This window comes from Papaver somniferum, unplaced genomic scaffold (genome assembly GCF_003573695.1).
Source record: "Papaver somniferum cultivar HN1 unplaced genomic scaffold, ASM357369v1 unplaced-scaffold_114, whole genome shotgun sequence".
NCBI lineage: Eukaryota > Viridiplantae > Streptophyta > Magnoliopsida > Ranunculales > Papaveraceae > Papaver > Papaver somniferum.
Window position 1 is genome coordinate 1,362,874 of NW_020620381.1, and position 72,089 is coordinate 1,434,962.

Below are 72,089 nucleotides of genomic sequence, written 5' to 3' on the forward strand. Positions count from 1 at the left end.
AAATGAATATGAAATAGCTTCGGCTAATGTCGAAGGTATACATTTGTTTGGTCGTGGGAAACTCCATAATTCCACTTGTCTAATCCATTTGTGCCTTCTTTTGCGGAGCTCGAGGGACAACTTATCCTTGCAAATGAAAGGCTTGAAAAAGCTTAATGTGACTTAGTGCACCAACAAGGTCAATCTAAGTACTTCGATAGGCTGGCCGGATCTCGGGACGATGAAGCGAAGGAGGCTGCCAAGGAAGTATCCCGATTGAAATCTTCGTTGTTGCACTCTGAGCTCAAGGCCACCGTTATCGCCCACAAGGCTCGTTTCCAGCTTTCTGAAGAAGTTAACAAGACATTGACCAAGATCGAGCAGAGCCTTCTGAAAGATCATGGTATTAATAAGAAGTATCCTCGTCGTATTATGCCTGAGACTATAACTTATACTTCCGATCCTTCTTCGGGAGGAAGTGTCCCCTCGTCTCAGAAGAAGAATCCATATGACCACGTCGAGTCTTACAGGGGGAAGTAGGTTCCTAGGTTCGTCGTAGTGGGTTGATCTTTGTTGATTACTTGGTTTCGGGCCATTTTTTGTTCATCTTCAGTATTTTTTATTTAGTTCCCCAAACTTGTAATCAACTTTTATGGAATGGATCAACGTTTGTTGGGATATGTACAACCATAATTTATCTGCAAGATTGGTTCATATAATTTTTTAGATAGCGCGTAAACATAATATGAACGTATTTAAATATTGAGAAATGAATAAGTAATGAAAAGTGTTTGACAGCAATAACGAAGGGAGGTACTTTCGTAATTGACTTTGGACCTGTCTCCCCGTTGGATAACCCTGGGCCAGAGGGTTACCGAACGGTGGGGGCTAATGCGGTTCTCTCAGATATGTGATGCGTTAGTGAACTATTTACATGCACCCATTCTGCCGAGTCGCTGCTTTATTAGTTGGTTGGGTATCTCTTTCTATTGGAATCCTTCCCCATGACCCTACACTTATGGATGCTGATAGAGGAGTCCTGAGATATCGTATATAATTACTTTCCCCAATAAAGTTTTTGAAAAATATTTGTTTGATTGATATTATGAGGTTTTCTACTCCTCGAACAGAGATAGAAACATGTCAAGCGGGTACGCCAGCTTCTTCTTCTTCTGGTACTCTTTATGTAGGCGCAGAACTGCATTGCTTTATGGGTAGTATGGCGTGAGGTACTTTGCATTCCAAGGGTGCCTGATGACTTCTCCTTTCATATTATGCAGGTAGTAGGATCCGTTCCCTGCGATGTCATGTATGATAAATGGCCCACCCCATGTTGGTGCTAATTTTCCCAACTTTTTCTCTCGTCGATATTGCGGTATTGTTCTTAGCACATACTTCCCTTCTATAAAATTCCTAAGCTTAACTTTCTTGTTGTACTCTCTAGACAATATATGTTGTAATGCTGTCTCCCTTCGTTCTTCCAGGTCATCGAGCCTTTCCAACATCATATCCGTTGTTAGGTTCTTCTCCCAAGCTTCGGTTTTCGTTGTTGGAATGATGATTTCCGTTGGAATAACAACTTCGGCTCCATAAGTAAGGAGGAACGAATATTCATCGGTGGAGGATCTGCGTGTGGTTCAGTATGCCCATAGCGCATTATGCAGCTGTTCAGACCACTGACCCTTGTGTTCATCTAGCGAATTCTTGAGGATAAGAGCCAGAGTCTTGTTCGTTGCTTCAGCCTGTCCGTTACTTTGGGGGTAGATGGGAGTTGATTTGTTCTTCCTGATCTTGAAGGTATCGAAGAGCATATATATATTCTTTCCTTGTAGCTTCTTACTATTTTCCGAGACAATTTCTGCAGGAATGCCGAACCTGCAAATGATATTTTGAAAGATGAATGTAAATACGTCTACATATCTTATCCTGGCCAGAGCATTGGCCTCTACCCACTTGCTAAAGTAATCCGTAGCTACAATCAAGAATCGTCTTTTCCGTGACCCTTCGATCAGGGCCAACAATATCTATCCCCCATTTTGAAAATGGCCAGGGGCTATCTACGAAATTTATCTTCGTTTTCGGGGCGTGGATTCAGTTAGCAAAACGCTGACATTCTTCGCATCTTCTAGACATTCTGGATGTGTCTCGTATCATCATTGGCCAGTAATACCCTTGCATTTTGGCTTTGTCGGCTAGTAACCTCATTCCACTGTGGTTTTCTGCGTCCCCATAATGGATGTACTTCAGGATACGGTGGCCCTCTTCCCTAGATAAACAACGTAATAAAGGTCTAAGGAAAGACTTTTTATAAAGAATTCCGGCACAAAGATCGTATCTTCCTACTTTTTACTGTATCTTTCGGGCTTGCTTCAGGTCCGCAGGCAGCGTTCCTTCTTCGTTGCTGATGTCTTCATCTTCGTTTTCTCTTGATAAGATGTCGTCTTCGACAAAATCATCGTCGGCTATATCCTCCCCTACATCGTCTTCTCGATTGGTAGAGAAGGATTGTTGAGGAGCGATCGAAGGCTCATAAACTCTTGTTATCTTGATGGCCTTGACACTTTCATCCCTTAGCATATATGATATTTATGCTAGGGAATCAACGTGTCTAAGGTATTTTCTGCAAAGATGTCGGAACTTGAAGTTAGGTATCTGTGATGCTAGGGTCTGGACCAGAACCATGTAAGCTGAGAGAGTCTCATCGTAAACATTGTATTCCAGCTCTACTTGTCGAATGACTAATTGAAAATAACTTGTTAGGCGTACGTCCGTTATTCCCATCTCTATTATCAGCTGTAGGGAATGTACCACAGCTTCCTATTCCACGATGTTGTTGGTATGCCCCTTGAATTCCAGTTTTAGTGCATGTACGATCCTATCCCCGGTTGGGGTGGTAATTACGATGCCTATGCCTGATCTTTCTTTGTTCCTTGATCCGTCAACGAAGACCTCCCATCGTCTTTGGCTTGATGGTTCGAGTACATCACCTGGATCTTTATCGTCCTCTGCTGCTTGTGGGATGTCCTTCACCTCTTCGTCATTGCCCAGGGGTAGGTCTTCTAAAAAATCCGCCAAGACTTGTGATTTTTGTGCGGTTTGGATCTCGTGGATGATATTAAATTGATCAAGATGATGAGTATTCTACTTTGCTATTCTTCCCACTTTTCCCGCGTTTTAGAGAACATCTTCCAGCGGTGCCTTACAAGGGACACGAACATAATGGGTTAGGAAATAGGTTTTCAGCTTTTGGGTTGCCCATACTAATGCTAATATGAGTTGATCAATCTTCGTATAGTTTCTTTCCGCTGGGTTTGAGAGTCTTGCTGACGTAATAGATTGGTTGTTCTATCTTCGTGTTCGTCTTGACCAGTACCGCACTGATTGCATCCTATGTTGCTGGTATGTAAAGAGACCATACCTCGCTGGGGTCGGGCTTTTGAAGAATCGGGATCGTGGCTAGATATTCTTTGATCTTCTGGAAGGCTTCCTCGCATTCAGCGGTTCATTCGAACTTGTTCCCTTTTTTGAGAATGTTGAAGAAGTGTTTGCATTTTTCCGATGACCTGGCGATGAATCTACCCAAAGACACTAAGGATCCGTTGAGCTTCTGGACTTCTTTCAGGTTCTTCGGGGATGGCATTTCCACGATGGGCTGGATCTTAGAGGGATCCACTTCGATGCCCCTCTTCGTTACCAGATACCCGAGTAATTTCCCTGAGGTGACGCCGAATGTGCATTTTTATGGGTTTACCTTCATGATGTGTTTCCTCATTGCTTCGAAGATATCCATCAAGTCTTGATGGTGGTCCTTGCGCAGCGTACTCTTAACGAGCATATCATCGACGTAGAATTCTAGAGTGTTCCCGATCCATGGCTTGAAGATAACATCAACCATCCTCTGGTATGTTGCCTGGGCATTTCTAAGTCCAAAGGGAATCCCTGTGTAACAATAGAGGTCGTGCGGTGTGTAAAATGATGTGTGTTGTTGATCATCTTCCGACAGGGCTACTTGGTTATAACCAGAATATCCATCCATGAATGACAGTTCTTCGTACCCTTCAACGGCTTCTACTAGTTGATCGATGCTTGGGAGGGGGTAACTATCCTTCGGACAAGCCTTATTGAGGTTGGTGAAGTCGATGCATATTCTTACTCCTTCATTCTTCGGTACGATGATCATATTCGAGATCCATGTTGGATACTTTACTTCCTTGATGAAACCTGCTTCTAACAGTTTACAGATCTCTTTCTCAATTGCCTGGTGATACTCCGGTGCTACTTTTCGTACTTTCTTCCTGAAGGGGGCCGTGCCCGGATTTATGCGAAGTTCGTGCTGAATTATCTTCGGATCAATTCCTGGCATATCTCCTAATTTCCACGCAAAGATGTCCGCATACTCCATGAGTAGCTTGATTAGAGCCATCTCTCTTTCTTTATCCATTAAAGTACCTATCTTGATCATCTTCGGGTTATCTTCGGTCCCTATATTGATATCTTTCACGGGTTCCACAGATGTGAATGTAGGCTTCGGTTCCCCTAGGAGAGCGACGTTCTTTAATTGTTATTTGGTAGGCTCTTCAGCCTCCTTAACTGTCGATGTACCTTCTTCGGTGTTTAGAACGATGCTTTCCTTCGTCATACTTTTTTCGGAGATTTCTTCGAGATAAAGTTCAACTGCTTTCTCCTTGGAAGCTTCTTTGTTTCGGTTCCTTCGGGATTTACGCTGCTCATCTTGTTCGTTATTAAGATGATTTTGTATAGTCTGATATTCTCGAGTGGTGACCTGATCTCCCTTTATTTCCATTACCCCTTCGGGTGTTGGAAACCTAACGTACTGATGATAGGTCGCTGCTACTCCTTTGAGCTTGTGCACCCATCTTCGGACGATGATGGCATTGTAAGGAGAAAGAGCATCCACTACGCTGAATCTTGTATCAACCTTCATTGGTTCTGCATTTACTTGTAACACAATGTCTCCCATAGGCTTTGTTGGAGCCCTATTGAATCCGTATATGGTGTAGTACGAAGACATCAAATGTTCGTCATTCAGCTCCATTCGTTTGAACGTGTCATAGAACAATATATTGAACGAGCTCCCTCCATCGGTGAGGAACTTCCTGATATTGCACCCTGCGATGAGTAATGTGAGAACCAAGGGGTCGTTGTGATCCTCCATGTCATCCTCTACATCCTCAACGTCGAAAGTAATTGTTCTCTTGCCAGCCCAAGCTGCCATCATAGACTGCCGACTGTAGCTACAATTATGGTCTCCAGTCTTGGTCAATATCTCACGTGCGAACTTATCTCGTAAGCCTATGGAAAGGTTGGATAACTAACATGAGCTATGTCGACTCAATGTGCGACTATACTACTATGGATAAATGTTCACAATGATCACATTACAAGATTTGTTTGTCTTTTACTTCTATTTCTACTCAGCTACTTCCAAGAGAACAATTAACAAACAGAAAAGCCACTGGGGAGTAACTACACCAAATGTCACCGGCTATCTCGAGTTCACTCCTATCACAACTTCGAGTCAAGTTATCAACTATGCACTACGTAGCGACCAGGGAAGAATAATATCTGTGATTTACCTGATTGAAGTTCTTCTCCATATATTTCGTGAGCTGAAGAAAGTACCGGAAAGGTTAGAGAAAGTACAACTGTTGCTCGTCCATGGCCTTAATTTGTAACCGCATCTTCTAACACACCAGTGCAGTATGAACAAGGTGGAGAAACAGATCCAATATCCCTTGTGGGACTTACTACCCTCAAGTCCATGGCCTTAATTTGTAACCGCATCTTCTAACAGACCAATGCAGTATGAAGAAGGTGGAGAAACAGATCCGGTGTCCTTTTCTTTTTTGGATGTATTGTCCGAGTGGTTCTGGGCAGTGAATTTGGGGGTAATCGAGCATCGTTGGAGGTGGATATTGGATCCACGCCATTCTGGTCTTTATTAACTTTGGAAGCTCAAGGGATCATATTATCAGGCAAGCAACAAATGACTGTCAAGGTAATAGTCATTCCATCAAGTTAAAAGTCAACTGCACAAACATTGAATTTTACAAGAATAAGGCAACAGTTTATCAAAAAGACATAGCCGAAAACGAGGCAGTTCTCACAAGGTCAGGAATGCGATATCTTGGATTCATTCATCCTTGGCGGAAGAAGCGCCGAGCACTACAGTAAGAGCCACACTTGGGGGTTCGTCCTCAAGAAATTCCCCTGAACGGTCACCATTTCAAAATCCTCCATGACTCTCACTCTCATTGTTCTTTGGGAGAGGAACGACAAAGCCAGTCGCAGTGCCAACCAAGACTGGATCTTCATATGTGTATTTTACGTTATTGATCGCTAGGCTGCTATGACGTAAAGGATACACACCTTCCCGGACATAGCATCTGGAGGTTAAATGTTTTGCTCAAAAGAGACCTTTGCAGATGACGACGGGATGCGAAGCCTCTTGAGCTTCACCTCACCTGTGCATGTGTTAGGACGACGGACACCCGAGGATTTATCCCTGATTTGCCAAATCTTGTAGTAGTTTGGAGGGAGTCGCATCATACTAGAAGAAGAAGAAGACTCTTGGCAGCAGTGGGTATCCAGTGGGTTCGTGTTTGTAACTTCGGGAAAACTGCAGTCATCGCTATCGGAGTCGTAATCAATGACTGACCTCTGGCCTTCGATTAAGAGGGATAACGTTGGTCGGGAGTGAGATCTCATTTGCATTCGAATCTCTGTTAATAACGCCATTCTCGTTGGAAAGAGACGGCGAATAAACTACTCAGTAAATGGAAGAATTGCTTTATACTGTCATTTCTCTCGGTGTTGGCTACGAGATCCTGATCAATTAGTTTATCTGCCAACTATCAAAGCATATAAAATTTGGGGAACCCGTAAGCCGGAATCTTGAATTTCTGTCTTTCCATTCACAAGACAAGATTTTCCAAGGGACACCTATAACTTGCCAGCTTACTACTAGAGATATAAACCTCCAGAGTCCAGACACATCTCGGGTGGTACCAAATGAAGATAGGTGTTAGAAATGGAAAGTCCCATTTCAGCGTAAGACAAATCCGAGGATGCATTTGTGGAATTGTTATCCCCCATGCTGTAGGGGCAGAATGTCGCACAAAGACATTTGTTAGTGGGGGAGATTCATTTATTTCCTTAGCGTGCCAGAAGTGTCAGTATGAGTGTGCGATGGTGTCGCATGTCAAATCCGAAAATAGGGGAATATTAATTGTACTCCATTACATCTTAGCTGTCATCCAATATGTAAATACCTATATAAAGAGAAGGATATGAGAGAGAAAGTATTAAGAAGAAAGGGAGGACACATTTGTAGAGAGAGAAAACAGAATTTGTATTATTATTATCTCATTCTTCTTCCTTCATCAACCTAGAGCTCCAAATACTCATTAATGGAGTCTCAATGTAATCCAAATGCAATTTCAACAATCATAGTGAACCCTAACCCCGTGGATGTGGATTACATTGATCGAAGCACGTAAATTTTGTGTCTTATTTTACATTTCCATCATTTTTATTTTCATTTTCATGTTAAATAAGTTTAGATCTGGAAATTGTTAATGAGGTGTTAGTTATAGGATTTCCTGCAACTACACATGCATTAAGAAACGCACAAGTAAAAGATCCATGGGCAGTGGAAGATCACAATGAGGCTGGTAAAGACTAGCTACCACCTCGTCTTCACCTACCGGATCAGTCATCTTCTTAATCTTAGTGATTTTGACGATCTTTGGAATGTTGAACCTCGTTGCAGTTCCTTCCATACAAAGCTTATCGGAATTTGTGTTTGAATCGTCTAAATTATTCAAGGTCAGTATTAATATCGGAAGTTGAAGGATCCATTTTTGCGAATAAGATACATATACACATCAAATCAGTATATACAAGAGGCTGCGAGTGCTTGCATGGACGAGGTTATTTGTGAGATGTATCAGTAAGGGACGTTATAAGTTTTCCTCCTCGTAGTTAATTTATACATAAAGATCCAGTAAGATTATGAGGAAAAATCAATGTCGAGCCAACACTCATCAGTCATCAGTGAAACGGCAACAACAAGTCAAGTTGAATATAGGATTATATACAGAACTAGGCCTGTTCTAGATCCTCACTTTCATTTCTAGGTCTGTTTTTTTATTTCGTACAAAACTAGGCAAGTTAAACGAATTCCATCCACTTTTGTTATCTCGGTCAATTTATCGTCAATTACTCATGCAGCGATATCTCATGGATGTGGTTAGATTACTAAAATATCCTTCACGTGCGTGTGTCAGTCACATAAGATAAGATGTCCACGTGTATTGATCTGGAAGCCTAATCTAACTAACACGACATCTCGAGGATTATTAAACGGCCATGATAGTACTTCATTGTTATTATCGACAACGCGGGAAGGTGCAAGGAATAAGAGAAGAGAGAGATCGATTCATTTAGTTTCTTCTTCAGAGAGGGTTCTTCAGAGAGGGTTTTTAGTAGAGAGAGAAATCAGTGAAACAGTGTTTAGACAAGGAGAGATTCGAAGAACAAATTGAAGATTTTCTTCTGGTGAAGATACCGAGACGGAAGAAACGTCTTACAGAGAGGTAAGAGAAAATCCTAATCTGTTTTTAACGTTTCAGTGTTGATTTTAACGTCTCAGTGTTTAACATATTATGGGTTTTGTTTCTAAGGTTGTTTGTGACTAGATTTATTAGGGTTTGTTCGTGATTAGATTTCTAGGGTTTTCTCTGTTGATTATTCTTGTGTCAATGTTCGAATTTGTTCTGCTAATAATGATTTTTCTTGGGTTTCGATAATATGCAATTAATTTCTAAAATTGTTTCTTAATTTCAAAAATGGGTTCTGCTGATAATGATTAGTTGAAACTGATTTCTAGGGTTTTTTATGGTTTGTGTGATAATGATTTAGATTGGATTTTCCAGAATTTGTCTGATATACCTTGTTGTTCTTGATTGTAGAAAGCAAGTGGTTCAAGAGGTTATAAATGAGGTTGAACAAGACATGTTTCCAACCAGAGATATTAAGGTTAAGGATTTAATCAACACTGCAATGTGTTTTGAGTTTAAGGGTTTGTCCATAGTAGATATGGGTTTGAACCAGTTAAAGTCTAGGATTAGTCATATGTTGAGATTAACCAATAGGGAGACATTAGACCTTCTATGGTTTGTTGATCCATGCTTACCATCAAACATCATTAATGATGAAGAGTTTTGATTTTTCTGGGAAAATTCAATTCAAGATGAATATGGTTGGATTACATTGCATTTGCAAGTGATGCCACTAGATGAGAATGGTGAGATAGATGTATCTCAGGTTACGGCAGAGTCACAGCGTCCTCCACCTCAGATGACACCCAAAAAGAATGTGACTCCAAAGAAGCTAGTCTCTAAGACTCCAACTAAACCAATTGGTTTTAGAAGTTCAACACCCAAGACTGAAAGACATTTGCTCCAGAGTTTGAACCACTGTCGGCTGAAATTGACTGGGTAAGAGCATTAGTTTTATTGTAGTAAAAATAAATTATATTGATTATTGTGCAATAAATACTTAATAATAAAAAGATACTTTTAGGGTTTCATACATGTTTTATATAGTACACAACCTTTAAGGGTTTCATATCTTAACCCATATATTCTCTTTCTTTCTTTTTGTAGAATATACTGGTAGAGTTCATTAATCCTCCTGTTATCATAAGGAAAACTGGAAGGCCAAGGAAGAAGAGAATTCCTTCTTATGATGAAGCTCACCATGTGAAGAAAATGAGTAAGTGTAAGAAGTGTGGAGTTTATGGTCACTATGCAGTAACTTGTGATGGTGGAGAGGTTGGAAAGAATCCAAAGGGCAACAAGCCTAGAACCTGTGTTTATGGCTCAACATCATATACTTATGTCCCTGAACCATCAAAAAGAAAGTACAACAGAAGGAATGTAGCTGTTAGTTCTTCTGCAGGTGCATCTGGTACTGCTAAAGCTGGAATGAAGATCAATAACAGTTCCAAAACATGTGCTGGTGAATCTTCTAAACAAGGTGCTGAAAAATCAGTCCAAGGGACCAAGAAAAAGGATTCTTCTCAACCTGCTTTCAATCAGACAAACAAGCATGTTGGTTCTGTTAACAACAAAGTGACCTTCAATGTTGCAGATCCAAAGGGAAAGAAGAAACCGAAAAAGTACATGAAAGTCTGATTCTCCGTTAGTTTTTGTTTTGTAACTGGATCTAAACAATAGGATTTATTTTATGTTTTGTGAATGGATGAATGGATGCTTTTGTAAGACAATGCAAGTTCTGAAATTCAAATAACTTTATTATAAAATTGTTGCAGGCTACATTTTCAGATTTTTCTTAAATTCCTTGCATATTTCATATACTTTAGCCTTCATTGTTTCTTTGGTTTCAATAACAATTGCATCTGACCCATCTGAATGCATCACAAGATTTCTTCTTACACACAAGGTATGCTATGTTGAAATTATGTTGATTTCTGAATATCTCCGGCTCTAATTGAGAGTTGCAGTTGTCTTTAAATCATTTTTGATTGTCTAGTGGATAGTTTGTAACTATGTGATTGTCTTCTCCACAGGCAATACAACCATGCACTGATGGAAGATTCATTGGAAGTGCTGAAGAATGGGAAGAAGCTTGAGAAAACCACTCAAAGTAGTTGCAGGTAGGATTCAAGCATTTCAAGAACAAGTTTCCATTACTTACATCTGTTTTAGACCTCAACAAAGCTCTTACTCATTAAAAGGTACATGTTTGCACCTTGAATAAACCCATGGACATGCCTTTGTTTCATGATCTTCTTCCATTTCACACATTAAACACACTATCATACTACTTGAAGTACTTGCTTTATCATTCATACCACCACCCATTTTTTCGTATCTGAAAATGAAGAGAAGCTGATTTCCGCGGTTGTGGAGATGTTCATTTATGGAGAAGAAGATAAGGATGCCACGTAAGCGGTGCCACATAAGAAGTGCCACGTATGTGATGTGTGGTGACGTATACAGAGTCAACACGTCTCTGATTGGGTCACAATAACCGATTCAAAGGACTGTTAGGTCTTTTTATGTACAGTTAACCGGGCTAACTTTCCATCAATCACTTTTGGTCAAAACTTGCCTAGTTTTGTAAGAAATAAAAAAACAGGCTTAGTTTTGTAAACCATAAAAAGACAGGCCTATTTTTGTAAATCGCCCTTGAATAGAACTTCACATCAGAGTAGTGGGAGGGAAAACAAGAAGATCATGGTTCTATATCATTTCTACTCTACAAAATTCAAATCCCGGAACACATATAGACGATGCAAGCGAAATCCCAGAGATTTTTGTACCTTAAAACAGCAGCAGAACATCAGTGTGATAGTTCCCGTTATTCTCGATGGCTAGAAAAATCCTAATCAAGAGACACGACACCTCTTTCTACACCACAGGTCAGAGAGACGTTAAGTTCCCCATGAGTGTTAAGAAACTATCTACCATACTCCGGATCCGGGCTACAATAAACTGTACCCAACGGGGGCGAATGGTTCATAACACTAAACAAACAATGGGGGCGGTTAGAGGTTTTAAATTAAATTCTTAACCCCACAACAGGTTGGAGATTAGGAGGGGGAGATTTTTGTACCATAATATTTGGGTACTAATATGGACTAACTACATCATTATTGATGGAAAATGTCTGTCGGCCCAAGCCTGGCAGCCTGTATATATTGGTCCACTTTTGCTGACCCATGCCCAGCAACCCGTTTCCACCGGCCTATCCTAAAATCCTAAAAGAAAGTTCTAGATATTCCAGTTTAGTTTAGAAATGTATAAAGACAGAGGTCTAAACCCTAAAAGGGGGATTCGAGGTTTGGATACCCAGAGAAAACTATTGTAATTCTTATTAATAAAATACCTCTCCTCAAGGGAATTCATTCTTGGATGTAGGCACAATTCGCTGAACCACGTTAAATCTGTGTTTCTTTTATTGCTCTTCAATTCGTTTCCTAATCCTAACAACACATCAAATCATCAATTCAATCCTGTTTCGTGCCTAAAATTAATTTTGGGTACAAACAGGTTTATTTCAATATTGACCAAGAAAAACTAGGTGAAGTGTTGAGCCCCTGGGAAAAGAATAGTTGTTACACGAGCAGCAGTTCCCTTGATGTGTATGGGAGACATTTGCTATTTCACATGGTTAATTATGATATATAAACATGTTTCGACGTGATGGAAAAGGACGCTAACTATGGTTGGATATTAAAATACAAAATTATTAGGAGATACGTAGTGTTTGGGCTCAAGACTGTGTCTTGAGACCTACGTAATCGGTCTGGATTCTGAGACCAAAGTGGCCAGTCCATGTAGATGGTCCGTCTAAGTGAGTAGCAAACTTGAGACTCACGTAATCGGTGTCTAGGGTTTGTGTCTTGTAAAACAAGTCTGGTCTTATATAAGTTACGGCGTGATGAATGAAAAAAGGGGAAGAGATTACCAAAAACTTGACATGGCATCAAGAGCCAGTTAAGAATCCTAAAAGAAAACAATGGGTGATGAAGTAGAATCATCAACTAAAGGAAAAAACATAGAATGTGATATGCAGAAGAAGAATCTAGTTTACCATCTAGGGTCGAGTGATGGTCCAGGCATCATCATCACGCCGATTGTCTTGAAGGGAACTAACTACGATGAATGGGCTAGAGCCATAAGAAGATCATTAATAGCTAAAAGGAAGTTTGGTTTTGTTGATGGAACAATCACAAAACCTGAAGATCGTGACCACTTGGAAGAGTGGATTGCTGTCCAGTCAATGCTTGTTTCATGGATTAGCAACACGTTAGAATCATCAATTAGATCGAGTTTGGGAGACTATGATAATGCAAACTTGCTGTGGACACAGTTGAACAGAAGATTCTGTGTTGTAAGCGGAACCAGAATCTGTCAGCTGAAGGCTTCGTTGAGTGAGTGCAAACAAAATAAAGCATAAGGTGTAGCTGAGTACTTTGGGAGATTGAACAAGATATGGGATGAGATGGTCACATACATGAAGGTACCTCAGTGCAAGTGTGGTAATTGCACTTGTAATATCGCAACACAGGTTAGTATGTTGAGAGAAGAATATTTTCTGCATTATTTTTTAATTGGGTTAGACTATGTTTGTAGTTCCTTGCGTGAACAATTGTTGGCTAGAGACCCGTTGCCATCAACAGATGTAGCATACCAGACAATGGTGAATTCGGAGCGTCTGTGTATAGGAGAAGTATCTATGTCAACAGATGTACATGACAATGTGATGGCATTCAGGGTACATTCTGATCAGCGTCAGCTCAACAATACATATGATCCTAACAAGTATTGCAAGCACTGTGGCAGAGACGGACACTCAGAGGACGGGTGTTTTCAGCGTATTGGATACCCAAAATGGTGGGGAGACAGACCTAGAGGCGGAAGAGGATATGGTCGATGAGGTAGATCCAGTGGTAGGGGGCGTGGTGGCACTAACTTTACCAGTGGCAGAGGTGGTAGAGGACAGGGAACTGGCAATCAGGTTCGTGCGCACAACCTTAATATATCATATGCAAGGCAGTCAGGTTTGACCGGAGTAACAATAACACAGCTTCAACAGGTGCTTGAGTTTTTAAACTCAAGAAATTCCACGCCTCAGCTCCAAGGTAAGAAGAATAAAACTGTTTGGATTGTAGACACGGGAGATACAAACCATGTCACATATAAAAGAGATGACATGATAGAGATGAAAGATATTAAGGCATGCACTATTGGACTTCCAGGTGGGAAGTATGCACTTTCTGAGAAAATAGGAACTGTTATTCTTCCTGGGGGTTTGAGACTAGAGAATGTGCTTTATGTGCCTCAGATAACTTGTACCTTAATTTCAGTTACACAGCTTATTGATGAGATGAGATGTATTATCCAATGTACTAACAGTTTATGTCTTATACAGGACCGGTTGACGAGGAAGATGATTGGAGTGGCTGAGAGACAAGGTGGACTATATATTTTATGTGGTGTGCCTCAAGTTGAAGTTATGGCTGTGAGTGAAGATACATATAAGCTGTGGCATCGACATATGGGACACCCTTCAGAGAAATTTTTGCAAAAGTTACAAGGAGTGAGTAGGTTAATAAAGAAGAATAATGATGCTTGTGATGTTTGTCCACGAGCAAAATATCATAGGAGTAGTTTTGCTAGCAGTCTCAGTAAATCCAGTTGTATTTTTGAGTTGGTTCATATAGATTTATGGGGTCCATATAAGACTAAGTCATCGTGTGGAGCACAATATTTTTTGACAATAGTAGATGATTTTTCAAGAGGTGTGTGGATTTATTTACTTCGAAACAAAACTGACGTTGAACAGACATTTCTTAACTTCATTGCTCTTGTGAAACGTCAGTTTAGTAAAGAAATAAAAATTGTTAGAACTGAGTTTAATGCATTACGTTGATACTTTCGAACTAATGGGATGATGTTTGAGACATCCTGTGTCGGTACACCACAACATAATGGAAGAGTTGAGAGAAAACATCAACATATAATTAATGTGGCAAGAGCTTTGAGATTTCAAGCCAATTTGCCAATAAGGTTTTGGTGGGAATGTGCGTTGACGGCTGCGTATTTAATTAATCATACGCCTACACCTATTCTAAATAATAAAACTCCATATGAAATTTTGTTTGGAAAACAGCCTCCATATCATCAGTTGAAGGTGTTTGGATGTTTGTGCTATGTACATGATCAAAGCAGTAAAGGTGATAAGTTCGCGAGTAGAGGAAGAAGGTGTGTCTTTCTTGGATAATCGTTTGGTAAAAAGGAATGGAAAGTATATGACTTAGACACGAGACAATTTCGGGTGTCAAGAGATGTAAATTTTTATGAACATCAGTTTCCGTATAAGACTGATATGCATGGTGTATCAAATAAGACGGCTCAGTCGAATCCAGGTTCAATTGAGGAGATTCTGTCGAGGTCTGATACTTCATATGAGACCGATCTGACTGGTACTTCTGATGAGACGGATCAGTCCAGTCCTTCTGCGTGTTGGAGGGATGATGAACACAAGGAAGAAGAAGTATTAGCACCTCACAGCGATGCGATGGATCTGCCTGTTGCTTCAACTGAGACCTACGGTGCTGGTGATTCATCTGAGACCGAAGGCGCTGATGACTCAACTGAGACCGAAGGTGCAGGTGACTTAGTACACAGTGATAGTCCGAAGCAACATGAAGAAAACGTTTCTCCTAGCAATGATGTAACATTTGAAGGTGAGATGGGTAAAGGAAAGCGTCAGAAGATTCCTTCTAGTAGACTAAAAGGATTTGTGACGCACACCATACGAGAAAATAGTCCACCTCATCCTCATTCCACACAATCATCATCCTCAGGTACGCCTTATCCTTTGACATATTATGTTAGTTGTGATAAATTTTCTGCTGTGCATAGGAAATATCTTGCATCTATCACAGCTGGGTCTGAACCGCGCAACTTCAAAGAAGCTATGAAGCATCCAGGGTGGCGGAAAGCAATGGAAGCAGAAATCTGAGCATTGGAAGAACAAGGTATATGGAAATTGCAAGAATTGCCTTCGGGCAAGAAAGCCCTAGGGAGTAAATGGATCTACACAAAAAAGTATGATGAAAATGGGAAGTTGGGATGGCTAAAAGCAAGATTGGTTATCTTTGGAAATCATCAAGTTGAAGGATTGGATTAAAAAGAGACATTTGCACCAGTAGCAAAAATGACATCGGTACGTACTTTTCTAGCCATTGCAGCAGTTAAACATTGGGAAGTACATCAGATGAATGTGCATAATGCATTTCTTCATGGAGACTTGGAAGAAGAGGTGTATATGAAGATACCACCTGGATTTGCCAAAGGTAATCCTAATATGGTGTGTAAAATGAAGAAATCATTATATGGTTTAAAGCAGGCTCCTCGTTGTTGGTTTGCCAAACTATCAACAACCTTGAAGAAATACGGTTTTCGGCAGGCATACTCAGACTACTCTCTTTTTACCATGACCAAGGGAGAAATTCAGCTTAATGTTTTGGTGTATGTAGATGATTTGATTGTTGCAGGGTATAAACTAGTGGAGATTAATAAATTTAAATCATACTTGGGACAATGTTTCAAGATGAAAGATTTGGGAAAATTGAAATATTTTCTGGGCTTGGAGATAGCTCGCAGTAAACAAGGTTTTTATATATGCCAGCGGAAATATGCATTGGATATTATCATGGAAACAGGTTTATTGGGAGCAAAACCTGCAGAGTTTCCAATGGAAACTAATCGTCGACTTGCTTTGGCGAAGGGAGATTTGTTCAATGATGTGGAGAAGTACAGAAGACTGATTGGTAGACTGATTTATTTGTCAGTGACCAGACCCGATCTTACTTACTCAGTGCATACGCTGTCACAGTTTATGCAACAACCGAGAATAGAGCATTGGGACGCAGCACTTCGTGTGGTTAGATATTTGAAGAAGAATCCTGGGCAAGGTATTTTGTTGCTTTCTGATAGTACTCTAAGTTTACATGGGTGGTGTGACTCAGATTGGGAAAGTTGCCCTTTGACTAGACGTTCATTGACAGGATGTTTTGTTCTCCTTGGGAATTCACCGGTGTCTTGGAAGACAAAGAAGAAACAAACTATTTCTCGGAGTTCCGCTGAAGCAGAATACAGGTCCATGGCGGCAGCTACATGTGAGTTGAAGTGGTTGAAACAATTACTTGGTGATTTGGGGGTTCGTCATACGCATGGAATGAAGCTCCTTTGTGATAGTCAATCAGCATTATACATTGCTCAGAATCCAGTTTTTCATGAACGAACCAAACATATAGAGGTGGACTGTCATGTTGTCAGGGATGCTATAATGAAGAAGATTATATCACCTTCTTACACTCCTACGGCGGTGCAACTGGCAGATATCTTCACCAAATCCTTAGGGAAAGCACAATTTCAAGGTCTTTTGTCCAAGATGGGCATTTGTGACCTGCATGCTCCGTCTTGAGGGGGGGTATTAGGAGATACGTAGTGTTTGGGCTCAAGACTGTGTCTTGAGACCTACGTAATCGGTCTGGATTCTGAGACCAAAGTGGTCAGTCCATGTAGATGGTCCGTCTAAGTGAGTAGCAAACTTGAGATTCACGTAATCGGTGTCTAGGGTTTGTGTCTTGTAAAACAAGTCTGGTCTTATATGAGTTACGGCTATATGAGTTACGGCGTGATGAATGAAAAGAGGTGAAGAGATTACCAAAAACTTGACAAAAATTGATATGGAAAGGATTAAAAGGCTCATATGGAGAGTTGGGTGATCTTTATAGTTACAAAGTACTTTTTATCCATGAAGTAGAATAGTTCTCACCAAAGTTCATTCCGCTGATAAATGATAGTGATTAAACAAAATAGCAACACAATCCTTTATGAATGGAGTAATAGATAACAAATTTAGAAGGATAAATACCAAAGTTTGTAAGAAAAGAAGCTAAAGAATACCTCAAAAAACTTACAAACTAAGAAAAGCGATAATACGAAACATGTGGGAATTCAATATTACGAAGGAAAAAAGGTCTTCCATCATAGCTTAAGCCCTCGCCTTCTTGAAGATGACAACCACGTTTAGCCATATTGTCCGCAGCAAAATTGACTTCACGATAATTATGCTCAAATCTCAACTGAATATTCCTCCAACGGTGTCTAGCGAACCAGGGAAGGGAACTATTTAAAAAAGTATTAACAGCTGCCAAAGAATCAGACCTCGCACAAATTCTGTCAACCTCCCAACGTAAAGCCCATTCTAAACCAACAAGAATACCATACACTTCAGCCAAAAAATTGGTGGTGATGCCCAAACCAATGCTCATAGCTCCTACTACATTAGCAAGACTGTCCCTAGCTACAACGCCTGCACCAGCTCGTCCCGGGTTCCCACGAGACGCACCATCACAACAAAGAAGTAGCTCATTCGCCGCCGGAACATTCCAAAAACATTCAATTGGCACTGACCTTTTGGTTTTTCTATGCCTAACTTTAAAGAAAGCAAGAATCTGTAGTTCACGTACAGAATTATACACGAACCCTTTTAGTCTACGTGAGTAATCATGAACCTACTAAACACTTTTTTCTTAAAAAATGACCAGCTTACTTGTTTACTTTCGTAGACAAAATTATTTCTTGTCAGCCAGATTTCTGAACGCACCACCAAAAGAGAAAGAAGCCACAGATCCTTCACCATACGGATGGAATGTTTAGCAACAGCATAGGCAGAAATTAACGAGCACTGAGGTTGGAAGCCAAAGATATCCGCAAGCCAAGACCAGGCTTTTTGAGCAAAAGAACAGTGCCACATCAAATGCTCTAAGGACTCCTCTTCAGCATTGCACATACAACATTTGTTAACAGTTTGAATTTTGATCCTTGATTTTAACTTTATCTAGAGTTGCGCAAGCACCTCTTAAGATTTCCAATTACGAGACGCAAGGGAAGGATGGATTGCAGGCCTCCAAATCAGTTGAGCACCTTCTAGATTTGCATACTTCTTACGAATAAGATCTTTGGCAGCATGAACCGTGAAATTACCATCTAAGTTTGGCTTCCAAACACACACATCAGCACCACCCAAAGGAGTAGGAAAATCAGATTCTTCATAGCCGCAGCTAATAAAGTATCCCTGCATTGATTTGTTAAAGCCCAAACCCCGTTAACAATACAATCACTCACCATAATATTTCTATCAAGAGTATAATCTTCAAGGATGTCAGCTACAGATTCTTCACCCACCCAAACATCATAATATAACGAAGTGAGTCTCCCATCTCGTACAAGCATTTTGATATTTTCCTCGACAACATTATAAACCCATTTAATCCCAGGAAGGATTGAGGACTTAATATACCCCACTAGTTGCCCATTTCGTTTAAAAAAATTTGCACGTAAATATCTCGCCCAAACCTTATTAGATTTTCTCATTGTCCACCACAACTTCATTAGTAGTGCCTTATTAGTAGTCTTCATTTGAGAAAGGCCAAGGCCACCTTCCTCGTAAGGAGCACATATTTTATCATATGCAACCAAAAAAGATCTACTAACCCCCGAATCCTCTGACAAAAGAAAGTTCCGAGTAGCCACTTCGCATCGATAAACAAATTACACGGCCATTTATACACTGCCATATTATGGACATAAAAACTAGCAATCACCGATTTAACCAAAACAACTCTATCTTGAAAAGATAACAACTTACTTTTCCAACCTGCCAGTTGATTTTTGATTTGTTCCACCACATTGCTTACATGATGATATCTCACACCACCCGGCATAATTTTAACCCCAAATAACGATCTGGAAATGTTGCCACATTCATGCCAAGAAATTCTGAAATAGTTCGCCGCCTACTCAATAAAGTTTGCTCTTATCTCGACTAACAGTTTGACCCGAAGTCCTTTGGTATAACCCAAGAAGTTCCACCAAATTTCTGAGGCTTTTCAAATTTCCCTTGCAAAAGATCACAATATCATCCGCAAAGAAAATGTGAATTGGGGCCACTCCCTTTCTAGAGACCATATGAGACATTTTACCTTCTTTGAATAACTTGGTGATATTGCGACTAAGAATATCCTCAAGAAACAAAGTTCAAAGGAAACATAGGATCACCTTGACGAAGACCCCTATCAATTTTCAAAAAACCCTCTGGACTGCCATTCACCAAAACCGAAATTCTAGCAGAAATTAAGATACTATGATTCCAAGAGCACCAATTATCAGAAAAACCGTAATTCCGGAACATCTTGTTGGAATATTCACAATATATCCGGAAGATTTAGTCAGCTAGCTAGCTGGTTAGGCCTAGTCAAAGATATGTAGTTTGTTAGTTTGTTGCTATCTTTAGGTTTACTGTTTCTATCTTCCTATATAAATAGGAATCATTGTAAATGTATAATCATCCCAGAATCACAAAAACTCTGGAGATCAATAATCCAATTCACCCTACGGGGTTCTGTCAGTGGACGTAGGCGTTAGTGCCGAACCACTTTAATTTCTGTCTTCTTTATTTGTGTTTGATCTTTGTGCTCAATCGATGATCCGTCTCTATGATACCCATAATTTATTATGGTATCAGAGCGGGGAGATCCGCACGAAATCGCTTCCGCTACAAATCAAAAAATTTTGTTTTTTTTTACAACACAAGGAAATTTAGAAATTTCATTTCCCTTGTTATCAGATTTGGGTATCGTACTTTGGATGAATATTTGTGATTATCTTCCATTATTCACATTTGTTTACATCTAAACTAGTTAATGTTTTTTTTTTCCAAGCCATCAACAGTAAAGCTTTAGTAGTATTCACGATTTTGCATGTGGTTCTATTATCTTCATCAAGTTCTTTTTGACGTTTTCATATTCACATTACTGTATGTATGCTTTCGAGTCCATGCTGTACACATAGATATAGCTTCTTGGTTCGTTTTTTTTTGTCAAGAAGATTCCATTCAATTTCAAAAATGGATATTTTCCATATTTTCAGAAATCAATTATGTATCGAATTTAGCCAGTGATTCCTCAATATCAGTAATCCAGTTGTCAAACTGATTTTGATTCAAACTGGTATATATTCTTTTCGGATATCGTTTTTATCCCCTCATTATCGGAAATTGAATTGATCAATATATTTAACATTTCCGACAATATTTTTCGGATTCAATTATCCACGGAAAGTCTTATCTTAAATTTTGATATGAGTTTCATTTTCAAAAATAACTTAAACTCCAATAATAATGGTTTCCAGGTTGTGATCCTATTATTTCAGTAAGTGTTGTGATTGACAACAACTTCTCCTTGAGTATGTTCTCTGTCTACAGAAGTTTATTTAGTTCCTTGAACTACGTATGCAAGTCCTGTTTTATCTATCAACGAAGCTCTTCTTCTCATGGGTTCGGTACCCTAGTACCTAGTACGCACATCAGTTCTAGTTCTACTTAATAACCTTGTCTTTGTCGATATACAGATTGGATAAGTGATTTTAATTCTTATTGTTGACATGTTGGTGTTGTTGCCAACAATCGTCTTCTATCTCGACATCACCGAAAGATGTCTGATTTCATTTTCTCAAATCAGATCCTTGCTGATTGATTATCTTTCTTGCTGCTGTTGTTTACCAACAAGATATAATCATTTTTTTTTAGTCGATGATCATTTTACTGTCAACTAACCATTAATTCTTGCCAACCTCTGGCAATCAATTCTTTTGGAAATATTTTCTATAATTTCCGTCTTTTATTTTTGAAAACTTCCGGAAAATATATTCTTTGAAGAACATAAGTTTCGTAAAACTTGTTCTTTTTATCGTTTTGGTTTTCTCATTTTCTACATTCATGGTGTTCCACCACAGATCAGCAATGGTCCTAATCTATAGCCATTGCAGTGGTTACTACATATATGATTCTATACCAGAATCCAACAAGCAAGAGGCTATATAAGATTCATGTATTAAGGTATCAATAGTTTTTTTTGTTTTGTTTTGTTATCGAACTAATTTATTGTTCTCTCTCAAAATCATGAGTTTCTTCTCATAGTTTATGGGTATCAAACATGGAGCTAACCATGTCTGGTATACTCTCAATATCTTTGCATTGTAATATCTATTTTCATTTATTGCATTGTGAAGAGCACTAAATCGTCTCCATATTCCATTTTTTTTTGGATATGCGAAAATTCTCTCAATTATTATCTCCTCGTATACTTTTATGAGATGTATCAATTCAGTTCCAACAATATCGTTCCATGTTGGATATCTCCATTATTTCCGAAATTAGTTGTCTAGGTTAGTAATTGATTAACCTTGCCTATTCGGCTACTCTAAGCTCTTTGAGTACGTTATGCAGCCAAGCCAATTTTCAGCACAAGACTGATGCTCTAATTGTGAAGATCATTTTTCTGTTTTTTGGTTCATGTATACCACTTTTGTTCAAGTGCCGGCGTTACCGAAGAAGAAACGACTGCAATCAAAGTTCATGTTACAACATTCCTTTCATAAGACCTACAGTTCATGGTAAATTCATAATCGTCATTTTTATGAATTCTATTCAAGTCTAAGTCCTACAGTTGTATAGGCTTATCATCATGAAGAATTCTTTGCCAAGAAGAATTCAATCCCGAAAATATTTCCATATCTGAAATTCTTGCCAAAATCTGGCGAATCAATTCGTTCATTATGGGCGTTTCCATATTTTCCATCTTTTACGAGATACATCCTTTATTTCCGAATATTTAAGGAACATATTATCTCATCTAAGATTTGGTAACATCATTTTGTTACAATAATATTCTCTTCTTCTTTTTTATGTTTCTGGAAAACATAAGTTTCCTTCGGTGAAACTCATAGAATTTTTTTTTTTTTTTTTTTTTTTTTTTTTTGGTGTTCTTCGGAAGCTAACACGTTGAACTATCAGTATCAATTACTTTTCTTCCACCATAGATCCGCGATGGTTCGTATCTATAGCCATTGCAGTGGTTATTTTTGGTCAATGAAAGATTGTTTTCCCATTGACAAACCAGTCTTTATCTTAACTCATTCAGGCAAGATGCTATCAGGATCTTCTTTTCCGGTATATCAATCATTAACCACAGCAGATGCCATGATCCTTGGCAGTATGCTTTTGTTATTCATGAGCTAAATTTTTTTTTAATTAATTGATCCCATGCCGTTTATGGTCCGTTAACACAGTGAACTGTGATGAAGTCCAATTATCATGTTTACAGTATTCATGATCTTATTATTCACGGGCATCATACACAACGTTTAAGTTGTTGCTTTCTTCTGTCAACAGTATGGCCAATATCACGCGGAAATCTCCCTCAATATCAGGAGTTTCCTCTTCTAAGATCATCATTATCCTGATCTTATTTCTAACGTTAGTTTTTCATCCAAGAAAACTATCTTACACGTCCATCTCTGTTTATCAATATGGACGATTTTTTATACAAGACTACAGGTTGTTTGTATGTCTTACCTGAGTTATCTCTGTTTGTCGTCAACAAATCAAACCCATATCACTCTTTTAAACATTCTTCAAACCTCGTTATCCAATCATTCACGTTGTTGGTGTGTCTATCATGTCTTTCCTTGGTTAGTAATCAACATACGAAGCACTCGGCTACACTTTCTGGGAACATGAGGCATCGGGCAATGAAGACTATGTGCTGCCGTTGAGAAGGTTATTTTGCTGCTGCCATTGCACATTCGATACTTTTGTTCAAAGAGGATCTAAATGAAATCAAGTGACTGTTTTACAAGATTCTAATGGAAGTTTATGTTAAAGATTTTTCAAAAAAAACAAAAAAAAAAAAAAAAAATTTGTTCAAGTTGGTTGAAGATTTATTCAAGTTGAACACTACAAATTTTTCCGTGTCCAACTTGAGGGGGGTGTTGGAATATTCACAATATATCCGGAAGATTTAGTCAGCTAGCTAGCTGGTTAGGCCTAGTCAAAGATATGTAGTTTGTTAGTTTGTTGCTATCTTTAGGTTTACTGTTTCTATCTTCCTATATAAATAGGAATCATTGTAAATGTATAATCATCCCAGAATCACAAAAACTCTGGAGATCAATAATCCAATTCACCCTATGGGGTTCTGTCAGTGGACGTAGGCGTTAGTGCCGAACCACTTTAATTTCTGTCTTCTTTATTTGTGTTTGATCTTTGTGCTCAATCGATGATCCGTCTCTATGATACCCATAATTTATTACATCTCCAAGATAAAATTCCAACTCACCGTATCAAAGGATTAAGTTATATCGAGCTTAAAACCAACATTACCATTTTTTATTCTAATGTCTAACTCATACAGATACGAATGCTATTATGAAATAAACTAGTGTTACTAGAACCTTCAATCAACCATTTTTTTCGCGACTTTTGCTTTAAAATAGTGTTCAGCTGTAGCTTAACATCTTGCAGCTCGACATTGGCTTCTTTCATTAGATTAAACTTATCCAAATCAGTAGGGTCTTCTTCTGAAATTCGGATAGCATTTTCCACCCGCAACTGAGCTTGTTTGAGTCTTGCATGCACATTTCCAAAAACATGCACGTTCCACTCCTTCGTTATAGCCTTAAGACGTTTTAATTTAGCTGGGAAAATAAAAGCCGGAGTTCCTAGAAGAGGTTGCTGCCAACTATCAAGCAGCATTTTCATAAAAGTCGGGTGACCAAACCACATTTTTTGCACGCGAAAAGGAGCACGTCTAGGTCTTGGATTGAAAAAAGCATAGTCAAACCAATGAGAATGGTCGGAAACTTCACGGGTCAGAGCTTTAACGTCTATTTTGGAAGTCTCCAAAATAGTCTCACTGTGTATACAAATATGTCGAATCTCTCGTTAATGTTTATTTAAAGGTATATCTTGTACAAATCCATATATTTCCTAATTATCTCAATGGATTCTTGGGCATTCTATTTTCCGTTGGAATTGCAAACTTCTTGTTGCAAGTTAATACCTATCTATTCTAATGAACCCAAATACTTCTGCCTCTCAAAGTTGTTCTCATGTCTGAACACATGTATTTTTTTCTGATCAATCTGTTGTGTAAGATCATTGCTCGGTCAAACTCATAAATGTTGCTACCTCAAGTTTGTTGTCAAATTTAGTTGTCTAAACTATATCTTTATTTCTAGTCTACTTAAGTCAAGTTTCAGATTTATGATTAGAAGTGCGTAGTTCAGTACTAGAAACCACCGAAGACCATTGAAGACTGAAGATTGGAGATCAAATGAACATCAATAAACGTATATGGTTACTGATTTCATTTGTATTCTTGTTCAATTCTACCTTTCTAATCTATCGAAACAAATGCTCACTCGATGAAACAATTCTTATGACGGTAAATCTAAATTTATGTATATACTCGAGGTTTTTGAGCCATGATTTTAGTGACAATAACCCGCATCCCTGAAAAGGTCCTCGTGTTATAAGAATGAGCTTACGAATTCAACGAGCCAAGAATCATTCAATTTCGAGTTATAACGAAAAAATTATGAGTAATTTATTAAAGCAATTGTTATCAGTGTTGATGTTTCTAAAGGAGTTCATTAGTAGGAATTGTTTGTAACGATTCACGGACTTTAGGACAAATAAGTGACTAGAATTCTATTTTAGTCAAGTTTTTGATGTTTCCTCATCTAGGCAAGATGGCTATTCTTCGAGACACTTTTAATTGCCATATTAAAAATTTTGTGATATTTTAGAATTCCTTCCTGAGTTAGATTGTGATTTACTCACAAAAATAAAAATATGCTAAAGTAATTATTTATTTAGTTATTTATGCAATAGTTGTAACTTAGGAAAGACTGCCAAAATTAGGGGAGTCTTGAAAAAGGAAAATAGCTCAAACTTTCTCTGGATTGAAGCTACCTTTCCTTAGATTTCAAACTACCTTGTTCACTATAAATAAAGGGTTCATGAATGCTACAACAATTATACCTTGGAAAATTTGTGTAAGATTCATAGGTTGTTTCCCCCCTCTTTTGTTTTTCTTTAACAAGAGTGGGATAATAAGTCTTTGCTTTGGGGATCGCAAAGCCGATTTGGTGATAATATTCGTGATAGTTATGAAACTTGTAATATAGGCTATTCATAACTCTTGTCTATTTTGATTTCATTCTCTTCTGATATAAGGTCATTCAAGAGTTGTTGATCATAAGGCCTATGAATTAACAGATTTCGGCTCACGGTCGTATACCAACATTATTTGGTCGAAATTGGAACTAGAAAGAAAACTTCAATTAAGTTTTAACAAGATGTCTCTAAATTTAATCTAGTTGTTCTTATTGTAGAATTTAGGTTCCTCTTATGATTTTTGAGGAGTATAATAATCCATAATCTACAAGTTTGTTTTGGTATCTCTACTTTTATAAGGTAGTTGTTCGAAAAAACAAAAAAATTTCAAAACCTTGGTCCACACCTAAAGGGAAATCAAAATCGGTGGTTTGTGGATTCAAATCCCGAAAAGTCTTCGCTTAGGATGAAGAAACTTTTAAGATGAAAAGGACATCAACTAAGGAAATCAATTGCGTAGAATCTTGTGAGGTTCAAGAAACGTAAGGAGTAGATGTATTTGGACTGTTGTGAGGGCGGGTTCGGTTTCAACTACATTCCAGTACGAAGTTATTGATAGCACGCTAGTGTCTGTAGCGGCTTAATACAGAGCGATGTTCAAACTGGACTAAGTCCCGGGGTTTTTATGCATGTATGGTTTTCCTCGTTAACAAAATTTCTCCATATCTTTCTTCACTTTTTAATTCTGCATTATATTTGTGTTTGATATAATTAAATTAATTCTAAGTGATTGGATAAATAACCTAAACAGTTTTTAACTAAAACTGTATTGAACCAACAATACTTGTTCTTGGAATTGGTATCTTGAAATATATATTATAAGACTTGCTCTTATTGGAATTCGGTTAACGTACTGTTACGGTACTTGGTTATCTTGGATATTGATTTTTGAGATCATCCAAGAATTCTTGTATATAATCAGGTTCACGTATATACATGTTTTTGAAGGATCATTAAGTTGGCTTACTTCCAATTGTATTTGGTTGTGTCCCATAGGTCCGAACGAAAAGTTGGTGGTATATATTGGCACCCCTTCGTTTTCAAATTGTATATATTCATATGTGTTCGGAATTAAGATTCTAAACTAGCTAGTTAATCACGTCATCCAATCCTTATAAAATAAATTTTAAATGTAGATGGGTCCACAACTATGTTGTATTAGGCAACGCCAAGCCCAGCGCCTAGCGCGCCCAAATAAAAATTAAAAAATACAAACATTGGCGCCTTAGGCGCTTAATTGTCTAGGCTCCTATTTGTACCCCATCAAAATGGTGTACGTGCGTATTGCACGAACTATTTTATGCCTGGGAAATTCGTTTTGTTGTAGAACCCGCGAGTTTATTGTGGAAATCCACATGGCTTATTGTAGAAGCCTAGTTTGGATCATTGTAGAAACCCGTTGGTTTGTTGTGGAAACCCACATGGATTATTATAGAAACCCAGTTCGGTTTATTTTTGAAACCCGTGGGTCTATTGTTGAAACCCACATGGATTATTGTAGAATCTCGATTCGGTTTATTGTAGAAATCCGTGGCTTTATTGTGGAAACCCACATGGATTACCCGGTTGTAATCGTTTTTCACGTAATACACGGCACGTAGAAGTTTAAATCCGAGACTTTCCTTTCTTTGCTTTTGCAATATGGAAAAAAAAACGCACAATAGAGCTCTTTTCGGCTTTTCGGGACAGACATGCATGGGAAAGGCTCTAAGCTAAGCTTCCTGAGAATGGCTATCATCAATAGCTTGCCCCTTCTTTTTAACCCATACCTCGCACTGCGAAACATGATCGTCTTTTCTTGATTCAATAACAAATAACATTGGGATGGAATTCATTTCATTAAATTTAGAGGAGAAGATTTATCATCTCTATGGGATTAGATCCCGAGTTATCGTGAAGTAAAAAACAATGGGATTATGGAGGTAAATATTCTCGCATTTATTGCTACTGTGCTGTTCATTCTAGTTCCTACCGCTTTTTTACTTATCATCTACAGAAAAAACAATCAGTCAAAATAATTGATTCGAATGAAGTTTTACTTCTTTTTTCTTATCAATGATTGAAGAAATAAAAGGGATTTTCATTCCACGTCTTAAATGAAATGAGCGGACTAGAATCAGCAGTATATGAGATCTGGTAATATGTAGAAAGAAATTGATGGAATACTATGGAAGCTCGGCCTAGCTTATCATAGAAGCCCAAAAGACTTATTTTGGAAGCCATTTTGAGATAGACATAAATCTTTTGAATATTGACAAGGATCTTGGATGGATACAAATATTGGGATATAGACAAGGATCTTGCAAGATAGATATAAATCTTAAGAAATAGACGCATGGCTCTTTCAAGATAGACACGAATCTTGTAAAGATATTCAAGGATCATTCAAGATTACTCAAATCAAGATGGTTATTATGGATAACTAAAAATCTAGGTTTAACTACAACAAAGTTTGGTTTTTGTCTATAAATAGATGACAAAATCCACCTCAAATGGCGGAGGTTCTAGGTTTGCTAACAATTAAAGAATTATTGTAATCATCATATCAATAAAATCTCTCCCTAAGGGATTCCATCCGTGGATATGGGAACAACTTTCTGAAGCATGTTAAATTCTTTTGTCCTTTTCTATTTCATTAATTCGTTTTCTAACCCTAATTTCACATCATCACCAATCAATCGTGTTTTGTGCTCAAAAGCGATTTTTGGGTACAAACATTGGCACCGACTATTGGGATTCCTGTAAAACGATCGTGTTCCCCCATTGAGAAAAATTGTTTCCAAGTGTTTTTAAAAATTAGGGTTTCATAAACGTTCTGAAAAAGGTTGCAGAAAGTTCCCTAAACGTTATGAAGAAAGTGTTGCAGAAAGTGACAGAAACGTCGCGATCCAAAGTTACAAAAAGTTTCGGAAAGGGCACGATCCAGGGTTACATAAAGTCTCAGAAACGACGCGATCCAGTGTTGCAAAAAGTTCAGAAAAGTTGTGAAAAATATGTTGAAAAGCAAAAATCAACAAAAAAAGGAAAAGAAAGTTAGGGCTTTAGAAAAACCATTACGATAGTTGATGAAGCCGTTAAGAAGGTTGAAGAAACTGTTGTGAAAGAGGTTAAAGAACCATTACGAAGGTTGAATAAACCGTTGCGAGTTTGAAGAAACTGTTGCGAAATAATTGGAAAAACCGTGACAAACTGTTGAAGAAAGCTTTGAGAAAACCTATTCTTCATCCAACCTCACGCACAACTCCATATTAAGCAAATTTCACCATCAGATTCAGAGGATCTCATCCGTAGGAACTGTCTAGCCTCTGATCTCTCTTGTTTTTTCAAACAGGTTCAGAGAGGTATAGCTTATCAGATAACGACATGTGTCACAAGGTCCAGCTAGGTCAAAACGACACGGTCCAACCAGTATGTGATCCAACTCGATCTAGACCGTTCAGCTATGACACCTCTGGCAACCAGTAACCGTCTGATAGATATGGCAAAACTCGCCATGTCAGCAATGAGGTTCATTCAGCACAGTTGACATGTCAGTATCCAGTCAGCTTCCATGTCATCAACCTTTAAACATATGATTTTCAAGGTGTTGCCACATCATCACTGTTTGGGTGCCACATCAACAACTCCGTCTCAGTCAGTAAATGCAATGCCAACCTTTTGATTCAGTCGGAAATGTCACGTATGTAACATCATACGTGCTTCGTTCAAATATTGTTTCACCAATAGTTTCTTCGTTTTAAGTCTGAATTGAGTGATTTTTGGCCCACTAGAATGGCCTTTGAATTCCCTACAATATGCAAGCAATTTTTTTTTTGTTTTCGAGATTCATTTGTATGCACTTGGGGAAGCAACATGATCGAGTTCGAGGTTCGTGGATAGCAACATGATCGAATTCAGAGTTCATTTGATATGTCAGCAACATGCTCAATTTAAGATAACCAAAAAGAGCAAAGTTGTCACGTACGACGAAAGGGTCCGGAATCGAGGGACATTCCACACCAAGACAACATTTTGAGACGATTCCGAAAAGAAAAATCACTATGGACCCAGAAATAAAGATGGCAAAAGATAAGTAACCTGATCATAAGCCCATAGCCATCTAGCAAGTGAGGATCATATATAGTAGATCTATTTCCTGCTTCACCCCGGGGTCTTTGCTATTTGTCAATATATCTACATATAATGGGGCGGCTAAAGTTCCTCCAAGCAAAATCAACTTGTTTAAAGAAGTCAAACAATAAAAGACATTTTTCAGTATCGTTTGAACGAAAGAACGCCCAGAGAGGTAAGTCCTCACCAGTTGTTACATTATAAATCGAATTTATAATCACAATTGAGAACATTTTTTGCGTATATTTATTAAAGAAATACTTGCGATATTTTTGTAATAAAAAGAATGACAAAAACAAAGTATATCGATTGTTAAGGAAATTGCTGCGATGTCATTCTAATAAAGTGAAAGGCGAAAAGAAAGTGTCTCAATATAGTTAAGAAGAATCTACAATGGAGCGAAAGGAAAATATTAAAGAACCCATGGGGGAGGAAATACTTCAAATGTTTTTCTATTAAAGACAAAAACAAAAATAAAGTGTTTTTCTTATCAAGAAAATAGTCACAATGTTTTTATAGAAAAGAGAAAAACAAAAATAAAGTGTTTGGATAAAAATATTTCAAGGATAAAAATAGAAATATTTAAATAACAGATGAAAAAAAAAAAAAAAAAAAACGAAAAGGCATTTGGTAAAGAAACTGGAGCGAAAGAGATTTATAAATAAAAGCTAGAGACAGTCAACATGTACAGCAGAGATGGACGCACATTCATTATTCACATATACAAGAGCGTTGAATCCGAAAAATTTCTGCCAGTGCAGGAGCATATGGGCATTCAATGTTTCTAGCAAGATACGGGGGCAACCTGCATTCGAGTGTGAAAAAAAGATATAAACTTACTCTACTTTCACACAAATTCCATTATTGAGCTGTAAACACGTACTTGAGCATCCTACCTTGTTTTGGGATAGTCGTCAGCAAACTAAAAGCGTCGTGTACAAAAATATTTGTAGTTAAAGTTTTTCAAGGATTCATGCGAAATGGCAAGTAATTTTGCATGTTGTCTTAAACTAAATTTTTTTATATATACACATGCTACTATGATAATAAATGTGTTTTCAGACTATACATGTGCTTATAAAGCCTCGAAGTAAGGAAACAGTCAATGTAACATTGAGTAGTCAGTAAGAAGTTAGTTATCCCACAACGACACGTGGCCCTCCACACACAAACGTCAGTCAACAAAGTATTTTCAGAAAATTTGATCTCTCACGTAAAATGGGCGTGCATCACATTTTAGATGTGAAATATTTTTGTACTTGAACACTGAAGCAAAACATCCTTGGTCATACCTGAAGATCGAAAGTTAGTATTGTAATTTTCTTAATTCATCAACAGGTTGAAAATTGAGAGGGGGCGATGTTTGTACCCATCAAAATGGTGTACGTGCGTAGCGCACAAGCTATTTGATGACTGGGAAATTTGGTTTGTTGTAGAAACCGTAAGTTTATTGAAAACCCACGTAGCTTATTATAGAAGCTCAGTTCAGTTTATCGTAGAAACTCGAGGATTTAACGTGGAAATGTACATGGCTTATTATAGAAGCCTAGTTCGATTTATTGTAGAAACCCGTGGGTTTATTGTTGAAACTCACATAGCTTATTATAGAAGCCTGGTTTGATTTATTGTAGAAACCCGTGGCTTTATTATTGAAACCCACATGGTTTATTATTGAATCCCGGTTCGATTTATTGTAGAAACCAATGGAATGTTATTGATGCCCGGTCTATCTTATCATGAATCCCAAAGGCTTATTTCAAAAGTCTTTTTGAAATAGACACAAATCTTGTTAGACAAGGATCTTCCAACATGGATACAAATGTTGGGAGATAGACAAGTATCTTGCAAGACACGTACGGATCTTAAGAAATAGACATGGATCTTTCAAGATAGACACATATTTTGTGAAGATATTCAAGGATCTTTCAAGATAGAGGTTTAGTTTTTGTCTATAAACAGATGCCAAAATCCAACTCAAAGGGTGGGGATTCTAGATTTACTAACCAGTAAAGAATTATTGTAATCATCGTATCAATAAAAATTTCTCTACGGGATCCCATCCGTGGATGTAAGCACAACTTCCGACCACGTTAAATTCTTGTCTTCTTTTATCTTTCATCAATTCGTTTTCTAATCCTAATTTCATATCATCATCATCAATCATGTTTTTTTCTTAAAAGTAATTTTTGGGTACAATCATCGTCCCTTCGGCGACTCTTTTGCAATATAAATCCGTAGTATTGTTATTGGGTTAATAACTTACATAGCCTTTTCTTTATGCATGGTGTTAACCTAGAATCATACGGATATCTGTTGCACGTATTTGAAGCTCGGGATTACCTAAAAAGGAAGCGGATTCACAAGCAATTGCTCTCTGGTTTAGAAAATGATGATCCAGCCATGGCATTATTGGTAAGGCAGTGAAAGCACTCAAAGCAGGGTCCCTGCACAAGAACGCCGGAGCTGATATCACGTCTTGTTTAGCTGGTGGGGGAACGCATGAGTGCTCTGATGCTTCCGGAATTCCCTCTATACTTGTGGTTCTCCAAAAACCCTGCAGAGAATTAATTAGGCCACCTATCAAAATCACCTGGACTGGTCGATTAGTCGTTAATGTCTATCAAAATCACGAAATAAACGATTTAATTGAGACACCATTATTTCTGATGATAGTATGTGCACGGCAAGTGCTAAGAATCAGACCACCCAATTAGGAGCAAAACATAACATTAATTACCATTAAAACAGGTAATTTATACCAGGATGTCCACTCTCTATCTATGTAGAGAGTAATTAATACTATTAATTTTGCTATTAAATTATGATCATTTTTTTTTTTGACAGTTGGGGAAGATTTTCAGAGAGTCATTAATGCAAAGATTCTTTTATTTAATTTGTTCAGATTTCTAGGTCGGAAGAGGTGGGATATACAATGTTTCTAACGTTATTGAGAGTTTGTGTAGCAAGTAAAAAGAAAAAGTAAAACTTACTGTAGTTCTAGTTCATTTTTTCAAGCTGCAGAGAGATAATCAAAAAACTGTTCAACTATCTTATCCCGTAGGGTTTCTGACTTAAGTTGTTGCAAGTAAAATCAAAAGGTATAGTTGCAAAATACCTTAAAAAGAGAGATTGATTACGCGACGGATCTGTTTGAAATTCATTTTGTATAAGTTCTTTTTCTTGAATTTCTTGGGTTGTTACGAAACTAGTTATAGGCATATATATCTTGTTTCTCCCTCGATTTATAATTTTCTGAATTCTGACTAATCTTCTTAACCCTATTTCTTATGCGTGAAGGTGCATTTCTTGCCGATCGTTATGTTAAAAGTTACGGTGAAAGAATCATCTGTTGTTAAACCGGCAGAAGAAACACCAAAAGTGTGTCTGTGGACGTCAAATATTGATCAACTATCACCAATACACGTACAAACTGTGTCTTTTTATAGGCGATCAGCAGCATCAACCGACGATTTCTGTAATTCTACTGTACTGAAGGATGGTTTAAGCAAAGTTCTCGTTACTTACTACCCAATCGCTGGGAGATTGAAGAGAAATGAATCAGGAAGAGCTGAAATCGATTGCACTGGAGAAGGTGTAATTTTTATAGAGGCAGAAACAGATTCACTTATCGAGGACCTTGGGGATTTCACTCCTAATGAACAACTTTTGCCTCTCAGTCCTAATCTTGACTATAGCAACGACATTTCCGTGTATCCCCCTCTTTTGGTTCAGGTAAATCATCTGTTTTGATTATCAAGTTTTGACTAAGAATTTTTTAGAATTAACTCACAAAACAAATTACGCAAAATAATTTCTCTCCCGCTGGTCGAGTCACTAAAGTCCCTGGTTAATACAGGTAACCCATTTCAAGTGCGGTGGTGTTTGTCTAAGTACATCAATCAGCCATATAGTAGTGGGTGGAGTATGCGGATTTAACTTCGTCAATGCGTGGTCCGATTTATGCCGAGGAGTAAACGACATGAAATCTATCCCGTTGTTTGATCGAACCTTATTACGAGCTCGTGACCCGCCAGTAGTATCTTTCCCACATATTGAATATAATAAACCAACGTCTATGAACATACCACCGTTATCAAAACCTGAAATTGCAATTGCCAAACTCAATATCTCAACCATACAGGCCACTCTACTGAAATACAAATGCAATAAGGGCGAGTTTCGGTTCAGTACGTACGAAGTCATTGCAGGGCACATATGGCGTTGTGCATGCAAAGCCCGTGAACTCGAAGACGATCAAGAAACCGTGATATCAATCCCCTTAGATTGCCGTTCACGTTCAATTCCTCCTCTGCCGGATGGTTATTTCGGGAACGCCATACTCGATTTAGCACCAAAAGCAATTTCAGGTGATATTGTCTCAAAACCATTAAGTTATGCTGTCAATATTATACACGAGACAATAAAGACGTTGGGAAACAATGAGTATTTAAGGTCAGCACTTGATTATCTGGAACTACACCCAAATATCTCTATCCTCAAGGGAGGAGGTCCTCAGAGCTGCAATATAAGATGCGTAAGCTGGCTTGGAATGCCAATATATGGAGCTGATTTTGGTTGGGGAAAACCACTTTATGTGGGTCTAGGTACGGTTGGTTTAGCGGGTCTATCTCTTTTGGCTCCAAACCCACCTGGTAGTGACAGTGGCTTTTCTTTAATTATTTCTCTGGAGTCTGATTATCATATGAATCTTTTTAAAGACTACTTTTATGAGAATTGTAATTTTTCCAAATTGTGATAAGAGAAAATAAATGCTGTAAACAATTTAATTCGGATCATTTTTTGTCTGCATCTTTTTTTTTCCTTTTCCCCCCTTTCTTTCTTTTTTCTTTTTTTTTTTCAAATTAATTTAGTGCCTCTTGTCAAAGCTTTTTATTGTTATGATTGAATCATTCAATGTTAAAATCATTCAATGTTAAAATCATTCGGTGATGATACCGGTGACCCAAGTTCCAAACACGTCTTAAGAAAAGAAAAAGAAAAACAAGATAAATAAATAAAGGGACACTGACTAGTCTGGTTATGTCCGCCACCATTATTATCTGGGGTGTCTACTTATGTATGGGAGCTTCAGAATTTTGAAGTCACTGTCACGTGAAAAATATAAATTTTCTTCCCATGTAAACATGAATGGGATTTGAATTGATCTCTGTCAAGGAGATAAAACGTTTTCAAGTTCCTTTGTTAGTAAAAGATCAAATTGACTCGGTTCCCAGTATCCTTTGAAATACAGTGCATTTTTCAAAGCACATTTTTTGCAACCATCATGTGTGACGCCCAAATTTTTTGGTGCCTAATTTTTCCAATGACACATAATTTTTTGGTTCCTTTAGTGCACAAAATTTCTTATTCAACCTTATCAGAGATTACATGAGTCAAAAGAAAATTACACGAGACATTACATGAAGCTCGATAAGAGAAGTTTGTTTGTTTCTCATGTAATTTTTTATTTCCCAAACTATGGCTCCTTCTTGATCAGATCCCCTACTTCACTTTGATCCTTCTTTTATGAAGTCCACTTATTCTACGTATTCAGCTGCACAACAAGACCAAATCAAGTCAAAAGAAAATCGAAGCAATAGGATGAACCGCGGTCACTAGGAGAAACAAAAAGATAAGAAAACAAAAATTGCAAATGAACAAACCTGCAGGCTGAACTAGAATATGGAGTGGGATTGAAGTTCAATGACAGAACATGATTCATTTGTATATCATTGTGTTTCTGTCTTTATTTAGACATTCCATTTCATACACCTATGAAGGAAATACAGCTAAGGATAATCAATGTCAAACCTGGGAAAAAGCATATAGGGAAGTACAGCCGAAGAAAGACTACTCACAAATATGAAAAGGTTGAGCAAAGTACAAAAGGATTCTGACTAAATAATGGGCTATTGGGAAGTACGCTTCTTCCATATTATTCATTTAATCCACTTGTATTCAGCTGCAACACAAAACCAAACCAACCCAAATAAAACAGCATGAATCAGGTATTAGGAGAAACAAAAAGAAGGAAAAAAAAACTAAATACGATACAGTTAGATTTGCAATACCTACTGATTGCACCAGAAGAGGGCATCATCAGGGCATGGAACTGAAATTCAATGATACTGAACAATTCTTACATACGTGGCCTTGCTTTTAATGCCCTCCCTAGCCATTTAATCATTTAATCGCCTACGGGACAAATAGCAGGAAAATCAAAACAAACCTATCTGAAAAGTTTAGAATGAAATCAACTATGTAGCCTTAGATATGGATGAAACTACCAGTTAAAACCTTAGAAGATGAAGAGAACAATGTAATGGAAATTCATAATTAAAGAGCCAAAATTAAAACTACACAAGGGGAGAGAGGGGGAGAGAAAACAGTTTTTTAAGAAAACAGAGGGGTTTGAGATCATAAGTTAAAGAATCCTTCAGTTGTGGGCAATTGAATATGAGTAATTTCTGAAGAGACATCCATCCGCGTAAATCTGTAAGAAACTTAAAAACTGGGCAATCAATTAATTCCAATTTCTGAAGAGAGCCACAGTAGAGTCAGGGCCATGCAGAGCAACCACGTTCTCATTCTCATCATCATCATCGTTCACACCGAACCCCTTAAACTGATTCTATTCATTTACACCAAAACCTTCAAACTGATTGCAGTCTTTCATAGCCAGAAGTTGAAGATTACAGTTGTTTTGGAGTATGCTTATTGGGAAGTATGTAAGCTTCTCAATATTCTCCAAATACAGGGCTGTCAGAGATGTCTGGCTTCTCCCAACTGAGCTTACTAACTTCTGGTCTATCTTCTCTAATACCAATGTCTCCATAGAAGGAAATGAAGGCATTTCTGTTAGATTTTTGCAGCCGCTGATATCCAGAAACTGAAGACTGTTTGATGCAGGGCGGAAGCGTTGAATAAAATTAAAATCTAAAACCACATATTTCCGAGATACCACTCTCAAATAAAACACTAATTTTCATTAATCAAAATCTTCTCCTCTAATATCAAAACACTCATCAATCCGTATTTTGTTAGCCTTGGTAGCACAATATGATTTAGACCTAGTTCAGCTAGATGTTAAGAAGGCGTTCTTACATGGTGATCTAGAAGAGGAGATCTATATGACTCAGCCGAGTGGGTTCAAGGTTGTTGGAAAAGAAGACTGTGTATGTAAACTGAAAAAATCGGTGTATGGGCTGAAGCAGTCTCCAAGACAGTGGTACAAGTGATTTGATCAGTTTATGATTGGCCAGACATACACAAGAAGTTACTATGACCATTGTGTATACTTCAAGAAGCTACGTGATGGATCTTTCATATATTTTCTCTTTTATGTCGATGATATACTGATTGCATCGAATAACAAGAAAGAGATCGATAATTTAAAGTGCAAGTTGTCATCTGAGTTTGAGATGAAAGATCTGGGAGAGGCTAAGAAGATTCTTGGTATGGAGATTCAACGTAACAGAGAGAAGGGTAAGGTTTGTTTGTCTCAAAAGGCATATTTGAAGAAAGTGTTACAGAAGTTTGGTGTCTACGAAGGAACTAAATCTGTAAGTACTCCCCTTGCTGCTCATTTTAAGTTGAATGATCGTATGTCTCCCACTACTGAAGAATAGCGAAAGTATATGGCCCAAGTCCCATATGCTGAGGTTGTTGGTAGCTTGATGTATACGATGGTATGTACAAGGCCGGACATTTCACATGTATTTAGTATGGTCAGTCGTTATATGCATTTTCCTGGTAAGGGACATTGGCATGCTGTGAAATGGATTTTGAGGTATCTTTATGGTACAGTTGATGTTGGCTTGGAGTTTGTGAAGGATAGAAGTAACAATCAGTTGTGTGTTGGGTATGTGGATTCTGACTATGCTGGTGATTTGGACAAGAGACGTTCAATTACAGGGTATGTATTTATTGTAGCAGGGGCACCAGTAAGTTGGAGATCAATCTTGCAGTCTACTGTGACGCTTTCAACTACAGAGGCGGAGTATATGGCAGTGACTGAGGCATTTAAGGAGGCTATATGGTTACAAGGTTTACTAGATGACTTAGGAGTTGTACAAGACCAACTGCCTGTGCATTGAGATAGTCTAAGTACAATTTATTTGGCTAAGAATCAAGTGCATCATGCTAGAACCAAACATATAGACGTACGATTTCATTTTGTGAGAGAAATTTTTGAAGAAGAAGACATTCTACTTGTGAACATTGATACCAAAGACAATCCAGCTGATATGTTGACTAAAGTAGTATCTGGGATCAAGTTTCGACATTTTTTGAAATTGATCCACATCCTTCCAGTTTGGTGAAAGACCATTTTGGGGTAGAGGTTCTTAGGAACCTGGTAGAGGTCTTCTAGCAAGGCCAGTGATGGTTCAATCGACATTGGAAGATGGAGGTGATTTTGTCTATTGATCGTCTCATGCATGAATGCATGATCCGAGGTGGATATTATTGGTAGGATGGTCAAGGACTAGATTAGGAAATCCAGTTGGTTAAGGAAACCAAGTACTTGTATCCTAAGTATAGAAGCTTAAGAGGTTTGTCTCTTAGAGCTAAGTTAGGAAACCCTATACTTGTAGGAACGTAATCCTTATTAAGGAATGTGTCCAGTCCTATTGATGTGTATAACCAGTCCTATTGATGTGTATAAATAGCCATAGAGAGAACTAGAGAAAAACACACCAGAACTAGAAAGAGTTCTCTTCTTCTCTGCTTGAGCTTTGTATATTCCAACCTATACGGTGATATATAAAATTGCTATTCCTTCCCTAGGATTCAACCTCGTTAAACGCTTGTTCTTCTTGTGTGTGTGATTGTGTTCTTGGCGATATTGAGATACCTCGTAGTAGTGCAAACCTAAACGCCGCCGCAGGCTTTGGCGCAACATAAATATCCTCAAATTATCCAGACCCGCAACATATTCTGGTAAAGATTTTAGTTTCATACAGCTATTAACATCTAATATCTGCAAATTGCGAAGGTTGATGATGAAACCAGGTAGTTCTTCAATTGGGTTAAAAGAAAGATCAAGAGTTCTTAGATTTGTCAAACCAGTGACGGCTGAGTCAGGTAAAGATTTTAATTTGCAATTATTGAGATCCAATGTTTGCAAATTACAGAGATATTTGACAGAAGTAGGTAATTCTTCTACATCCGACCACGAGATTACAAGATGTCTTAGATTTTTCAGAGAGTGAATATTTGTAAGAAGATTTCGATCACCAATATACACTTCAGTAAATGCCAGTGTCTCCAGATTATAAAGCCTACTGATGGACTGATCATAAACAACTTCAGTAAGATTAAGATTGCAAAGACGAAGGTACCTTAAATGTTTGAGCTTCAAACTCAAGTGGCGCAACTTTAGGGAGGGATGATCTGGTGACTCGTCCACATGTAATACGCGCAGGTTTTTATTTTCTGAAAATATAGAAGGATCCAGGTTTGAACCTTCAGGGATATAAAGTGTCTGCAACTTCTTCGCTTCACTTAAGCTTTTCAGACATGTTGATGATAAATCCACGTCCAACGTTAACCTGTAACCGACGGATATTAGAATTATTATTCAACTCACTCGCCTTGAGAGACATCAATGCCTGATCCCCAGCAACAGCTTGTGCAAGATCATGCACGAGATCATGCATCTTGCACGTCACTATGTCATCCAATAAACTCTGTTGCACACAATCCAAAAATGAACTCCATAGTAAACTCTCAAAGTATTCATCTGCAATGTCTTCAATCGATCTTCCGTTTTCAAGATTACAAGTGTCCAGAAATCCTTCTGCTATCCATAATTGAACCAGTGTTGCTCTATTTATCTCCCAATCTTTTGGAAATATAGAGCAGTAGGAGAAACACTGTTTTAACTCGGACGACAGATTATCATAGCTTAATTTTAATATCGGTATGATTTTGCTCTGACTTTCTAGTGTATTCCAAATATCATTTTCTTCAATAGACAACCAATCGACTTCTTCATTTCTTGAGCGCATTAGACCTCCAAGAAATTTTGCTGCTAGTGGTAAACCGCTGCATTTTTTTGCTATCTTTAGACCTATTCTTGTCATGTTTGTTGTGTTTACCGCTCCACCGGGAGAAAAAGCTTTCTCCTTCATAATAGACCAACATTCACCATCTTGTAGTTTTTCCAATTTGAAAGGAGGAATATTCCCCATTACAACTTCTGCAACCTGGGTTTTCCGAGTAGTGATTAATATTTTACTCCCTCGAGCACCAACAAGCAATGCGCTGCAGAGTTTCTCCCATTGATCAGCATTCTCGTTTCATAAATCTTCAAGTACTAGCAAATATCTCTTCCCATTTAGTTGTTCTCCAACTTTAACTCACCAGTACATCGAAGTTCGATAAAGTATCAAACCCATTACGAGTTGAGGACTCCATAATTTTTGTTAGGAGCTTTTCTACATCAAAATATTCAGATACATGGACCCACATTGTTAGCTCAAACTGTTTATTTACCAATTCATCTTTGTAGACAAGCTGAGCTAGAGTTGTTTTACCAAGTCCTCCCATCCCCACTATGGAAACGACGGAGACCTTTTCAAGATTACTATCCGATGATGTTGATAATGAAGATGATGGAATAAACTTAGTTAACAGATCTATTATACTTTTTTTATCATCCTCCCTTCCGAAAATGTCTGATTCATTTATAGAGGATGCGGTTTGTCGGCTTCGTTGCTCACTGCTTTCACCAGGAGGAATAGCAGTACTGGTAGCAGATGTAATTTGCAATTGAAAGCTGCTCATATCTTTGGTAATTCCATCTAACCTCTGATTGATATGTTTGATTTTTCTATCCATCTTGAAACGAAATGCAAGTGGGTTGGAAGATGACACGAAATCACGAGCCTTATACATCAAGTTGTTCCCTCTCACGGACCGACGCATGGTTTCGTAACAATACTCATTCATCACATCATTCGCATCATAAGCAACATCTTTAAGCCTTCTCAACCAAAGACCTATAGCTGCATCATTCAGTTGCTTCCTTTCAGCATCAGCTATCACAAGAAGAATCATCTCCAAGGTGTCTTGAAGCTTTTTCAGTTCATCTTTGACACCCCATGCCAGACTAATTTCTTGAGCAACAACGGGGACCAATTTCTTTAATATTTCTGTTGCACTATTGGTAAGAATCCCTTCAAACACCATGGCGAGATATTAGTATAGCGTTGAAAGTGCCCTGATAACGAAACGAAGATTAAGAAATCAGGAAACTTCTGTGTAAGGAGGGACTAGCTCTTTGACAGTTTTACAATGTTTTTATCTGTGGAATGTGGATAGAAAATCCAATCTACATGTATTGTGTGGCTTCCGTTTAATTAGTCGTTCTTGTTGACAGTATTTATTTTACAATAATACATAAAATTCTTTAGTCGATTATCCATATACCCCACATACTTTGATTACATAACAATTGCCAATAAAGCATAACTAATTTTGTCCAAGAAGATATTTTGTGTACCTAGTATCATTGAAGGTTTCGGTAATATGTGTGGCTTCAAATGTCATACGTTTGCACCTAACTAAGATTCGAAGAATTATGTGGGTATACTTCAGCGGTCCTGGACTACGTAATTGCCATTGTTTACTTTACAGCAATAAAGTCTTTTGTCATTCACTCGCCACTTGCACAATCCGTAGGTTTCGATCTCTACATAATTCTTGTCCTAGACATTTCTAGGGATGTATATCCTGGCTAATTTGGGATTTATTGTGATTATTTGGGGCTTATAGCTATAAGATAAAAGAAAAATATTTTGAAGTAAAAAATGAATAGCCCCTTATCCAACTATTTTACTAAATGGCAAAACTATCCCTAATTAATTAGTGTTAATTTGGATGATTAAATGATGTTTAATCAAATTAACCCTGAAATTAAGTACCATTAATTCATCATTAAAACATGAAAAAATGTTAAATTTCTTTTTAAAAACTCGATCCAGAATCGGTTGATGTTAGTTCAGTTGTAAACCGATTCTGGTTTCAGTTTTCCAAATAACGAAGTAAACCCAAAATCTGGTTTTTTGAATACCCACATAAACCGATTGTTATAATTGGTGTTTACTGATGTCCACATAATCCGATTATACCTTACTTTAAGAAACAAAATATTCATAACATAGTTTAGGAAACTAGCGCATTACATATATAGGACAATTCAGTACATGAATTCTAGAATTTGACACATCAAATGTTCGTCAATGAACCTCGGAGCACGTCGGTACAACCTCATATATTCTTTATGGTGAATGAATTTAGTTTCCCCATTACAAATTCTCCAAAGCCCATTGAAACGTTCCAGCTGAAATTCAATGGATTATTAAATGTTAGTATGCGAACTTTTAACTATGACATAAGTATAAATATTATCGGATTACTCACTTTTTTCCTTAAGAGAAGCTCATGGATGATGTTGGTACACCATATTTCTAACTTTAAATGTTAGTTTGAAACCGTTCATTCATGAACATCCCCACCATGACCACGTCCACCTCGTCCTCTCATCTCAGGCCTAGTACTCTCTAGTCCAAAAAAGCCCCGTCTCAAACAATTTAACCCAAATATGGACGAGTTAGTCCAAAATTGTGACCGATCTCGATTTTCATGTATTTCCAATATCCCATAACTACCCTTGAGACGATTCCATACATAAAACGAGGATTTGAAATCGAAAATTTCAGATCTCAAACATGAGTTCAAAATAGGGAGCCGGACAGAGAAGAAATTCGTAGGTGATTTAACAGTTTCAGAGAGAAATTTGGTTGTGATTCAACTTCAGGTTACTGGTAAAGTGTAGTTGCGGGATTATTTTTGATCTCAGATTTGAATTCACGTCAGATTTCAGAGATAGATCGATCCAGAATTCAACTTTACCAGTAACAGCGATTTAACAGTTTCATAGAGGTTAGGTTGGATTTCATCGTTTCTGTTATTTAACGGAATTCAAATTCAGCTTAATTCTGTTTTTGCTTCATCGTTGAATATCTTTTCTGATATTTTTTTTTTATTTTATCAGTTGATGATATGAATTCAATCTGTTACATCTTATTGTTTGTATGTTATTGATTTGATTTTTGGTGTATTTTAGATTTTGATTTTCGTTAAATGATTTTGATTACTGTTTTTTTGTGTTTGGTGTTATGATGCATGATATGAAATCAAACTGATATTAGATCATATGCTTTTGGTTTATTCAATTATGTGTTCTAATAAGATTCTGAAGCTTTTGTTATATCTTCGATTAATTGATGGAGTAGTTTTGATTTGAAGTTTACTGTTATTTGATTTTTTCCTTCGATTAAATGTGTACTTTCCTGTACACTCTTCAAGTTTTAGGTTATTCGAATCTGAAACTATTATTATATTTTTTTTTATATGTAGGTGTATCAAATATGTCTGAGAAGTTTGTTCATGCTGTTTTGAATCATGGTGAACATTCTTCTGCATTTCGTGTTAATACTTTAATCACCGTTGATGAATTGAATCATTTTTCCTGTAAGCAGTGGAGGTCTTTGTCCCCTTTGAGTATACGTTTTTCCTATATGGATACTGATCAAGTAGTTTTTATACAAGGTGATATACAACTTCAAGTTTTAGTTGCTCTTTTTATTCAGATGAACAATGAAGATTTCTATTTGAATGCTGATGTGATTCCGAAGCATACTGGTTGTAGAACTAGTTCAAGGTCTTTGTCTCGTTCTAATTCTGGTTGTACCAGTAGTTCTGGTGCTAGTACTTCAAACTCTTGTGTAAGTGAAAGTCCTAAGCTTGTAAGGGTGGTCGATCATGACGCGGACAAGTCCAAGCCTCTCATTATCAATGAATGGCGTAATGTTTTTGACAATATTGGTAGAGAATTTGTGGGTGGTGTTAAAGCTGTAAGGATTGCTATTGATCAATACAAGATGTGTACTGGTTACAAGATTCTTTTTCTTAAAAACGACAAGACTCGTTTTACTGCGAAAGCGAAGAAGATGGTTGTGGTTGGAGGATTCACTTTGGGCCTGTGAATGGTGACATTTCTCGGTTTGTGCTGAAAGATTCTAACGTTATTCACAGGCTAGTGGTGTTCACTTGTTTTTTTGATCCATGTTATTGATTTTTAGGTTTTAATATGTAGACTTGTTTTAGGTGTACATTGTGGTGCACATTACTTGTTGTAGGCTTTTTGGGTGGCACTGGTGGTGTAAATTTCATATTCTTGCTTGGTCTGTGTTTTCTTTTTGCATGTGTGTTGTTGTTTTTGAGATTTTATTAAGTGTACAATGCGGTGCATGTTACTTATTCCAGATTTTGTTTTTGTAGCTGTGGTGTTGGTTTGAGGTTGAAGAGTCATGTGGTGACAACCAAGTTAGTTAAGCATTTGATCGCTGATAGTATACAGGGTGATCCCACTTTAAAATCCAAACAGATCATGTCACTCTTTAAGAAGACTTATGGGTCCAATATTAAGTATCACCATGCCCGTAGAGGGAAAGAAGCTGTATTTGAAGATCAATATGGTGACGACGAGAAGTCGTATAGCGATTTAAATTGGTATGTGAAAGCCATTGAGCAAACTAATCCTGATAGCTTTGTGAAACTTGAAGTTGATGAAGAAACTGGAAGATTTAAGCGGATTTTCATCTGTTTCGGTGCTTGCAACCATATCTATAGGTATCTCAGGCCCATGATTTACTTGGACGCTACTTTTCTCATTGGTAGGTTCAGGGGTACTTTGATGGCTGCAGCATGTGTCAATGGAAATGATGGTTTTTACCCATATGCCTTTGCTATTGTTTTATCTGAAAACAAAGACAATTGGTTTTGGTTTCTGGATAATCTTCAACAAGTGGTCGATGATCGTCCGATTGTTTTCCTTAGTGATCGTCACGAAGGACTTCTGCAGGGCATTCCCAGAGCATTTCCTGGTTCATATCACACCTATTGCTTTTACCACATCAAGTGCAATCTCCCTAATGGAAAAGGTGATGTGAATTACAATGTCGTTATTGATTTGTTTTACAAAGATGCTTATTATTACACAGCAGCGAACTTTGAAGAAGCTTTGCGGGGCATGCATGCAATTGGTTGTGGACATGTTGCTAATTATCTCGGGACCATTCCAAAGGAGAAATGGGAAAATGCATTTTTCCATGTATGCAGATATGCTGCTCACTCTTCATCTATTGTCGAGTCATTCAATAACTGGATTCTTGAGTTCAAAAAGCTGTCTGCTTTTTCTCTTCTCGATGTGATACGGTGAGTTTTATGTTTAGTGTTTCATTCATTTATTTTTTACTGTCGCACACATGGATTTGCTTGATGTGTACATACTTGTACACATGTTATATCTGTGATTCTGCAACTGTGTGTACATTGTTGTACACATGTTTTATCTGTATTTATTCTTTATCATGTTTTGATTTTATGTTTTGTGTTTTTATTATCTTAGTTTGAAGGTTATGCAGATGAATTCTAAGAGAAGGGTAGAAGGTCTTGAAAATTTTAACACTAGACTCACTCCCGTATACGAGGATTTACTAAACGAGAACATCAACATTGGTCGTACTTGGACTGTTGTTGAGTCTATGGAAAGATTATATGAAGTCAGGTCTCCCCGCACTCATTCTGTAGATCTGTTGGAGAGAACTTGTACGTGTCACAGGTGGCAAGTAAATGGTTTTCCCTGTGCACATGCTTGTGCTGCCATTCAATCTACAAGGGAGGACATCTATTCATTTGTTGAGCCACACTTCACCACTGAATGGTACAACAGGACATACCAAGAGATCATCTTGCCAATCCCCAATTATGACAAGCCGCAGTCTTATGATCCTAGTGATAGGATTATTGTTCCTATTCCTGTGCCTCCACCCGGTAGACGAAGAGAACAACGTTTCAAGAAGGCTTGGGAAAAGAAAAAGAGGCCTATGATGTGCACAAAGAGCTTCACTCTTGGTCACCACAACAGAGCTACCTGCCCCATGCCTTGATACTTTTTATTATGTTTGATTTGTTTGAAAGATTCTATGTTTTTTGGTTTTTACTTTTGGTAATGTCTTTTCATTTTTCTATTCATGGATAATTAGTGTCAGGATCTGTGTAAAATTATGTACACCTTCCTGTGCACTTCACTTTTCTTACCTGGCTTTTTACATGTGTAGCATTATGTACACCTTGATGTACAATGGATGCTACTAGTTTATTTTGTTTAGTAACATTCATTTTTTTTTAATTCTAATGCCAATAATTAGTTTTTATTTTTGTTTTTTAATGATTGATACTAGGTTATTACATTTTCTATTTTATGTTTCTGTTAGTACATGTGTACCATTATGTACACCTTCCTGTACCATTGCCTGTCAGAAACTGTGCACAATCATGTATACCTTAATATTTCCTAACCTGTAATACATACTTTAGTACTGACACAAGTCTATTTTCAAAACATCAATATTGAAACTAATAAAAAACATTAATTCAAGGTCTTTATAATAGTGACAAGTCTTAAACAGAAAGTTGAAAACTTAAATTTGTCTGAAGATTAAAAATGTTTAGAAGAAATTCAGAAAGTGATCTTGAATGAAGATTAAAAACTCTTCTTCCTCTTCAATGGTTGCTTTCCTGTAGTCTTGCGCCACTGATTATGCTCCTCGTCCTTCGCTATATCCCATACCTTTTCGTACCATCCAACTTTGGTCAACATCTTGGCCACCAATTTTGATCTCATTTGCTGACAAATGTCTTCGGCCCTCTGCTGATCTTTTTCCATACCTTTTGTGGTCTTCATACTTCGTTTCATAAATTAACAAGTATATATTAGACATTTCGGGTTGATTCCTTATGAAGTGCATGTCATGATGTTTAATTCGTGCTCTTCTGTAGCTGGGTGACCCTTTAATGCTCTCTTCTTATTGAGTTCCACTTATACCACATCTGCTAGTTTCTTTGCATCGTCTTTATATGACTCCTCATTTTCTGAGTGTAACGAGTTATACCATTTCCATTCCTTAGCTTAGAAATCAAAATTCAAATGCGACCAGTGCAATCCCATCCTCGTTTGATCTGTAGAGTGATTGATAGGGATTACAAGAACTTCCAGATTCGCAGGCATGTCTCGTATGAAATCAACCACAAGATTTTTCACCTCGTTGGTGACATTATACTTGACATAGTACTGCAATTAATAATTTGTTAGAAAACAAAATTAATTAGGCTCACCTTAATCAGAAAACTAACAAGCATGTACACTACTACAGAAAACTAACAAATCAAACATTGTAGGCCTGAAAACAGACCGTATATCCATGTATGATATACAGGTGTACACCTATGTACACACCTATATAAATCTAACAGTCAAGAATTAACAGACCATGTGTCAATCATAGATGCATATTGGTATACATCTATGTACATAGAAAAATAAATCTAACAATCAACACTTAACAGACCTTGTGTCAATCATATATGCATATTGGTGTATATCAATGTACACAGCTAAAGAAATCTAAAAACACATAGAACACGCCATGTCAATTAGGTGTACAACTATGTACACAATATTAAAGTAACTATATATGACATTTCTTATTTGTTTTGAGAAACTTACACATGCAGTAGGACTCATAATTTCACAGCTCAGGTACTTTTTGTCAGCTGGATGACGAATGCTATCTCTGAGAAGTGCTCTTCTACGTCGATGGATGTAGAACTGGAGTACCTCTTGGTCCAGATATTTGTTGAACATCAGTTCACGAAGTACTCTTCCGACAATCAAAATATCTTCCTTGACTGTTGGATCATCTAGTCTTGTTAGTTGCCAAGCTACAGAGCTGCAGAAACATAAAGGAAATGTTAACATGGTGTATAAAGTTGTGCACATAATTTTTTTTATAAGATTCAATCATGGTGTTTTGTGGTGAATTTTTTTACCCTTTTTTTGTCTTGTCCTGGTTGCATAGCATGGTATAGTGTTGATAGACGAACATATGGAAATGGATTGTGAGGACAATATACATCTCCCATTTTCTTTATTAGGGCAGGATAGCCTGGTTCATGTACCACTTTAATCCCCTTGCCTTTTGGATCTGCTTTTATCACAACTCGTTTGGTTTTACCCTCAGCAGTGAATTCAGGATCTAGCTTTCTTTTTTCATTTCTCTTTTGTGGTGTCTTGGACAACTTTCCAGCGGCTTGTTTCTTCAACATCTCTGCTTCCTTCATCCTCCCTGCTCTTGTCCTCACTGGAGTGGTCTTCTCTTCTTCTACCTCTTGGCTGCTAAAAAATTCACTAGGATTTTGTTTAATGAACTGCACTGCTTCTTCAATGATCCTTTCTCGTATATATTCATTGGATAATGATTTTTGCGACGACTCTTCTTTTGGATCTTCTTGGCTCAATAATGCAAAGCTTGGACAATCGTGGCGGATCAGGGTTGCCATCTTTTCCATCATTTCAGATGGTGTCGTTCTGTAACAACCTTTTTCAAGCTTTACGAATACAGTTTTAGACAAGTTATCTAGAAGGTCCTCAATTGATGTCTAAGTCTCATTCTGTGATTCTTCTCCTTGTGTGAGTAAAAGGACTTCTTTAGGATCCAACTGACATATGGCTTCAGCTGCAATTATAGTAGCTTCATCAATTTCAGCTGATCGAGTGCCATCCATCACATTCTGGTGATCAAGGTTCACTTGGTCTTGTTTATCTTCATTGATTACACTTGTCTTTGGCATAAAAGTACTAAAAAATGAAATTTCTATGAGAATTTTCAATGGTGTACAGAGTTTTACACCAATGTACAGGTATGTACACAAATTCAGAAGAATTCATAAAGGTGTACATCCTTGTACACACATACTGAAAACAAAATAAAATAAAATATATAAGCTGAGATCATTTTCTTTATACCTTTGCTTGTTAGCAGCTTCACACCCAGCTACATTGTCAATTTCCTCAGTTTGAGCAGTATCTTGGTCATTAAGGTTCATATGCTCTTCTTGACCTTCAGGGATTTCAACTTCCTTTGGCAGAAGAGTGCTGAAAAAATGCAATTTTTTTAGAAAATGAGAAATCACTAAGGTGTACATATTAGTACACATATATAGAAAATGAGAAGAAATGCGAGCTACACATATACCTCGGCTTGTTACCAGTTTCAGACTCAACTCTTTGGATTGTTCCATCCTTGCCATCCTCTTCTTCATTTGCCTCATTGGTCTTTGGTGAAAGATTGCTAAAAAGATTCAAGTTTTGAGAAAAGGTATTAGCTTTCACACACTGGTGTATGACTATGTACACACATAAAAAAAGAAATGACTTGCAAATTTAAAAAAAGTGATGTTGTACTTTTGCTTTTCAGGAGTTTCATACGGAACTTCATTCCTTTCAGATTCAGTTCCATGATCGTCATCACCACCTTTGCTACCCTCTTTGTCATTGTCATGATCATGCATATCACCACCCTTAATACCCTCCTTGTCATTGTCATGATCATGCATATCACCACCCTTACTACCCTCCTTGTCATTGTCATCACCATCATCATCATCTTCCTTGTGCTCCTCCTCAACCTTGTCATCCTCCTCCTCTTCATCCTCATCCTCCTCAATCTCATCATCTTCCTTATGCTCCTCCCCATCATCCTCATCCTCCTCCTCCTCATCCTCCTCATCCTCCCCAGTTTCAAGCCGTATTTCCTTTGCACATTTAAAGATTTCATGTAAAGTGTAATTACGGAAATAATTAGCTTCTCTTTCTGTCAAGCTCATTAGACCAACTGCACTAACTTTTAGTCTTTTCTCTTCAATGAAACTAAAAAGCCTTTCTTGCCTATCCAAAACTTCAGTAAGCTCCTCATCCAACTCCTTTCTTCGCATATCTGAAATACGCAGCTTTTCCTTCACAACATTTATTTTATTTTCTTGTTTCTGCCTCCGGTACTCATCCAAAAGCAATCGTTCTTCATCAGTATAACCCTTCACCCATCCTGGTTGCATCTGAAAACATGCCAAAGTATCAACATTGATCACAAGTGTACAATTTTTTACACATGTTGTAAGAGTGTACATTGTTGTACACAAGACAAATTTCTTAAAATATATCAACAATGTACAATCTTGTACACCTTATTAAAGGTGTATATCAATGTACATATACTATTCTAAGAAAGTTTTTTGAGATACCTTTTTCATGGCATCATTCAGGTCTTTCTCGATTGTATTACTGACGTCGCTGATGATCCACTTAAGAAGCCTTGGCACACCTTCCTCTTTTCTTGGCTTCATGATTTTGTTGTGTTCAGAAAACCAATGTTCCATCAACAAATAAATGAATAGTTGGAAATGTAAGAGAAAGGAACAAACACAATGAACAGAATTATTTAAAATGGTGAATGGATATATCAGGTGTAGAATTGTGAACTCACCAGCAGATAAAGCACACAACCATTAACTTTAAGTGGTGAATCCTGAAGACTCACAAAAGTGTGCAAAGTGGTGAATCCTGATGTTTCTTAATGCTCGCCATGAGATACTCATGTATATGAAGTGGCCAGCAAGTTCTCTTCATCCTATCCAAAGACTCAAAAAAGTGTGCAAACTGGTTCTTGCTAATCATACTTCTGCTTGCCTGGGTAAAAAAGACCGGGATACACAAGTACATAGTAAACAACACCGCTAAGACTTCAGCATTTCTTTCAATCTCCATTTTTGACTTTGGTTTTAGCTTCATGATACGTACGATTTCCTCCTCCACATCTTTTTTTCCCAGCTCAGTTCGTTTCTTAAGAGTCGATTTGTTTATCAGCGGACCGTATTTATTTTCAGCTGCGGTTTTTACATCTTCCCTTTTTCCAACTTCCATTGGCACCATCTTAATCCCATAAAATAAAAACAAATCCTCAGGTTCACTCTTTACTGCCACTTGCTTCTTCTTCTTGGTATTATCAAACATGAATTAATGTCCCCCTGAGTCACAAATTTCATGGAGGTACTGTCTCACAATTTTCAGAATTGAGTTTGGGTTCTTAGTCCATATATCATCTATCTTTTTACTTGTATGTTTCTCATCTTTCCGGTCTGCTTTTTTGTGGAGAAAGATATCTACAACAGGCCAGAATGGTCATTCTTTTTGCTTCTCTAGTTGATAATTGGTGAACCATACTTTTTCTCCTCTTTTTGTTTCATCTTCCTCAAGGTTTCTATTCACAAAGTCACTGAAGGCATGGAAAATTGACTTATATGGTTTGTTGGTATCTACGAAAATGAACCAAGAAGAATAATACATTCATTATACTCATACAAGTACAAATCATATCATTGTACGCATAAATATGACCATATCATACAGGTGTATAGGTGTTTACATTCCTACAGAAAACTAACTAAAACAACATTTATTCCCACACAACATGCCATAAATCAATGTGCGTGTACAAATCTTTATACTCATACAAAAATCTATCAAAAACAGCTTTAAAACACACACAATATGCAAAATAAAAGTGAAATAGCATGCTCGTGCAAAGATGTGTACACCAACACCAAAAACAATGGGATAATATGTTGATAACATACACATTAGTCCATATTAATATGAAATAGCATGTTGGTGCAAAGATATGTACACCAGTAAACACAAGTGACGGCACAACAGGTTGACAACACACACAACAGGCCATATGAAGGTGAAATAGCATGCTGGTGCAAATGTGTGTACACCGGTAAACACAAGTGACGGCACAACACACACATTAGGACATATGAATTTGAAATAACATGCTGGTGTACAAACCAGTACACTACTACAGAAACATCTTTAAAACAGACAGAACATGACATGAATCACTGCGACAGCATTGTGGTGTACTACTATGTACACACCAGCAACAATTCCAATAAAAATTGCTAAAAAAAACACATATAGAACTGGATATGAATCACTACAACAACATGGCGGTGTACAGATCCATACACACCAACAACAATTCCCACAAAAATTTCTCAAAAACAAGATAGAACTAGACATGAATCACTGTAACAACATGGCATTGTACAGATCTGTACACATGTACAAGAAATTGAATAAAAATTGCTCAAAAATAGACAGAACTGGACTTGAATTGTTACCTTTTTTTGAGATAACAGATGTTGAAGGCTTTGAAGACTTTGGAGGCTTTGGAGGATTTGAAGGCTTTGAAGGCTTTGATTTCTTCTTAGCTGGTGATGTTTTTGAAGTTTCTGGTACTGAAATTGATGTTGAATCTTCTAATGATCTCTTCAATCTCGTTTTTGGTCTTGTTGATTTCCGAATATCTTCTGCAGCAACTGATGGAGTTGGGGATGAACTTGGTATTGAATCTTTTAATGCTGACTTTGATCTCATTCTTGGTGATGTTGATTTTTGAATTTCTTCTACCGCAACTGATGGAATTTCTTCTTCAGTTGATGTTGAATCTTCCACTGTTGGTGGTGCGTTTTTCTTTGAAGCTACTTTTTTTCCTTTCAACATGATGTTACTGATTGTTCAACCATCTACTTGTTTTGATTTGTAAGATGTTAGAGTTTTTGACTGAACGTTTCTGTGAATTGAAAATTTTCTAGGGTTCAAAATGTTGAGGTATGAGTAGTTTTGATTTTTTTCTTCTGCTTTTCAGTCTTCAAAAGAAAAAGAAGGAATAAATGATTTGTCCGTTACGCCGTTTAATTCAGTTTTTAATGCAGTTTTTTTTTCCAAGCTACGTGTCACAACTACGTTTATGGTGTCAGTTACAAAACTGTATCCATTCGCTGCACGTGTGCTTTATTAAAAGCGTGCGAAGGATAGCAGCGTCTTTATACATTTTTTTGGACTAATCTGTTCCTATTTGGATCGGAGTGGACTAATCTGTTCTTTTTTGTGCGGTTTTGGACGGAACCGTTTTTTCCCCCCCAGCTAGCTCATTGAGAAAACAACTCAGTCCAGACTAACAAAGGGCCTGTTTGCAAGTCCTTATGTTGTTGGCATGTGTGTTGGCAGAGAAAGGGAATTAGGTTGGGTTCTCTTGAGAAACCGAATCTAAGCTAAGAAGAAGAGCTACTGCTGCCGTAGTCTCCTATAGTTGTGACCAGTTCAAGAAGCAAGATTGCCGTCAATCTAGCCACGAGTCTTGTGGCTGTTCACCAGTTGATAGAGCAAGTGATAAGAAGCTCGAGATATGGTTCATTTGTATGGATTTGAGTTTGCTTTGCCGATGAATTGATTAATGGAAATGTTTGATGAATGTTTATACTCCTGGGTCGTATATGGAATGGAACCATGCAGGGAAGGAGCTGTGAAAGGTTAGAAATTTAGCAGAGTTCTATCCATTTCCACATTGCAGTTTGTATACAGACTGTTTGACAGAATGCCTGAATAACCAATTCTCACTGCCAAGTTTTGCTGCCGGCCTGTGCCATGGGTCCAGTGAAGGGGTTACTCTTGGCTCGTGTGTGTAAGTGTCTATGAATGAAGTTTTAGCCGAGAGACAACTGAATTTCAGTCGTCGATTATGCTATTGTTGCCGTGACTGAACATGGACTGTGTTAATGGGTTTAGTGGAGTTCAGTCAAGGTGGAGCTCGAGTCTGTAATGGGTGGTGAACTGATAATGCATATGCTCATCGGTGATGATGGAGTTCGAGTTTGAGGAAGCCAGGAAGACGGGAAGGACACAGAGACGGAGAAAGTTTAAATCGTGAAGTCTTGGGGTGGTTTTGTGCCAAGAGTTTATCACGGCAGTGACGAAGAGATGGTGATTTCCGGATATATGAGTTACTGTTGTTGTGTTTGCAGTCGAGTAAAGTGGTGGTTGAATAGCAGATGGTGGAGGAGTTAAGGTTCTGAGATGGAGAATACATGGCAGTGGATGAGCTTGGACTCTGGAGCTGTTGTGACTACTCGAGATTGAACAGGGAAGATAGAATGCATGGGACGTTGCCGTGGTTGATAATGGTATTGTTGTCATGATCAATAAAGGAGGCGCTGGGAGTTGTTGATGGTTGTAATGTATCGTGATGAACATGGAGGAACTGAGGTGAATGTGAGCTGCTGCCAATATCGGCAGTAATGAATGGCAAGAGTGGGATGTAATGGTGGTGAAGTTAGTGATTTCAGGGACGAGAATAGACCAAGATGGAGATGACAAAGAAGGAACTGGCTTGAGTTTGCTTATCACATAGTGGTTGGCTCTGATGGTTGAGTTCGACTGATGCGCTGTAATACCAAGAACAGATGGGAATGGAGCTGAGCTGCTGCTGTTGGCACGAAGGAGTTGGCTACTGGTGCAGTCGAATGGAAATGGGAATTTGCTGTGATAGAACTCGACGGTGGAGCTGTAAACAGAGACAAGAGTTGCCGCGGTGGTTTGATAGTAATGGATGATGGATTGATTCTTATATTGGTTTGGGTGGCCAACTAGATTAGTCTATTAATCATTCTATTGCTAGTAGAGAGTTGAGTCGATCCGTAATTGTCGCTTATCTCCTGCACAAGTAGAAATCACGAGACCTTGCGGAGGGATTCTGTGGAGCAATTGCGAGTAAAGACAATACCAGTAAGTGGACCGAGCGTTCCGAGTTTAACTGCTGGGATCAAACCTAAATTCACAAATCCTAATGCATTCGGTTGAGTTACACCTTGTAAGCGTACCTCAGGGCGGCTCAGATGGATAGAATCTGGTAGTCGAGCACTTCCGTATCCAGTGACAACAGGAAATTTGGGGATAACTAAGCGTACCTGCTTTCCTACAATTGGTGACAATTTATTCTAACAAGAGATAAATGGGTACATGTTGAGTAAACGGTTAGTAACTGCGAAGGATTTCTTAATCGTCATCCTCTTTATCTTATTATTCTTTTTATCCTTCTTTTATATTCTCGCTAATTTAGATAACATATCAATTGCATTACTTTTCGTGGGAACGATCCTTACTACCATTTTATTACTTGTTAATTAGTGGGAAACATCTTATTATTTTGTTGATTAAACGACGCTCATCACTTAGCTTGGGTTATCAAGTACCCGACTCGGCTTCTCTATTTCCATTTTAAACAACAAACATTCAACAAAAAATGTTAAAACCATTAACAAAACCGTATTTGAGTAACAATACGCACCAGGCATTCGAAAGATTTATCTTTGTCCTCTATCTAGGGCCTCTTATCAACTCGTATTTCTCGAGTATGTGAAACATTCAGGTACCACGGCATGTAACCCTGAATTGCCTCATCATTTGTTTGAGATCGACCATCCATAGCATATCCGTTGTATCTTCTGTCTTCCGAATATTCACATGATGGTAATGGGTGGTGAACAATCTCAATATCATTATCAAGTGATTTGGTTTTTTTCTCATTGATTTTAAACATCTTGTGCTCCTTTGGGATTTTTCGTACGTATCTGCATTGTCTTGCGACTCTTGTTGGGTTGTACATTGCATATCCTCTTGGATGAAACAAAGGCACAAAATAATTTTGTTGCTCCGCGCACCAGCCAGCCATCTTTCCTTTTCCTTTGGCCAAATAATTCTTGTAGGGGTCAAACACAACATCTTTCGTCGTCAAATTGTCCAACTTGTGTCTCAACTTCAGGTAATCCAATTCTTGGGACTTCGACTTACTTTTGTAAATGTACATGTTTCCCTAATTACTGCGGTCCCATTCCTTGTTAAGAAAATCCCTTTGAGAAAATATCCTTGCCTGCAGCAAAGCCATACTCCCTCCGATTTGGTTCCTTTGAGCCGTAAAAGCCTTTCTCAACTCGTTCAAGGAGTGGGCAAGGATGAAATTGCCCCAAGAGTATTCGTCAATCTTCTCAAATGGTTGCAACAACTGACTAAATGGGGCTCACACGGTCACTGAAAACGTCGGGGAATATAACAGCTCCCAAGACGTAGAGGACATGTGCATTGATCGTGGCGATGATACGTTCCGGCGTTACCTCTTTTCCCTCTAAAAAGCGGGGGTCTAACAACCTCACCCAATATTTCGATTAGCAATTTGTATAGACAAACTCTAATATACTTTTATGAGAATCAACTAGACAGTTAGACTCAATCAATAGAAAAGTATATCAAAGAGTTTTATATCTCTATCTCTTGATTTAATTCTTATTCAAGCATATCTGCGAGTCTTGATTAAATACAAGAGATATAAACTTGGATGGTACCAAATACCAATATCCAAGGATCACTCAATTTCTAATCCACAACCAAAGGTTGGATTTCACAATTGATCGATACAACGCACAGCCTGTGATATTTCAATTATATAACATAATGTGGAATAGAAATAACATAGACACCAACAATTTTGTTAACGAGGAAACCGCAAATGCCGAAAAACCCCGGAACCTAGTCCAGATTGAACACCATACTGTATTAAGCCGCTATAGACACTAGCCTAATACAAACTAACTTCGGTCTGGACTGCAGTTCAACCCTAATCAATCTCACACTGATTCAAGGTATAGTTGCACTCCTTATGTCTCTGATCCCAGCAGGATACTTCACACTTGGTTCCCTTAACTGATCTCACCCATAACTAAGAGTTGTTACGACCCAAAGTCGAAGACTTGATAGACAAATCCGTCTCACACAGAAAATTCTATAGAATCGAATAAATCTGTCTCCCACAGAAATGCCCAAGAGTTTTTGTTCCGTCTTTTGATAAATCAAGGTGAACACGAACTAATTGATAAAATGGTCTTATATTTCCGAAGAATATCCTAGGATTATCAATCACCTCACAATAATCTAAATCGTATGGTAACGAAACTAGATATTGTGGAATCACAAACGATGAGAGGAAGATGTTTGTGATTTCTTTTTATCTTTCCCTATCAGAGATATAATCTCAATCCAATTATTCAATTGAACTCGTACGATAGAGAATGGCAAGATCAGATCGCTCAACTACAAGAAAAGTAGTTTCGTATGGCTTCACAATCCCAATAAAGTCTTTCAGTCGTTAAACTACAGGGTCTCGAGAACAAATTAACCTAATGTTAAAGGAGAATCGACTCTAGCAAACAACCTAGTATCACACAAGAGGTGTGGGGATTAGTTTTTCCAGATGCTATATGTCTCTTTTATATAGTTTTCAAATCAGGGTTTGCAATCTATGTTAGCTTGGTAACAAAGCATTCAATATTCACCGTTAGATGAAAAACCTGATTCAACTAAGCTAATATCTTTCATCCGTTAGATCGAAACTTAGCTTGTCACAAACAAAAATGAAATGCATTCATTTAGGTTTGAGTAACCGTACCTAAACGTGTACACTTAGTTGGTTCACAAATAGTTAACCAATGGTTAGCCATATGAGCACTTTCATATTAACCGTATTCATCTTTCTCAAAACTAGTTCAAATGACTCATAAGAACTAGTTGAAGAGTTGTTCAATTGCTTAGGTCTTTATTCATAGACACGATTGAAACAAAATCAGTTTTATCCACTTGAATAAATTCATGAACAATATAGCCACGGTTAGCAAAGATTGCATTCCTTATAATTTACTGTTTTAAGGTCATGAACTACCGATTTGAGATATCACCAGCTTGAGTACGCGTACGGGTATGCGTACCTTTGTTTGTACCATAATATTTTGGAGGTCGAGATCAACTAAGACTAGCCTTATCAGCAAGAACATTTGCGGCCCGCACTTGACAACCCGTTTCCGACGATTTGTTTCTGTCGGTCCATCTCTGAGGCCCATTAATAAAGTTCTAGAACACCCATATTATTTGGGTTACAATTTGACACAATTGTATAAATACAAGGGATCTTAACCCTAACAAGGGGGGGATGAGAGGGAGAACCCCAAGAGAGGGATTAGAAATCATTTTGTAATCCAATCAATAAAATTACTCTCCTTAGGGAGATTCAGCCGTGGACGTAGGCACAATGCCGAACCACGTAAAATTCTTTGTCTTCTTTGTTTTCCTCAATTTGTTTTTAACTTAATTTTACCCTAATCTTGAATAATCATCATCGAATCAACGTGTTTATGCCTAAAAGTAATTTTAGGTGCAAACAACCTTAGCTACCGGATGAGTTTACAAACTCAGAAGAAATTTTCGGTTCGAAAACTTCCGTGGGTACGCGTACCTAAGGTGATTGTTTTACTAGTTTGCAAACTTATAAACTCCAGCAGAAATTTTCGGTATGAAAACTTTCGTGGGTATGCGTATGAGTGCGCGTACTCAACCTGTCTCCTTCACCAATACCGCATGCATACATATGCACGCACTTGGCTTCCGGTACATGGATTTATACACTAATGTGCGAACACACTATATATGCTTATATCCATAGATGGTAATCTCAACTCTACATTTCAATCATTGAAACATTCTTCTATAATGTTATAATAATCGTTATTCACGACTATCGTCATCAAAGCTATTTTCAAGATTGAAACGTTATCATGACTTTCGTCACGAGTAAAGATGAAAATGGTTAAAGCGAAAGCATACCAACACATATTTCGAGAAAAAGATAGACGAGTAAACTCGGCTCGAAATAGCAATGTGTATGTATGAAAATTATCATACTTAAACGACTTTGTCTCAAGAGTAGGAGATAGAATAGACTTTTGAGTGATAGATAAGTTCAAGTCTCCACATACCTTTTAGTCGGATGAAGTTCCATCGGTTCCTCGAGTAGTTTTTCGTCTTTGTAAGATGATCGCCATGGAGTCTAGAGCTGCAACTACACTTGACTATCCTAGACCGAAACTTAGTCATAAGTAAACTAGAAATCAAGACATATAGTTTTGATCACTAATATTGACAAACATGCTTGAGATAGCAAAGGATGTGAGTTCGACCGAGCAATGCGCTAACACCCTCATCACGAAGCTTCTTTGTTCCTATAAATTTGTCCCTCAGGTTTGAGAGATGGAATATCCTCTACTTTGCCTTGCTACTAGCATCTCTGACTTGGTCTTCTTCTCATCACATTGGAACACTGTTTGTATGGTAAAATTACTTCTACCCCAAACACGATTTTGATGATGATTTTTTTGAAGATCGATCCGTTGTTTTATTCTCCAATTGAACAGTGTAGGGGGGATACCTGCAAAAAACCCTCTGATGCTTAACTTAGCTAGGGATTTTTTACAGATAATTGTATGGGGAAGATTGCATACCTTTTGGGGTTGTGAAGCCCTGTATATTTATATGGTGCGAATTTCCGTTTCTTTTCTTTAATTTCGTGGTAGGCATCAATTTCCATAACTGGCCCACGCATGCCTCCTGTAATAACTGGCCCTTGCATGCCTCCTGTAATAACTGGTCCTTGCATGCCTCCTGTCATGATTTCATTGACTGTCCCTTGTATGCCTACCAAAAGTTTCCAGAAACTTCCTCTTTGGTTATGGAACTAACCAAGCCAAATAGTGCAAAGGGTTGGCCCAAACAATTAGGAGTTCACATGCCAAGCCCAAAGAGAGAAGTGTGCAGAAGCCCACAGCGGGGCATAAATATCCCCAAGGCAAATCAGAAAGTGGTGGAAAAATTCAGTGAGCCATGGCTTGGCTTGGCTAGGGCGTAAATATCCTCAAAAGCAATTGAGATGGGCATAAATATCCTAGGACCATGGGAGTAACATAAGCCGCAAAGCACCGGATGAAATCATAGAACGCTGCTGTACGAAATTTGGTGCGGCCGCTGGCAATGATGACGTGGCACTTGCTGACGTGGCATTGATGACACTGGCACTTTACTGACATGGCGTGCTGACGTGGCACTTTATGACGTGGCGTGGTAACGTGGCATGCTGGCATGGCAGGGATGACGCCGGAACCTGCTGACATGACGATGATGACGTGGCACACGTGTTGTCGTGGCGTCTTGGTGACGTGGCACTATACTGGTCTATCGTTCGTTGAGGTGGCACGTGCTGACTTGGCACCTTGTTGTTGTGGTATTTTGCTGACGTGCCGCGCTGACGTGGCAGATGGCGTGGCAGTGGTGATGTGTCTTCTTGCTTGCTTGATTTGAACCTATGCACATGGGCTTCTGTGTGTTGTGCTAGTGAGGCCCTTTTTAGCCTTCTTTAGCTAACAAGAGGAGCCTATGAGGCCCAATGAAACATTCTTAGCTAGGAGGAGTCTTATCAGGCCCAAGTAAGACCATTTTTGTTGTGAAACCACTATGGTTTCCCATTATTAGGCTTAAGTTTACCTACTTGTGGCCCAACTTCTAGTGTAAAATATTATGGTACAAACAAACACATTCTTGGTGAACACCTAAATCTTGTCCCTATCAAGCTCTTGCGCGTAGTCGTCGTGCTTCATAGCTTTACCTTCTATCCTTAGGCCGGTAATGAACTTCGCGTTATTTGGAGTTATCGTCATTTTCCAAACGGAAGATGAAAAGTATCTGTTTCCCCGTAATATGTCTCGTCAAAGGTGGAACAAAAAGTTTTGTCGTAACCAAGAACCAAATTTTTGACCACAGGCATCAACCCCGTAAAATAGGCTTGGTCGATTACTTCCTGAACTTCTCCAATGGTTGATTCTATTGCTTCCAGTGGACAACTCTTCATCATACTTACGGACGTTCCTGGCTTCATAAGACGAATGGGATCCTTGTGATCCTATAAAACAAAACAAACCCAATGGACAATAATCAAAACACTACGCGGATAATAAGTTTTATGTTACGTATCATAAGGTTTAGGTAGTTACTATGGTATGGAAGACGACCGCAGTCCAACTGTCTTTGTACCCCCATAACATCTTTCCTCCATCACCGGGTAACCCGTAAACAGGATACTTAGGTCCGCGAGGAAACATCTTCAGCGAGAGGGGCATGTGGTTATCTTTCTTCTTCTTTGGAAAATCTTTCTTATTACCATCCGTCTTACCTTGTTCTTAAGCGTCTCCTCCTTGGATTTGTTGATGAAATTCTCCTCCTTGCACTTGTTCTTGGACTTCTCTTATCTCTTCATCAATTTCATTGTCATTTTCTTCTTCATCATCTTCATTCTCACTTTCTTCACCTTCATTTTCACTTTCTTCTTCATCACCTTCATTCTCACTTTCTTATCCATCACCTTCATCCTCACTTTTTTCTCCATCACCTTCCTTGCCACCACTTTCTTCTCCATCACCTTCTCCTTGCCACCACTTTCTTCCTCATTAACTTCCTCATCACTTTCTTCTTCGGCAACTTCTCTATCACCTCCATTCTTCAGTAGGTGTATCAGAATCAGATTCTTCTTGTGCTGGTTGCTCCGCTTGAGGTGGTGGGTCATTAATGATGATCCCTTTGGCTTTACTCCCCGTGGCCCTTCGGTGGGAAGCATTCAAATTTTTACCGCCCTCTCGACGAGCTCCCAAAGTCTTAGGAGAATCAAAGTCATTTTTCCTCTTATATTTCTTTTCGGCTTGCTTTTGTTGGTTGCCCTTGTTTGTCCCGTAGAATACGTAGTTAAGCGACAAACAAAAATGAAATCGAATGCGTATTTTTGAAGTCAAGGTATACAATCGGTTTACTCGATACACATATAAAGTCTGATTCTTAACATAACAAATCAACAATCGGATTATTTAAGTGCTCATGTAATCAGATTCTAAAAAACAATACAAACAGAAACGATGAGCAGTTCTTCTTACAATAATTGGTTTACTCGATATACATATAAAGTCCGATTCCTAACATAACAAATCAACAATTGGGTCATTTAAGTGCTCATGTAATCTAATTCTAACAAAAAAACATACAGAAAATATGGGCAGTTTTTCGAACAATAATCGGTTTACTCGATATACATATAAAGTCCGATTATGGCTAAGCAGTTTTAAACCAAAGTCAAGCCTACACAATCGGTTTTTGCAGGCACATATATAATCCGATTCTAATGAAAAAAGTTACAGAAAAAACGGTTATCCCTATCATAACTGAATCGGGCTATGTGGTAATTAATATTGACCGATTCTGGTTCAAATTTCTCGAACCAGAAAACATATGCAGCACAATCGGTGTTTGAGACCAAGAACATCAATCGTTTCTAAAAACAATCGGTTCACAACAACATTAACATAATCCGATTCTGTGAAACCCGGAAAATTATGATTTCAAAAATTTCGATTTATAAGCGATTTCATGTTACTAAAACGTAGTTTAGAGGTTTGGATTGATAGAAAAGTACCTGATTCGACCCACTTCCTCCTCTTTTGTGCGATCAAAGATGGTTCTTCTCGAGCAACAATTTTCTTCTTCGGTTTGTTTCCAATCGCTTGAACAATTCCGGGATTACTCTCACTAGGATAAGCAATTCCAGTGGCTTGTTAGTATCTTGGTCGTTTATGTAGAGACCCTCAAGCACGTCAATGGTGGTAGACCGGTCAAGAGACGATTTAACCGTTAATATCTCGATTAATTAAATATGAACAAAAATTAATAGAAAATAATCTAAATTATTTTGGACATGAAACTAGTATCGCTAGATAGATCTCGAAAAATTACGCGAATTGGACTACTCAAACGCGTAAATCAAATATCGGACGAAGAAGATACGAGACTCGAAAGATGAAGTAGAAATTAGTCACACTGTTGTCGCCGTTGACCAGAAACATTACTTTGACCGGACCTGTAACTTAACTGGACCTCTCATTAGGAAATAGTTATCCCTTATCGACTCTAAAGAGTTAGTATAGTAAAAGCTTACAATTTAACTTAAATTCAAATAACCTTTTTATAGAAGATGTTTATCTTCTCTTTTGTTTTTGTTTTGTTGAGTAGGTGCTGTAGGATTTTAGTCCTGTTTTGTGTATGAGTCATTCTTTAAGGTGGTGGTGGTGTTTTTATAATTTTAGTAGGGGAATTATATATAAAATAAGATAATTAGAGATACTCTTGAGATAACTTGTGAGAAATATATTGATAGAGAATTGGAGTTGATGATGAGGTATTCATGAAAGAGTGTTTGTGAGATTACAAAGTTAAGATTAAATCAGTAGAGTAAGATAGAGGTTAGGTTGATTTTGGAAGTTGGGTTATAGAAATGGAATGATGAAGAAGAAAACTACTATATTGTTCGCATTTGGGAGGATAAATGGTGCAATGAAGGGACTATTGCTTCACTTTGTCCTAATTTCTACAGGATTTCGATTGGGAAGTATAAGTCTATTAGCGAAGCTTCTATGGTATCACTTCTGGTTTCAGTTGGGATTTGGGCTTAACACATAGAATATTTAATGATGCTGAGATAAATGAGCTTTCTATTATTTTTAGCAAGCTCGACTCAATTGTGTTTCACCCAGATAAAGATGACTCTATAGTTTGGATTGGGGATAACTATGGTGCCTTCACTTTCAAGTCGGCGTATAAAGTTGCTTTTCAAGATCCTACTTCTCCTTCCTTCCCTCATAAGATCATTTGGTCTAGAGCTTGGCCTCAAAAGGTAGCTTTTTTCTTTTAGCAGTGTGTTTTAAATAGGCTCCCTACAACTGATAATCTGCAGAAAATAAACTCTGTGCTAGTCTCTTCAAGTGGAATTCCTATAGTGAATCTATGTTGCTTTTGCAAGATGTTTGCCGAAACTAGTGGTCATATTTTTATTAACTATGTACTTTCGAAGCGTATTTGGAATTACTTCTTTTCTGAAGCTAGCAGGCAGGTGAATCTGAATGGTTCCACTATGGGTATCATAATAAACTGGTCAACCTCTCGTTTATCGGTTTGTGGTAAGGAAGTGTGGAAGCGTTTGTATGCCGCGATCTTTTTGATTATCTGGATGGAGCGCAACGATCGGGTCTTCAACAACAAAGAAATAACAGTCGAAAACATCATCAACGATATCAAGTTCATTATTTTCAGTGGGCTAGATACTCTCCCTCCTTGTCTGGAATTTCTATCATTGAGGTCATTGTAAATTGGAGGACTATATTTTACGAAACTCCTTAGTGTAGTCTGTTTCCGAGGGTTTTCTTTCTGTTGGTTTTTGTTGTATTTTTTTGGTAGTTGGCTGCTCTTTTGCATGCTTTCCTTTTTCTATTAAAATCTTTACTTTACCGAGCAAAAAAAAAACTACTATAGTGTTCTTGATGAGAATGATGATTAACTATTCATGGTGTTGATGATTGTGAAAGCTACATGGAACCTTAAGGTAACCCATTCTATGCATTCTAGCATGTATTAAATGAACTGGGTGTGTGTTGAATATGGAAAATGGGTTACAATCAATCAAGCCATAAGTAACATGATAATCATGACTTTACGTATTTATTCTCTTAACATTAATTCTGAATTCTAGACAACTTAGGTGTTGATTTAGATCCATGTTCCTTCTTATAAAATATATTATATTGAATTATGAAACTATAGGAACCGAGTTTGATCAATTTGGAGTTCATATGAGTAAGATATAGTCAGTTTTGGTGAATGCTATGAAATCTGGGCAAATCTGGTTGTTGCAGTGAGAGAGTGTTTTCATGGATAAAATTAGGTATGATAGAGACGTATCTGATTCCGTCCCTAAACAACAAAGTTTTAGACGAAGATGACACCGTCCGGCAGAGACAAGAATTGATTCATTTGGATGAAACTTGAGTGAATTAGAGCCCTTGCAAAATGACCCCTTGTGCTGAAAACAAAGTCTTTTTCTAAGTTTAGGGGAGGTGGATGATGTGAGTCACTGAGTTGACTCAGCGAGTCAAACCGAGTTGACTGTGTTGACTCAGTTAGTCAGATTAGCTGACTTGAAGTTCAGACCAAGTTAGATGGACCGGGTTAGTGGGCTGGTTTTCCGGTCCGGGGGGGTTTGGCCCTTGGGCTAAGGTTAGGGCCGTATTTCTTATTTAGGATTTTTGGAACATAATTAGCTTTCAGTTCCTTCTACAAAGTTGTAAGGTTTTTTGAGAACTTTCCGATGACACCCAATTTGACCATATTTGGATAAGTAGATATTAATTTATGCCTAAAACATTAAGTACCAGGCTAGAATCATTAATTATTTGACTTAGCCGATAACTAGATACTTGTATGAAATTATGTTGTGAACCTTGTATGAGCCTTTTGGATAATTTCTTTGATTGATTGTGTGATTAACAGTTATTCTTTATTTAACGACGATCGATTCAAAGGATGAACCAGTGAATCGTGGATCTCGAGGTAGGCATGACTTGTCATCAAATCAGGTGGGAACTCTGTAACCTTCTTGTAATCATTAAGCTTTCTTTTATATGCGGGCATGATGAGTCTTACTATTTGAGTGTATGATAATGTCTACTGTGATGTTCTATTTCATATATCTTGAGTATGACGTATTTGTTGTATCTGTATGTAAGGTGTTGCTATGATATGTTGTGTTTAATATGTATTGTGAGATTTCCCTGCGAGGAGTGTTTGTGGTTCCCCATGGCTCTTAGCTAAGTTAAGTAAGGCGGTAATTCATCCGTCAACAATGTTATTTAGTATGGAGGTAATTCATCCGTTTAAATATTATTATATCTATTTCTTTAGTAGGGCGGTAATTCACCCATTTTAATATTACTGCTTATTAATATAGTAGGGCGGTAATTCATCCCATTGAATAGTATCTTAGTAGGGCGGTAATTCATCTGTTGTGATATTATATATACTATTTTATTTGAGGAAAATCACTCGTGTGCATATTATACTTGTTCGTCTAACTTTCTGATCTTGATGATAATATTCTGAATCAAAGTTTGTATGGGCACTCTTTGTGGATGATGCTATTATTATTGGTTAGGGTTGTTCTAGCGTCGTCTTCTCCAATGAGTTTGGCGAGGTTAGGATAACACTTGTTTCTTGTTGCGTGAATTGTTGAATGCTTAGATTTCATTACTCTTCTTTTCAATTTCTGTTTTTAGAACTGTGAATCATGTTAGTGATTACTTGGAAGTTATATGTTTCTCTGGGCAGCCTTTAGGATGATGTTCTCACTCGTTCCCACTTCAGTTTCAGTTTTCCGAAGAAATGATGTGCTTGAAGACATCCGGTTTCGTAATTAACCAGATAGACGATTAGGAACGTTTTTGTATCTTTCATATATATGAATTCTTGTTGTTTGTAAAATAATACACAAATATATTAAAATCTTTTGAGAGTTTCATCTATAAAGTATCAGAGTGCTTGGGAATTAGTTTTGTTTTACTTTATGTAATTAAGTTCCTTAAGGATGATGATATAGATGTTGTTATTTCAGGTTTAGACTATAATTATATTAGCTAAGCAAGTTTAAGATTAGAGGCGTAACAGTTTAGACATTTTATAGAAGAAAAAAACGATTAATCATTTTTGAATCGTCAAATAAATGAAAAAAAGGGAGAAGAATAGGAGAGAATCAGTTTACTAGAGAAGATGAAAATGAAATTGATTTTGGTTTAAGGTTTTATTATTAAGAGTTAGTGGGGTAAATTGGTCGTATTAATATTTTTTAGAGGGTAAATTGATAAGTTCAGCAAATTTAGACACCCCATATCATTTTCTATTAGGTAGATGAAGTAATCAATAGGCCCCAAATTAGCGAGGATGTATATGGTTAAAGAATGCTTTCTTAATATCCACATTTTCTAATCTAAAATGCCAAAATCTAAATATCTAGCCTGGATTATAATTTGTATTGAGCTCCGAATATCCGCATAGCAACCAACGTGACGTTAGCAGCTATGACAATAAGAATCACCTCTAAACGTATCTTAGAAACTTTTTTAACTCATTTTTGACGCCCATGGGAACTAATCTCTTTGGCAACAACATGGACCAATGTATTTAATACTTCGAATTACACCGTTAATGATAATTCGTTCAACCGACATCATTATGAGATATTATTATTTTATTTAGCTGGAGTCAGGTGAATGAAAAGAAGATTAGGAAATCAAGTTTTTTTTTTTTTTCCTTTTTGACAAACAAGGAACATTTTCATTAATGGAAATTCGAGGTTTCAATGAGTTTAAGATCGTAAATAAGAGAATACAAAGTAACAAAAACATATCGTAAAAGTACAATTCCGAGAAATCCGACAAGAGAAAAAGGACTACCAGAGTAAGACAAATATGAATAAGATCCGATTAAATCGGAGAAAGAATGGTATTTCTCGGAAGTAAATCACAACCATTTAGTTTGTTTTTCTTCTTTATAAAGATATCCTCCCAAAATAAGAGTGATTTGCTCAAATCTCTTGTAACTGGTGACGAAGCTTCCATCGTCAAAGAAATCACCGGTGAAGATGAAGATTTCGTTGTTGGAGAGCATCACTATCGATCTAATCCAACCCAATAACCAAGAACCATCATTAAAGCGAAGATAAACCTCAAAAGAGTAGATAAAACCACCACAATAGTGTAGATAAGCAGAAAACATAATGAAAATTAAGCTAAAACTATTAACTAACTTAGAAAACAAAAAATAGTGAAGAAATATGCTCAGATCCGGTATAAAATGGACCAGATCTGAGCAGAGAAGGGTTGTTCTTGATGATTTTGTTGAAGAAGAAGGAGTGAGATAGAGAGGAGAGAGGAGAGAGAAAGGTTTTCTCTATTTTGGTTCTAAGAAAAAAGAAAAATTCAAAAAGCCATTACATACATACTTTTCTTTTTAATAGGAAAGGAAACTCATTAAATTTTTAAACTTCTTGTACATATAGTTTCTCCTTAATAAGAGAATCAAGCCACATAGGGGCTTCATTAGACCAACAAGAAATGGATGTGATGCTAATTGCATCTTTTGATAGTAAATCTGCAGCACAATATTTTCCTCTAGGTACATAGATGATTACCCATTACATACATACTAAGCATTGCTTTAAATATAGAAAGAGCAGGCTTACCAAAAAGCAAAAGAAAAACCCATAAATCTCGGCATTAGAGCTGGCAAACAAGCTGAAACCCGCGGATTAACCCGAACCCGGCCCGTGAAAACCCGGACCCGGCTTGGCTTGGTCCTAAACAAGCCGGGAGCGGGTTGGAGAAATAGCGGTTGTGAGAAAACGGGTTAACCCGTCCCGACTCGTAAACCCGCGGGTAAACCCGTACAAAAATTGTATATATAAAGATTTATAATCCTAACCCTAGTTCTTCTTTTTTCTTCACTCTCTGTCTCTCGGTTGCCGTAGCAGCAACCTTTCTTCTTCTTTTCTTCTTCTTCTTTTTCTTTTCTTCACCACACCATCAACTTTCGTCCGATCAAAAAGTTACATATTTGCTTTTGTTGATAAGAAGATTGAACAAAGAAAACATTGGTTGATTAATCAAGCACCAGCTGATTAAGGTTTTGTTCATGCACAACACCCTTTTAATTTTTGCTTTTGTTTCAGATTAATACTATGATTATTTCAAATGAATTTCTTTACCTTGGGTTTGATAATTTTGCTCATAAACTCTCTTTAAAAATTTCCTTTAGGTTGACGATTTTATACGAAATTAAATTTTGTTTGAAATCATACAACTTTGGTATTTAACTCTTGCTCACTGAACTATATATGTATGGGTTTGAATGGTAGGAATGATATTTTTCAAAGATTAAACCCTTTTTGCAGTGATTGTTGTCACATTTCCCTTGCAAAATTAAACTTTGTATCGTGTTCCTGAACTTGCCCATGACTTGTTTGCGAAAATGATTCATTGAACCGTCATTTTGAATTCCAGTATTATCTAAAGAATGAAGGATTGGAATTGTTTCATAGATTTTCTTACATTAATTTTCCACTGAGTTTTCAACTAAAATGTGTATGAACTTGTTTTTCTTGTTTAAACTATGGGGTTTATTCATTGTAGGGCCATTTGATTTCTTTTTAAAAAAATCCCTGTTGATCAGCAAGCTATCTAACATTGTGTTGTCATTCATGCACTACTTGCTCTAAGCTTTATAATTTTCTTAATCAAGCACCAGCTGCTGCTGAGATGTGTTCTTGTAAAGTTATCTACTAATTCTAAAAGGGGTTGGTGACTGATTCTTTTATGTTTCCCGACTAACTAATTTTTTTTATTTTGTATATAGGTTGGCTCAACTGAGGGCAGAGTTGGTGTCCATCATTTGGATTCGGATGATTTGGATGATTCTCAGCAAGAGAAAAACTTCACCTTCAAATGTATAGAATTCTTGCTGCGATTGAAGCAACGATGGGTTGAGCTGAAAATGGACTGATTAGATGTATGTTAGGTGTTATAGGGAAGGATTTGGAAGGATTTGTGTTTGCTTATTGTAATACTTGTGTTTGATCTTTGTAATTTGTCCTAAATTAACTTAATTAAAATTTGATTTGATTTTTAGTCTAACAAGCCGGGTAATCCATAAACTCGCAAGCTTTACCCGTTACGGACACGGGTTGAAGAAATGACTACCCGTGAAGAATATCAACCCGCGGGTTTTGGCCCGTATTAACCCGAACCCGTGTAACCCGTAACAAGCCTGCCCCGGCCCGCCCGTTTGCCAGCTCTACTCGGCATACTTCTACCACCATTAGGCGGCTTCGGATCCCCTATCCCTAGTTTCCCTATCCCCATGTCCCACAAATCATAGTATAACACCTGTCCTAAAAATTCTCACCAAATTTTACTCGGTTATCTTTCCCAAACAGTATCGTGATCTAATCATAGAAATAGAAAGGATATTAATTATAGTTTATTTTTCCATCGTTTGATTGATTTTGATTAACAATAGAGAAAAGGGTATGAAAAAATATCTCTAAATTAAAACATGTTAAAAATATTACCGACTATTTTCTTTCTCTCTGCATTTCATCACTTTGAACTCCCTGCTCTGTCTGACTCCAGTTTTGCAAATCTTCGTTGCTTTCTTCCTATATTAGATCTTCGTTGAAGATTTTTTTTTGACTTGAAAGGTTTATGTATTGAAAGAGAAAATGTAAAAAGGCTTAAGCCCCCATTTTTGAGTATTACAACTATCTACTGTCTATTATCACTTTCCAATGTGTGATCAATTCTATAAAGAATATAAACTTAAACAAGTTGGGATCAAGATTTCCCCGCATTTATAAATCAAAAGTTTTATCTCTAGGATAGTTTCTCTTTCTGTTTTTGGTCTTTTATGTGCCATGACTCTTCTATTCCTCTCATTCCAAAGTGCCCAACATATTACAAAGAGAATCATTGGCCATATTTTGCGCCCTCTATTCCTGCCTCTTCTATATTTCCAAGCTTGTAATTGTATTATCAAAGACCCTCCTTGCACCCATCTAACATTGAATCCTCCAATGAAGTAATTACAAATTGTCCGCGCATAAGTACAATGTAGTAGGAGATGATCCACTATGTCTGGACACAGGTTGCAGAGAGAGCAGTTAAGATTCTGAATTTGACATCCTCTTCTTACCAGATTATCTGTTGTAGCAATAGAATTTTTGGCTGCAGTCCAGATAAAGAACTGGACTTTTGGAGGAACTCCTTGAATCCAAATGCATGAGTGAGGTAGTTGAGAATGTGTTGTTGGGGTTACAGGAAGTTGTTCAATCAACCATTTGTAGTATAGTTATGCATTGAATCCTCCAGCTGCTGTGCGCACCAACTCATCTTCTTCTTCTTTATTCAGAATTGGGGGAGCACCTAATGGTGCAAACAAAGTCATTATTTATGGAATCTCCTGTTGTGTTAAATTTCTTCTGAGTTTCAAATTCCAAGCATTGTTGGATATCATATCTTTTACTGTTGCATTTTTGCTTGTTGCAAGCTTGTAAATGTTTGGAAATTGAATCTTCAGAGATTGTGTGCCAGACCAGGCATCCCACCAAAAACTAACTGCATCTCCTTTATTTATGTGAGTTGTTGTAATATGTTCCACCACCTGTTTTTGTTTTTGAATATTCTTCCACATTCTCCTTCCTTGTTGTTTATTTGATTCCTTCACCCATATTGCATTCTCTTGAGTTTGCATCTTTTCTTGTATTATTTTTCTCCATAACTGCTTCTTCTCTTTGGAGAATCTCCATGACCATTTTTCTAATAAAGCTTTGTTTGTGAGTTTTAAGTTTCTAATACCTAATCATCCAAGACTTTTGGGTTTACAAGCTTTCTCCCAAGTTACCCAGTTAATTCTCTCCCTTGTTGTTGTTGAGCCCCACATAAATCTTCTCATAATTTGATTGATCTTTTGCTCTACCTTCACAGGCATCTGGAAAAGTGATATATAATATATGGGCATACTTGAGAGAGTTGTTCTGATCAGCAAAAGTTTTCCTTCCTTTGTAAAAAAAAATCTCCTCCATGGTGCGAACTTCTTTTGAATTTTCTCAATCACTATATCCAAGATCCCTGCATTTCTGCTTTGAGCTCCTACTGTCATTCCAAGATATTTTAGAGGAAGTTGCTCAATCTTGTAATTAAGAATTCTAGCAATAGCTTCTATTTTTTCATCTGCACCTATGCTAATCATTGAGCTCTTGTTAAAATTCACCTTCAAACCAGTTATGGCCTCAAAAATTTGCAAGATAATCATCAAATTTTCTGCTTCCTCTTCAGAGCCATTGAGAAAGACTAATGTATCATCAACATATTGTAAGTGAGAGACGTGTACTGACTTAATGGAAATGACATAAATCATGTTTAGCTGAACTACAATCTTTGTTCAACATGCTACATATCTTCCTAATTAAACAGAGATTGCAGTCCAACTCCTTCATTTTAAATTTATAAATAATTACAGAATCCTAATTAGAGTATATTATTACTATTGCAGACTTATGGTCCTTCGCCAAGTTATTGTATTAGTGTTATTATTGGAGAGTCTGATTGAAGTCTAAACTTTGTCTAATTAATGATGTTTTTTTTTAAACCTTAATAATCTCTGCCACTTTCTAATAATCAACGGAAAGAAAAAAAATCTTTAAAACTCTTTTATACGTATGTTCACAATAATCAATCAAATTGTATAAGAATCCCAAAAGTCACGAAGAAAATAAACAAGTACTAATGCATGACGCCACCGCTTTGGCTCGGGATCCTCTGTACCCGGATTCCACTGTGCCCTATGTGCCACCAATAGAAACTTTCCATGTGTATTATTTTGAGGGAAGCAACTTAACATCGTTACGTTATAAACAAAGGACATACATAAAGGAAACGAAAATAAACGGGCTGTATTTTTTATTTTCATGGTGAGAACTGACAAAACCTTTCTTCTTTCCTAATTGTTACTTTCTCTTTAAACAATTTGTGGATTGTTATTGATACAAAAAAGAAAACTCAAACTAGCTCTTCTTCTTCTTCATCAATTCTTTTTAAAAATCTTGAATTAAATATCAATTTTTTAGTAGATTTTTGTGTGTTTCCTATATTTACTTTAATATTAATTAGGGTAAATTTGGGTAACATTTAAA

General features: G+C 37.5%; 5 protein-coding genes across 5 annotated transcripts; 2 read left to right on the plus strand and 3 right to left on the minus strand.

Moving 5' to 3' along the window:
* Positions 1 to 4,540: 4,540 nt before the first annotated feature.
* On the minus strand, positions 4,541 to 5,215 carry LOC113328718. Its single transcript, XM_026575739.1, has one exon. It carries the CDS (start codon positions 5,213 to 5,215, stop codon positions 4,541 to 4,543), a length of 675 nt encoding a protein of 224 aa, XP_026431524.1.
* A 28,503-nt stretch (positions 5,216 to 33,718) lies between these two features.
* Positions 33,719 to 34,495, plus strand: LOC113328720 (shikimate O-hydroxycinnamoyltransferase-like). The gene has a single exon (XM_026575741.1). The coding sequence runs from the start codon at positions 33,719 to 33,721 to the stop codon at positions 34,493 to 34,495; it is 777 nt and encodes a 258-aa protein (XP_026431526.1).
* Positions 34,496 to 39,239: 4,744 nt separating this feature from the next.
* On the minus strand, positions 39,240 to 39,932 carry LOC113328721 (putative disease resistance protein RGA1). The gene has a single exon (XM_026575742.1). It carries the CDS (start codon positions 39,930 to 39,932, stop codon positions 39,240 to 39,242), a length of 693 nt encoding a protein of 230 aa, XP_026431527.1.
* A 163-nt stretch (positions 39,933 to 40,095) lies between these two features.
* LOC113328722 (putative disease resistance protein RGA1) lies at positions 40,096 to 40,932 on the minus strand. The gene has a single exon (XM_026575743.1). It carries the CDS (start codon positions 40,930 to 40,932, stop codon positions 40,096 to 40,098), a length of 837 nt encoding a protein of 278 aa, XP_026431528.1.
* Positions 40,933 to 44,048: 3,116 nt separating this feature from the next.
* Positions 44,049 to 45,758, plus strand: LOC113328723. The gene is made up of 5 exons (XM_026575744.1): positions 44,049 to 44,099; positions 44,195 to 44,319; positions 44,440 to 44,693; positions 44,811 to 45,024; positions 45,218 to 45,758. The coding sequence occupies exons 1-5, from the start codon at positions 44,049 to 44,051 to the stop codon at positions 45,756 to 45,758; spliced, it is 1,185 nt and encodes a 394-aa protein (XP_026431529.1).
* Positions 45,759 to 72,089: the final 26,331 nt, after the last annotated feature.

What these genes read in the sequence shown, in the direction of transcription:
- LOC113328723 (XM_026575744.1), top strand. Translation starts at nt 44,049, where the DNA reads ATGCGGTGCATGTTACTTATTCCAGATTTTGTTTTTGTAGCTGTGGTG. An exon ending in TCGTATAGCGATTTAAATTG is followed by an intron (nt 44,320 to 44,439) that starts GTATGTGAAAGC and finishes CCATATCTATAG; the next exon opens with GTATCTCAGGCCCATGATTT. An exon ending in CATTCCCAGAGCATTTCCTG is followed by an intron (nt 44,694 to 44,810) that starts GTTCATATCACA and finishes ATTATTACACAG; the next exon opens with CAGCGAACTTTGAAGAAGCT.
- LOC113328720 (XM_026575741.1), top strand. Translation starts at nt 33,719, where the DNA reads ATGAAATCTATCCCGTTGTTTGATCGAACCTTATTACGAGCTCGTGAC.
- LOC113328722 (XM_026575743.1), bottom strand. Translation starts at nt 40,932, where the DNA reads ATGGTGTTTGAAGGGATTCTTACCAATAGTGCAACAGAAATATTAAAG.
- LOC113328718 (XM_026575739.1), bottom strand. Translation starts at nt 5,215, where the DNA reads ATGGCAGCTTGGGCTGGCAAGAGAACAATTACTTTCGACGTTGAGGAT.
- LOC113328721 (XM_026575742.1), bottom strand. Translation starts at nt 39,932, where the DNA reads ATGGGGAATATTCCTCCTTTCAAATTGGAAAAACTACAAGATGGTGAA.